At 44.0% G+C, this 72089-nt stretch overlaps 1 protein-coding gene across 2 annotated transcripts; it reads right to left on the bottom strand.

The window, feature by feature from the left end:
• Window positions 1–58037: 58037 nt before the first annotated feature.
• Window positions 58038–63801, bottom strand: LOC123407406 (uncharacterized protein At5g41620-like). Of its 2 annotated transcripts, XM_045100531.1 has the most exons (4): window positions 63542–63801; window positions 62816–63467; window positions 60371–60496; window positions 58038–59985 (listed from the first exon to the last, which is right to left on the bottom strand). In XM_045100531.1, exons 2-4 carry the CDS (start codon window positions 63212–63214, stop codon window positions 58294–58296), a joined length of 2217 nt encoding a protein of 738 aa, XP_044956466.1. In that variant the 5' UTR covers window positions 63215–63467; window positions 63542–63801; the 3' UTR covers window positions 58038–58293. The 2 variants fall into 2 exon arrangements, with proteins under 2 accessions (XP_044956466.1, XP_044956465.1); XM_045100530.1 differs by having other exon boundaries at window positions 62816–63801.
• Window positions 63802–72089: the final 8288 nt, after the last annotated feature.

Genomic DNA, 72089 nt, shown 5'->3' with positions numbered 1-72089 from the left:
TGCTACGCCATATTATTGCACATCCTGGTACACTGCCACAGGCATTCATACAGTCATATCTTCCTATCAGTTATTCCTATCGAGTTGTAAGTAAATAAAAGTGTGATGACCATCATTATTAAGAATTGTCCCAGTGAGGAAATAAAAATGGGGGAGGCCAAATGAGCCTGCCATAAAAATGGGGGGAGGCGAAAAAAAGGAAAAAAGAAAAAAACCACCATGATTTTTTATAAAAAATAAACAAATAAATGAGAGAAAAAGAGAGAAGGGACTTTGCTACTATCCTTTACCACAATTGTGCCTCAAAGTGGCACCATGTTATTCATATAGAGTGTCTCTTGTTTTGTCACTTCCTTATGCTAGTGGGAATTTTTAATTATAGAACTTGGCTTGTATATTCCAATGATGGGCGTCCTCAAATGACCGATGTCTTCATGAGCAAGCAAGTTGGATGCACAACCACTTAGCTTCAGCTGATCTTTCATACACTTATAGCTCTAGTGCATCCGTTGCATGGCAATCCTATTCCTCGCATCGATATCTATTGATGGGCATCTCCATAGCCCGTTGATACACCGAGTTGATGCAAGACTTTCTTCTCCTCTTTTACCCCTTTGAAACCTACCACCACATTCTATTCCACCTATATTCTATGTCCATGGTTCACTCTCATGTATTGCATGAAGAATAAAAAGTTGATGCATATTGAAAAAATACGATCCAATTGCCTGACTTTGGCACCAGGGTGCTTGACATTTGTATTAATGTGATGAAGATGGAGCCATGCCTTACTAATATAATAATATGAATGGGGGTAAACATTCTTTGAGGATCGTATACTTTGAGAGATTGATGATTTTGTTGCTTGTGCTTATAAGTATAACTATGTCAATGTTTGTTAATTCATCATTTTTCAGTGAGCATACATGCAAAAGATTACATATTGGGTAGCATGTCACATCAAAAATTCTGGTTTTATTATTTACCTACTCAAGGACGAGCAGGAATTAAGCTTGGGGACGCTTGATACGTCTCCAATGTCTCTATAATTTTTTATTGTTCCATGCTATTATATCATGAGGATACCTTTTGAGTAATTATTTACCAAATTATATTATTTTCGAGCACTAACCTGTTGGCCTAGTGCCAAGTGCCAGTTCATGTTTTTTGTTTTGCAGAAAAATCCATATCACACAGACTCCAAATGCGATAAAAATTTACGGAGATTTGTTTGGAGTATATGCGAATCTTGGGAGTTGAAATCAGCGCAAGACGGTGCCCGAGGGACCCACAAGCAGACATGGCGTGACCAGGGGGTGGGGTCGCGACCTAATAGCTTGTGGCCAGCCCTTAAGTCGGTTGGATCTCTCCTTTGGCCACAGGAAAGATAATTTTCCCATAAAAATGCCCTCAAAATTTCAGCCCGATCGGAGTTATGGATCTCCGGATATTTAAGAAATTGTGAAGGGCCAGAAAATAGGTTGCGAAAACACGAGAGAAAGAGAGAGAGAGAGAGATCCAATCTCGGAGGGGTTGCTGCCCTCCGGGACCCATGGTGGCAATGGACCAAAGGATAAACCCTCCTCCCACCTAGGGTGGAGGCCAAGGAAGAAGAATAAGGAGGGGGCTCTCTCCCGGTGGCGCTGGAGCGCCGCCGGGGCAACCATCGTGATGACAATCTACACCAACAACTTCACCCCCATCACCACCAACTCTCTACTCCTCTATGCAGCGGTGTAAAACCTATCTTCCCCGCTATAATCTCTACTTGAACATGGTGCTTAATGATATGTGTTATTATCCAATGATGTGTGGCTATCCTATGATGTTTGAGTAGATTTCTTTTGTCCTACGGGCTAATTGTGATATAATGTTATTGATATGAGTTGTGTGTTGATATGGTGCTATCCTAAGGTGACTTCCGTGAGACACACACGTGAAGGATACACGCTGGAGGGTTTGCAATATATTCATGATTCGCTTATAGGGGTGGCGAGAGTGACAAAAACTTACACCCAAGTAAGGGAGTTGTGCGCGTATGGTAGTAAAGAGGACTTGATGTTTAGTGCTATGGTTGGGTTTACCTTAATGATTTCTAGTAGTTGTAGTTCTTGCTAGAGGTCCAATCATAAGTGCATATGATCGAAGTACGGAAAGTGTGTTAGCGTATGCCTCTCCCTCATTGCATATGATAAGTATCTATCATGTTATATTCAATTGCCTATGGACAACCTTTCTCTTGCATTACACAAAAATCTTTCTAGTAAACAGCCCCTAACTTTTATTTCCATGTTCTTTATTTTCTTGCAAAACAACACCTAACTTTTATTTACTTTCTCTTTATTACCTTGCAAAACTATCTATTACACCTACTAAGTACTTCTAGTTTCTTTCCCGCAAAGTAGTTTCATACTTGTTCTAGGTAAAGTAAGTGTTAGCGTGTGTAGAGTTGTATCGGTGGTCGATATAACTTGAGAGAATATTAATTCAACCTTTAGCTCCTCATTGGGTTCGACACTCTTACTTATCGAAAAAGGCTAAAAACGATCCCCTACACTTCTGGGTTATCATCGCACAATGAAGGTCTTGGCAGTAGAATCCATCGGCCCCGATCTAGACCAAGTTGTGAGATTGCTGAGATTTTTTTCTATGCTACGAGAAGCTACATATCACCGTGATGCTCCTTTAATGTTAAATGCTAACCACAAGGAAGTTCAATATTTGAAACCATGCAAATCAAAAGAGGTCCCTTATGTGTCCAAGCACTAATACATTCTCTTGTTTTGCAGATACGATTAGGTCCAGTAGTGGGTAATGTGATACAATATAACAATCCCATCGGATGAATTGATCACCATCTCTCATAATTTACTTTGAACTCACACCGTGACCGTACCGGAGATTATATTCACCGGGTTCTTTGTTGTGAGAGCAAGTGTGCTAAAGATAATGAGATTTTCCTTACATTTATTACGCAAGAATAGAATGGTTTGCTGATTACCTTCGGTGACTAGGACAAAATGGAAAAGGCTCTACAGAAGCTAGGTTTCATTTTGTAACTTCAGTTGACAGACTATTCGGAAGTCGTTATGTCAAGCCCATACATGACATGTTAGTGGCGGATCACTTTGCAAAATTATTGAAGTTGTGAAAGTTGTAATATTATTATGAACCTCTCATATGTTCATGTTCAGCTGACCAACGCGGGCGGCTAGAACTACATGACAAGTTTCTGCATAAGCTCAATTATATTTCTAATATCGGTTCGAACCTTGTAAAATCCGAATTTGAGCCATGTAATGCTGGAATTTGAACCTTTGTAATAGCTCTACCATATGTGATACAATCATTCTAATGTCATCGTATGAGACTCATATTTTGGTAGTACTATTTTTTCCTCAATACGCAATGGAAGATTAATATGTGGACCTTAATATACAATTGATGATTAATATCTAGACCTTGAGAAGCACAACCATGACCGAGGGTATCCCGTGCGACTCCAATGCTGCTCCTAGCGGCTTCCGATGATGAGCGCCAGTTCACCATGCATGCCATAGTGGACACGCAAAGAAGGTTCAGGAGCTCTCGGTGGTGTACACCAACCATACGATCTGGGTGGAGAACTCCATCAACGTTATGGACATGTACCTTCACGCGGACAAATATAAAGGCGGCGATCGGACCTTTACAAACAAGGTTGGGGCTATCTCCACACAATGCTCGGAGGCTCCTAATATGTCTCCAAAGTTTCTATATTTTTTGTTGGTTCCATGCTATTATCTTGTCAAATTTGGATGTTTTGTATGCCTTTTATACCTTTTTTTGGGACTAACTTATTGACTCAGTGCCAAGTGCCAGTTCCTGTTTTTTCCGTGTTTTTGACCCTTTTCAGAGGAGGATTTTAAACGGTGTCCAAACGGAATAAAACTTCCGAAAAGATTTTTATTCGGAACAGAAGATACGCACGGATGTGAGAACCAAGGCAGAGGCCACCAGGGGAGGCCACAAGCCCCCTAGGCGCGGCCAGGGGGTCCGCGCCTAGCAGGCTTGTGGGCACCCTGTGGCTCATCTGCCCTACCTCTTCCGCCTATAAATTCCTGAAAAATCCAAAACTGCGCGAGAGATCCACGAAAATACTTTTCCGCCGCTGCAAGCTTCTTTCTCCGCAAGATCCCATCTGGGGCACGTTCTAGTGCCTTGTCGGTGGGGGGATTCGGATACGGCGGGCTTCTTCATCAACACCATGACCTCTCCGATGATGCATGATTAGTTCACCATAGACCTTCGGGTCCATAGCTAGTAGCTAGATGGCTTCTTCTCTCTCTTGGATCTTCAATACAAAGTTCTCCATGATCTTCATGGAGATCTATCCGATGTAATCTTATTTTGCGGTGTGTTTGTCGAGATCCGATTAATTGTGGATTTATGATCAGATTATCTATGAATCTTATTTGAGTTTCTTCCGATCTCTTATATGCATGATTTCATATCCTTGTAATTCTCTTCGAGTTGTGGGTTTTGTTTGGACAACTTGATCTATGATTCTTGTAATGGGAGAAGTGATTGGTTTTGGGTTCATACCGTGCGGTGACCTCACCAAGTGATAGAAGGGGTAGCAAGGCACGCATCGTGTTGTTGCCATCAAGGGTAAAAAGATGGGGTTTATATCATTGGTTTGAGTTTATCCCTCTACATCATATCATCTTGCTTAAGGCATTACTCTTTTCGTCATGAACTCAATACACTAGATGCATGCTGGATAGCGGTCAATGTGTGGAGTAATAGTAGTAGATGCAGAAAGTATCGGTCTACTTGTCTCGGACGTGATGCCTATATGTATGATCATTGCCTTAGATATCGTCATGACTTTGCGCGGTTCTATCAATTGCTCGACAGTAATTTGTTCACCCACCGTATTATTTGCTATTTTGAGAGAAGCCTCTAGTGAACACTATGCCACCCGGGTCTACTTCACATCATATTTTCAGCCTTACACTTTTACTTGGCTGCACTTTCCGCCTTCAGATCTCATTTTGCAATCAATCTTGAAGGGATTGACAACCCCTTTGTAGCGTTGGGTGCAAGCTCGTTTGTGTTTGCGCAGGTACTTTGGACACTTGGCTCGATTCTCCTACTGGATTGATACCTTGGTTCTCAAAATGAGGGAAATACTTACTGCTCCTGTGCTGCATCACCCTTTCCTCTTCAAGAGAAAAACCAACACAAGCTCAAGAGGCAGCGGAAGGATTTATGGCGCCGTTGCCGGGGAGGATTAAGTCAAGAATAGTCTCCCGTCAACGTTCCGATTTCTGGTGTCGTTGCCGGGGAGGATCAAGTCAAGAACTCATCCAAGTAAGTCGCAAACTCATATCTTGCATTTACTTTTTTGCCTCTCGTTTTCCTCTCCCCCACTTCTGAAAAACAAAAATTTACAAAAATATTTTCCTTTTTCGTTTGCCTTTTTCGTTCGCCCTTTTCTCTCGCTTGCTTTCTGTTTGCTTATGTGCTTGTTTGCTTGGTGAAGTCACCATGACTGAAAACACCAAACTTTGTGACTTCTCGAATACTAATAATAATGATTTTATTTGTACTCCGATTGCTCCCGCCACTAGTGCGGAATCATACGAAATCAATGCTGCTTTGCTGAGTCTTGTTATGAAAGAGCAATTCTCCGGCCTTCCTAGTGAAGATGACGCATCCCATCTTAATACATTCATTGAGTTGTGCGATATGCAAAAGAAGAAACATGTGGATAATGATGTGATTAAATTGAAGCTTTTTCCGTTCTCGTTGCGAGATCGAGCAAAAATTTGGTTTTCGTATTTGCCCAAAAATAGTATGGATTCTTGGAACAAGTGCAAAGATGCTTATATATCCAAGTATTTTCGGCCGGCTAAGATTATATCTCTCCGTAATGATATCATGAATTTTAAGCAACTTGATCATGAACATGTCGCACAATCTGGGGAGATAATGAAATTGATGATTACAAATTGTCCCGCTCATGGCTTGAGTCTTTGGATGATTATACAAATCTTCTACGCTGGTTTGAAATCACTTCTAGAAATATCTTGGACTCCGCCTCAGGTGGAACATTCATGGAAATCACATTAGGAGAAGCCACAAAACTCCTAGACAATATCATGAAAAACTACTCTAAATGGCACATTGAAAGGTCACCTACTAGTAAGAAGGTACACGCTATAGAAGAAATTAACTCATTGGGTGCTAAGATGGATGAGTTAATGAATTTGGTTGCTAGTAGAAGTGCTCCTTTAGATCCTAATGACATGCCATTGTCTTCCTTGATTGAGAGTAGTAATGCGAGCTTGGACATTAATTTTGTTGGTAGGAATAATTTTGGCAACAACAATGCTTTTAGAGGAAACTATGTTCCTAGGCCTTTTCCTAGTAACCCCTCTAATAACTTTGGCAACTCCTACAACAATACTCATGGAAATTACAATATATTACCCTCTGATCTAGAGAGTAATATCAAAGAGTTTATCAACTCGCAAAAGATTTTCAATGCGTCCATAGAGGAAAAACTACTCAAAATTGACGATTTGGCTAGGAGCGCTGATAGAATGTCTAGTGATATTGATGCTTTGAAATTTAGATGTGTTCCTCCCAAGATCAATATAGATGAAACTTTGAAAGCTATGCATGTTTCCATGAGTGAGAGCAAAGAAAGAACCGCACAAATTCATGCTAGACATGAATGGCTTAAAAAGGCGTATTCTCGTGATAAGAATCACGAAGATCTTAAAGTGCTTGGTGTGACTCCCATTGAATCTTTGTTTTATAGTGTCAAACCTAATTATTATGGGGCTGGATATGAATCCACTTTGGTTGAAAAACGCCCCAATGATTCGGAGTCTATCTATCTTGATGCTAAAAGCATTGAAAGTGGAGTAGAAGATATCAAAACTTTGAGTAGTAATGAAATTACTACTTTGGATTTCAAGGAATTCAATTATGATAGTTTCTCCTTGATTGAATGCATTTCCTTATTGCAATCCATGCTAAACTCTCCACGCGCTTATAGCCAAAACAAGGCCTTTACCAATCATATCGTCGATGCTATGATAAAATCTCTTGAAGAGAAAATTGAGTTGGAAGTTTCTATTCCTAGAAATCTTCATTATGAGTGGGAACCTACTATCAAAATCAAAATAAAAAACTATGCAATGCTTTGTGTGATTTGGGTGCTAGTGTTTCCGCGATTCCAAAGTCTTTATGTGATGTTCTAGGCTTTAATGAGATTGAGGAGTGTTCTCTTAATTTGCATCTTGCGGATTCTACTGTCAAGAAACCCATGGGAAAGATCAATGATGTTATTATTATTGAAAATAGGAACTATGTACCTATGGATTTCATTGTGCTTGATATTGATTGCAATCCTACATGCCCTATCATTCTTGGTAGACCTTTCCTAAGGACTATTGGTGCTATCATCGATATGAAGGAAGGGAATATTAGGTTTCAATGTCCTTTAAAGAAGGGCATGGAGCATTTTCCTAGAAAGAAAATAAGATTGCCTTATGAATCCATGATGAGGGCTACTTATGGTTTAAGCACCAAAGACGACGATACGTGATTCCATCACCTTATGCCTAGCTAAGGGCGTTAAACAATAGCGCTTGTTGGGAGGCAACCCAATGAATTTATCTTTTCCTTTCTATTTTTTTGCATCCACACCATCATAATTCTGTTATGGTTGTGTTTTTTGTGTTTCTTTTTGTGTTTGAGCCAAGCAAAACCTTTATGACTAGTTTTGGTGATGGTTGTTTGATCCTGCTGGAAAAGGACAGAAACTTCTCGCTCACGCAATTATTTTTCATTTTTATCCAGAAAGAGATTTTGAGTTGATTCTTTTGTCTGCTCGTTGGTATGCCTTTTACCAGGCTGTCGTAATTTTTCAGAATTTTTGAGGTACCAGAAGTATACGAAGTATACAGATTGCTACAGACTGGTCTGTTTTTGACCGATTCTGTTTTCGTTGAGTTGGTTGCTTGTTTTGATGAAACTATGGATAGTATCGTGGGGTACTAGCCATGGAAAAGTGAGAATACAGTAATATAACACCAATATAAATAGAAATCAGTATTGCTACAGTACCTCAAGAGGTGGTAGTTTGTTTTCTTGTGCTAATGATATCACGAGTGTTGGGGATATTATCTGCTGTGTGACCCGCCCTGGTTGGGCCGGGTCACCAAGCGGGTGACTCATCCTTTGGCGATTCAAGCTTTGGCCAACAAAGCCTAGGAGCTGGAAGGCAGTTCAAGGTCCTCGTGGAGAATCAACCATTGGGAAGATCTCCAAGTCTTGGAAAGCACGGCGACTTAGAGATAGAAAGAATCATGACTTGTGTAATGGCAAGGACTCTTGTAAACCCTAAGGGCTCGACCTGTATATAAAGGCGAGTCCCAGGGAAGGAGAGGGTAGGTTAGAAATCATCGAGAGCTAGGTCAGGAGAGTTACGCCCTCCTTGTAATTGAAACATCATCAATACAACACAAAGCAGGACGTAGGCTTTTACCTCCTCACAAGGGGCCGAACCTGGGTAAATCTCTGTCTCGCTCCCGTTCAACCCCTTTGAGTCGCCACCAAGGTGCGATGGCTCGAACACTAAGTCCTTCCACAAGGACATGTGCCGTGACAAAACCACGACAGTTGGTGCCCACCGTGGGGCCTACGCATGGTGGAGTTGAGTTCTCAAAGGAAGCCCTACCAGGGTCAGGGAGCTACACGGCTGGGCTCATGACCCGGAGCCGCCGCGGAAAGTACTACATCAACAACTCGCTGTGGGGGCCCGAGGCCGATTCAATCGAATCCGGCTACAGAGTCCCCTTCGGCAAGATCAACATCTTTGTCGGCATGGTTGGATCGCATGCACCTGAGCCGGACATCTTCACCAGGGTCAGGGAGCTACGCGGCTGGGCTCATGACCCGGAGCCGTCGCGGAAAGTACTACATCAACAACTCGCTATGGGGGCCCGAGGCCGATTCAATCGAATCCGGCTACAGAGTCCCCTTCGGCAAGATCAACATCTTTGTCGGCATGGTTGGATCGCCTGTGCCTGAGCCGGACATCTTCACCGACATCGTCGAGCCGGCCAGGTATGTTCGCGCTATTGCGATGCCAAACCTAACGCGTCCGGTCTTCGTTGGCTTCACACAGGGATCTGATGACCCAGAGCGGTCGGCGACTCACGAGACTACGTCGGTCAACACTGATGACGAATCATCCATGGGCGACACAGATTCAATTCAATCTCTACACGGGGGCTGCCTCGGAGACCTATCACTGGCAATGGATCCCGAGGTCCTCGACCGGACCCGCCATCAGATCGCCGTATACATGGCAGGGGCGACTCATCCCCAGCAAAACCCTGCATGCAACGACGGGGCTTGTGAAACATCCAAGAGCCCAGCTACGATCTTGGTGGACTTGACGGCGGAGATAACAAGGATCATGGCAACCCCTGTAATAGCAGAAAACCAGGGCACGATAAATGCCGAGTTGGCAAAGCTAAGAGATGAGATGACAAAGGCTCAGCGAGATGCTGAAACAGAAGCCGCCAGGATCGAGACCGGCAAGCTCAGATCACCGTTGAGACAGCCTGCTTGAACACCGAAAACTGGCGACTCGAGAGGCATGAGCGCGCAACCCACGCTGTTCATCAGAGGAGGCACCAGGGACGCTTACCCCCTGATCTCAACCCTACCCACCTTTTCAACACTCCACGCACCCCCGGGGCAGGAAACGCACCAGGGGGAGGGCCGGGTCAGCCGCCAAACCCGCCGCTTCAGCCAGCAGTTGATCGCGTTCCCCGTTTCCAGACGCCTCAGGGCCACTTTTCCAACCCCGTGGACAACGTGCTCGCCGCAACTCGCCATTTAGAATCCCTTCCGATTTATGGCAACACTTCGGCTGAAATAGAAGCAAGAAACGCCATTGAGATGTTGAAGACGGCGGTGGTTCAAAACGCACAATTCTCGCACAGCCTCGATCGACTACACTCCATCCCCCAAGCGAGCCGCACCACGAGCCGGCCAGAGGACCAACCCGCCATAACCAGCGGACCGCGACACCTGCCTCAGGTTAACCCGCCTGACCATCGGGACCCACCGGGCCGGGATCACTCGGGCATTCAAACCGGCCCAGCGCCGCTTATTGGAGGTGGCGGGAAAGTAGGGGTGCCATGCTTGGCCCCCGCCCTTCGCAATGAGCGGATGACGAAAGATTTTAAAGGTCCAAGGAAGGTGCCCAATTACACCCCGGACCTTGAGCCGGCGTCATGGTTGAGAGTTACGAAATCGCCATGGACATGCTCGATGTAAATGAAGCGGTCTGTGCCAGGTACTTCACAATGATGCTCGAAGGGACGGCGCGCACTTGGTTGAAAAACCTGCCACCCAACTCCATCCAGACTTGGGCTGAACTGAAAGAGCATTTCATCAAAAAAATCGGGGAACTTGCAAGCGCCCGATGACGATAGTCGATTTACAGCACTGCGTTCAGCACCCCGATGAATCGGCACACCACTGGACGCGGCGGGTCGCAGAAATCATCCACTCGTCGAACGGCATCACGGCGGCTCGGGCTGAGTTGATCTTGGAGCAAAACTGCCACTATGAGCCCTTGGTGCAGAAGCTGGGGCGACTCAAGCGAAAGGTCCAGGATATGGGAGAATTGATGGACACCCTCACTAGGTATGCCGAACTGGATGATACTAAAGATCCAGGAGAGGATGGCAGCAAAGCCAACTCGCCGAGGAAAGGCGAGTCATCCAAAAATCACACCCGGCTTCAGGGACGCGCCCACCATAATCATGGGGGGAACGGAAAGAGAAGGCAGCAGGAAGGGTCCACGGACTTCATCGCCTACACCAATGCTAATAACGGCAACCAGCGCCAGAAGAAGAGGGGTTACAGTGGCAAGAAGCCACGCAATTATAATGAGATACTTAAGGGCCCCTGCCCACACCATGCCATGGCGGACGGACCGGCGACTCACTCTTGGGAGGACTGTTACGTGATGCAGGAATTTCGGGCGGAGGCAATCAAAAAGGGCCAAAACGGTGACCAAGGCCAACGGCAGGAACAGTTTAGTGCACCTAATCTACATCAGAACCCGTTCGGTGGCTTCCCCGAACCAGGGGCTCAGGGCGGCTCGCAACCAAGCAGCGGCCAGTATCCGGTGCATAACCAACAGCGGTATAACCCGCCCGGAGTGTTTCAGCAGCCACCCCCGCAAGGGGCTTCGCAGGGGCAGGATGATCATGGCGGGTTCCGCAACAATCCCAAACAATTAAGCAGCGGGCAATACCATGTGTTCACCACCAATGCCTGCAAGCGAGATAAGAAGGTGAAGCACCGGACGTACAGTGTATCTGAACCGGCGCTCCCCAGGTACCTCCACTGGTCCGATCAGACTATCTCGTGGAGTAGGCAGGATCACCCGCCCAGAATTAACAACCCCGGCGACTTAGCATTGGTCATGGCCCCTCAAGTCGGAGGATATACCCTATCGAAGGTGCTTATGGATGGTGGCAGCAGCATCAACATATTATACTTTGACACCTTTCGAAGGATGAACCTGCTGGAGAAAGACCTAATGTCGTCAACCACGGTATTCCACGATATCGTCCCAGGTAAGTCGGCATACCCAACTGGCCGGGTCAAACTCACTATGGCTTTTGGAACAGCATCCAACTACAAGAGCGAGTCACTTATATTTGAGGTGGTCAAGTTGAAGAGCCCTTATCATGCATTGTTTGGGCGACCGGCTTACGCCCGTTTCATGGCTCACCCCTACTATGTTTACCTTAAACTCAAGATGCCTGGTCCTAAGGGACCCATCATGGTTGATGGTGATAGGAGGATAGCAAGAGAGTGTGAGGAAGGAGATGCGGCTTACGCAGAGGTCGCTTGTGTTGCAGAAGAGCTCAAGTATCACCAAGCCAATGTTGATCCGGCAGATATGTCACCCCTCAAGAAGCCAACAACAGATGATGAGCCACCCCTTGAGTTCGTACCAACGGGTGACACTAAGATGGTGGATTTCATTCCTGGCGACTCATCCAAGCAGTTTACTATCGGGGTGGGTCTGGATCCCAAATAGGAAAGCGCGCTCATCGAATTCATCCGTGAGAATCGGGACATCTTTGCATGGAAACCTTCTGACATGCCTGGTGTACCGAGAGAATTCACTGAGCACCATCTTAATGTTGACCCTAAAGCAAAGCCGATTCAACAATACCTTCGCAGGTTCAATGAGGAAAGACGCAAGGCAATCGGGGAAGAAGTCGCCCGTCTTTTGGCCGTCGGATTCATCGTAGAGGTCTTCCACCCCAAGTGGTTGGCCAACCCGGTCCTGGTGCTCAAGAAGAAAGGCACCTTCCGCATGTGCATTGACTACACCGACCTTAACAGAGCTTTTCCAAAGGACCCTTTCGCCCTTCCCCGCATTGATCAAATCATTGATTCAATGGCGGGCTACGAGCGTCTGTGTTTCCTGGACGCCTATTCCGGATATCACCAAATCAAGATGGTTGTGGAAGATCAGGAGAAGATAGCTTTCATAACCACATTTGGGGCCTTTTGTTATGTGTCCATGCCGTTCGGGCTCAAGAGCGCCGGGGCGACTTACCAGCGCTGCATCCAAAACTGTCTCCGCGGCCAAATCGGACGCAACGTCCACGCTTACGTTGATGACATTGTGGTTAAAACTCGTAGGAGGGAGACGCTCTTGGAGGATCTAAAGGGAACTTTTGACAACCTGTGGGTGTATCAGATGAAGCTTAATCCTACCAAATGTGTCTTTGTCATTCCCGCGGGAAAATTGTTGGGTTTCTTGGTGTCCGAACGCGGCATTGAGGACAACCCGGACAAAATTGAGGCAATTACTTCGCTTGGGAAACCAGCGAATATCAATCAAGTTCAACGCATGTCGGGTCGTGTCGCAGCTTTAAGTTGCTTTATAACCCGCCTGGGGGAGAAAGTTATTCCCCTCTATCAGTTGCTTAAGAAATCTGACCGTTTCGTTTGGAGAGACGAGGCCAACGAAGCTTTTGAAGCCCTGAAGCAGCAGCTGGTTAACCCGCCAATTTTGGCCGCCCCGACTAAAAAGGAACCTATGCTTCTGTGCATCGTGGCGAACTCCAAGGCGGTGAGCGTGGGAGTAGCTACCGAACAGAAGGAAGAAGGAAAGGAATATCTGGTACAATGCCCGGTGTACTTCATTAGCGAGGTGTTAACCCTCTCCAAACAACGTTACCCGCACTGGCAGAAGCTGGTCTATGGGGTCTTTATGGCGAGTCGGAAGCTCAAACACTATTTCCAAGAGCATCCCATCACGGTGTTTAGCTCTGCTCCTCTTGGGGACATCATCAGAACCGAGAAGCAACGGGGCGAATCACCAAATGGGCAATTGAACTTGGGCCGCACCACGTGCGGTACACGCCTCGTACGGCCATCAAATCCAAGGTATTGGTCGATTTCATCAATGATTGGACCGAATTGCAGATTCCGGAAGACAGGCCTGACCTCACGTACTGGACTATTTATTTTGATGGGTCTAGGCAATTGGAAGGCTCGGGAGCTGGCGTGGTGTTGATTTCACCGCATGGAGACAAGTTCTGTTATGTTCTCCGACTCATGTTCCCCTTCACCAACAACGCTGCAGAGTATGAAGCCTTGCTTCATGGTTTGCGACTCGCCAAGGAGATGAACCTCACGCGTGTCAGATGTCTTGGCGATTCTGATCTGGTGGCTCAACAAGTTTCAGGTACTTGGGACTCTCGGGACCCCCTGATGGCGGCTTACAGAAGGGATGTGTCTGATGTGGCGGGTCATTTCCACGGCTATCAAGTTGATCATATCGACCGGCGACTTAACGAAGCGGCTGACGCCCTTTCATGTCTCGGTTCGCAACGTAAGCCAGTTCCTCCCAATGTTTTTCTGGATATTTTGCATAATCCTTCCGTGAGGTTGCCTTCAGAAGAAGAGTTAGCGATACCAGACCCTGAGTCCCAGTTTGTGGCGGCTCTCCGTGTTACGCCGGATTGGGTTCTTCCTTATTTGGCATACCGTGCACGAGGCGAGTTACCTTCGGATGAGGTGTTGGCTCGCCAAATTGTTCGTCGGAGCAAGTCCATGGTCATCATCAATGGCGAACTATATAAGCGAATCACTTATGGGGTATTCCAATGATGCGTTTCTTCCGAAGAAGGGTGCGTAATTCTGAATGACATCCATGCCGGAGATTGTGGGCATCATGTCGGGTCACGTTCCCTGGTCTCAAAGGCTTTCCGTCACGGATTCTTTTGGTTGACGGCTCATGCGGACGCAAAAGAGATAGTTCATCAATGTGATGGCTGTCAGTGTTACGGACGATAGGCTCATGTGCCGGCTCAAGAACTAAGGATGATACCTATCACTTGGCCTTTTGCGGTCTGGGGGCTAGACATGGTTGGCCCCTTTAAGATGTCATCCAACAAAAAAACTCATCTACTGGTGGCGGTTGATAAATTCACCAAGTGGGTCGAAGCAGAACCTGTTGGCGCCTATGATGCTGAAACAGCAGTTAAATTCTTGAAAGAACTGATCTTCCGGTTTGGATATCCACACAGCATTATCACTGATAATGGTACCAATCTATCACAAGGAGCAATGCAGGAGTTTTTCCACCGTGAGCACATTCGGCTCGATGTATCTGCGGTCGCTCATCCACAATCTAATGGGCAAGCGGAACGGGTGAATCAGGAAGTATTGCGAGGAATCAAGCCCCGACTTATGGTTCCCCTGGAGCGCACCCCAGAGTGTTGGGTTGAGGAGTTGCCTTCAGTATTATGGAGCATCCGAACCACCCCAAACCGTTCTACGGGTTTTACTCCCTTTTTCCTGGTATACGGAGCAGAAGCCGTTCTTCCCAATGACATTAGGCATGACTCGCCCAGAGTTGCTGCTTATGTGGAACAGGACAACGAGTTAGCGCATGAGGATTCTTTGGACGCTTTGGAGGAAGCATGCGACTTGGCTGCTGCCCGATCGGCTATTTATCAACACGACTTGTGGCATTATCATAGCCGCCGGGTCAAGAGCCGAACTTTTCACGAGGGCGACTTAGTGCTCCAATTGATCCAACATCGCACTGGCATGCATAAGTTGTCACCACCATGGGAAGGACCTTCGTTGTCAGCAAAAGCCTTCGCAACGGGTCATACTATCTGGTGGATCTTCAGCCTGATCGGCCAACCACGGAGGCTGAGTCAACTCGCCCCTGGAACATAGCCCACTTGCAACCTTATTACACTTGAGCTATTGGCTCCGTTTTTTTCTTCTCTTAAAAATTGTAAGTCTTTCATTTATATAAAGCAATAAAGTTGATGCCCACGAATTCTGGGGCTTTCCTGCCACTTCATCTTATTGAAAGCATGGATCTTTATTTGCTCTTCGACAAGTCACCCAAGCATTGGCGCTATCCATACGAGAGAGCATAAGTCGCCATGTTGCGCTTATTACAACACTGGGTATCGATAAGCCAAAGAGGATCAAGTCGCTACAAGCGCGCGATTCAAACATGGGCGCCTTATATGATTCTGTGGATGAGGCCGGCTTACTTGGGGGATATTTGCTCCCAAGTCGTTTTGTGGTAAGAGCGTATACGCTTCTACAATCCTATGACCGGTCTTTCCCCTAATCATAGGTCACTTGGGGTCTTCCTCTCACTGAGATCAGCCTTACTATCCATTTGGCTAGCGAAAAATTACCACATTACAAATGGTTATACTGGACTGTGTGTTGTCCGAATCGCCATATGGACCCATGAACTCTTGGCGAGTTACTCCTCTATATGGACCCTGAACTCGCCTTGGTTAAAACATGCATGGTACCGGCTAGCACCCCACATGGAGAATAGAGAAACCATTGGTTCACTGAACCTGCTTCACTGAAGCTTGACTCGTGCCTGATCAGCCGGTCTAAATACTTGAGCTTTTTTACACAAAAAGTCTCCCTCGGGTAGCACTTGAGTTTGTCTAACTCATCCTATCCTATTGCGACTTGAACGAGCCGACGAAATTCTTACTTTCACATTCCTGGCACTGCCACAAGGTTTCGCAAATTTTTATGACTCACCGGATCTTTTTTGAACCAGGCTCTTCTGCACATAATTCGCCAGAAAATCTTGAGTCGGTTATCATTTATTATCATCCATTACTCACTGAGGTGGTTTGATGTATGTTTTTAGCCCAACAGGTTGATGATCAAAATCTCTACTAACATGGCAGGTCAAGCATCATAAGGCGCCCCAAGGACGACATAAGGTTTTTCAAAAAGATCGCAGAAAGGGATTGTTTTTAACCTATTACATGGCTCATATGGCCAATTCAGCAAAGATCTACTCTACTGGTGCATCTGGGTCTGCTTGCCTTGAGCTCTGGCCGACTTCAAGTTGTAAGTCGCCCAACACCCAATTGCACTTGGCTAGAGCGGCGAATTCATCTTCATCATTCAAGAACGTCGAGAGGTCCACCTCCAAATCAAAAGGGTTCTTGGGCCGACGAGGTGTCAAGCTGGTTGTCACAAAGGTTGGCGGGTTTACTTTCTTGTTCTTGTCATCATAAGCAGCTTGGTACTTTGACAAATCCAAGCTTGCTGCAAGTTGAGTCGCCGTCGAGCGTGATTCTTTGACAATACGCTGATAATCATCTTGAGTGAATTCTGACTCGTCGTCCTTGAGCTGTGGAAAGCCTGCTGCTACTTCTTCGGGTTTCAGTTCTGGAGCATATGCTAAACACCGACTCAACGTAGTCAGCACCCCTTTCTGGGCGGCTAATCGAGTTAGCTCACCTATCTGAGGCGGAAGGGTAGATAAGCAGCCAAGCATCTTTTTGATTGATGTTATGGGTTCCTTGGCGCCCATCACTGCCTTCACGGTCAGCATGCTTCCTGTATACAGCTGTTTCGTCAATGTGTAAATCGCCTTTAACCTCAAGATACAGTCGTCCTGAAGGTTGGTGGCTCTCGAACCTGTATAAGGGACAATAATGGTCAGTAATTTCTTCACAACTAAGTTTTTTCTTTTACAAAGTACAAAATCAGGGGTTGCTTCTTACCGAAGATAGCCTGTGCCATGTTGGAGATATGTTGCTTTAAACCGGCCAGCTCTTGTTGCGTGGTTTCTAGTCTTGTTTCAGCCTTTTCCGCTTGCTTTAGCGTGGCGGCTTGATCAGCTTGAGTTTTCTTGTGGGCGGCTTTCATCTTCTCCATCTCAGATAAGACCACATGATATTTTTCTTCCGCCTTAGCCCGCGTGTCTTGCTGGTCGGCTAAACTTTTCTTTAAATCGCCCAACGTCGATTTAGCTTGGGCAAGAGATTCCTGTCAAACATATTATCAAGGGACAAGTCTCGGAATTATTGCAAGCAACATCCCTGACACTTGGGGGCTAATGTATAATTTTTTAGACAAAATTATACAACATCAAGACCCGGCTCATCTTTCAACACATGACCCGGCCCTTGGGGGTTACAGGTCGAAAGTTTTTTCTAACATCAAGACCCGGCTCATCCTTCAACAGATGACCCGGCCCTTGGGGGTTACAGGTCAAAAGTTTTTTCTAACATCAAGACCCGGCTCATCTTTCAACAGATGACCCGGCCCTTGGGGGTTACAGGTCGAAAGTTTTTTCTAACATCAAGACCCAGCTCATCCTTCAACAGATGACCCGGCCCTTAGGGGTTACAGGCCAAAGTTTTTTCTAACATCAAGACCCGGCTCATCTTTCAAAACGATGACCTGGCCCTTGGGGGCTAATGAGGAGGGTATGCATTAAGGCGTACCTCATGTTTATTCTTCATCATAAGGAGCAGATTCTTCTCCATTTCATAACTTGTCTCCAGGCGACTTGCGAAGCCGGAGCAGAGCTCTTTAAATTCAAGATTCTCATACTGGGAAAGTTTGGCCTTGGATATTTCATGTCCAGTAGAAGGCTGGGATGATGTTGATACATGCTTCGACAAGACTGCTGAAGCCGCCTTAGAGAAGCCATTACTAGTGATGATTACAGCATCCGGATCTTCTGCCGTTTTCAACAGACTTGGCGGGTTAGGCGTTTCCGTGCCTTCCTTGGGAGAACTTGGAAGGCCCGACTGGTCATCAGGTTTATCCTTTGCCTGGTTAGCATGAGCCGATGCCGGGTTCTCTTTAGGCTCTGGAGCTGAAGTGGAAGTTGGTCCGCCAGTTTTCCTCTTCTTCGCGTGCGCTCTAAAATGATAAAGGGCTATGCTTAAAAGGCATACATCATCATCATCAGGACAAATGTGAGTATTATAAGGACTTACCCTTGAACGCGAATCATTGGCGGAAGGGCTGACATCACCGAGTCGCCCGACGAAGGGGGAGAATTCAGCAAAATTAATATCTCAAAATATGAGCGAATTACAAGTATGATCCAAAAGAAAACAAAGGGGGACGTTGCTAAAGGATACCTCATTCTGCCATTTCTTGGTGGGAGTTTTCGTCGGTAACCCGGACACCAAATCTCCAGAGTGGCTCCGAGTCTTCCGATAGGAAGCATGTTGCGCCTTCTTCAAAAGGAAATTAGGATCCAGACAAGCATTTGGGTGAGACATGGGGACTTTCCCACAAACCCGCTTGGCCGGCTTAGGTGGAGGAGAAGATGAGTCGGAAGAAATAGAAATTACCTCTACGGTGTCATCTTGGCTTTCGTTACCATCATTCTATACATAAGAGATGCAGAGATGTAAGCACAAATTATAGAAACGGATGTCAAGACAAAGAAGATAGAATTTTACCTCTGAAGATACGTCGCCAATTTGGGATTCCTCCACATCGGACGATTCAGTGATGGCGGCATTGCTTTTACTCTTGGTTTCCTTTTTTGGAGGCAGCCTGGCTTGTTTCAGGGCCATCTTTTTCGGCCTCTTTGACCAGAATTGGTCACCTTTCTGAAATGGAATTTTCAGTATGCAAGTCAAAATATGGATAAGTCGGAGAGAATGAACCAAGGGCGGGTTAAATCATTTACCTTGGGCGCCGAGTTAATTTTGCAGAACGGTTTAAGCCCTATCTGGCTGCACTTGGCCAAAGGCTCGCCAGTTAACTTCTTGATGATGGATACGATGTCTTCTTCTGTAAGTGTCTTGCGGAAGTAACATTGGGGGTGGTCCAAAGTCCCGTCAAACTCGCACATTAAGTCATCCCGGCGACTCAAGGGAAGGATGCGCCACTCCACCCAGTTTGTCAAGGATCGTAACTCGGATAGCACAGGGATAAAATCTGCCTCGTCTTCTTCACTGATCTTGTGTGTAAGCTTGAAGTTTACGGGTAAACGTTCTTTCCTATAGCCAAGGAGTTTGTTCTCACCCAGAGGGGAAGTTCCTGGCAATAAAACCAAGACTCGCCCCAGCCTTTGGGATGGCTTGGCATGGTGAGTGATGGGAATGAGCTGTCCTTGCGACATTGGATGTTGACACCTCCAAGTTCTAAGCTAGGACCATTGGCAAACTCGGTCTGGCGATTCAAATGAAAGAAGTACCAGAACAAAGGGACTAACGGTTCCATCCGCAAGTAGGCTTCACAAAATACTTGAAACTGACATAAGTTACTAATTGAGTTGGGGCCCAAGTCTTGGAGGCGGACTTTCATGAAGGTCATAGCATCTCTGAGGAATTTTGACCCTGGCGGCTTAAACCCCTGTTCGAGGTGCTCAGCAAAAACAATTATTTCCCCTTCCTTCGGGTTGGGGATTTCTTCGCCTAACCCGGATCTCCATTCTATAACTTCTTTCGGGTCAAGATTCCCCGTCTTCACGCAGTCGTTGAGAAAAGTGTCGTCAACCTTGGTCGGGAGCCAATCGGCGTTGAAAACGGTACCCATGGCTATAGAGGAAAAGGTCACGAATAAATTAACTCGCTGAACGCTTGCTGAGTGGTTAAAAGGATCTAGTTAACACGCCGAACATCTGTCAAGTGACTATGGGAATCTGTTGACTCGCTAATAAGGGACCAGGTCTGGACACAAGGGCGACTTAGGAATTTCTTACTGTTTAAGGGAGACAACTCAGATCAAGCATCAGAGATGTTCGCTAAAATGGTAAAGTGCGGATCTACAAAACGGTTTTTACATAACAGGCAGTAAAACATAGATCTACGAGCAGGTAAAAATGAATAGAAAGGAGCCTGGATAAGGTGAAACAGCCTATGGCTAGGGTAAAAACAGTGAGGTTGACTTGACAGAAGCCTTTCTTAGTTCCTTGAAAGGAGCTAGTTGACTGAGAACATGGTTGATATTACCGCGTCTAGCACTACTGCAAATCAATCAACATATATGGAAGGATTCGAGGTTCGCTAAGGAACCAACGGACGATGAACACCGAAGAGCTTAGATCTATTTCTAATGGCGAAGGGCTGACCTGATGATGATATCCGGAGGCGACCGAGAGAGATCAGCGGCGGGTGCAGCGTCCTTGGTCGGCCTGAAGACGCGTCGAATGCGGTGGCCGGAGATGGAGTTTTCCTTGGGCGGCGATGGAGCTCTCGATGCGGATGCGAGAAAGAAGAAGGCCAGCGAAATGGGTAGGTGGGGTGTGCACTGCCTCCTTCACCGAGCAGCGAAATGGGTAGGTGGGGTGTGCACTGCCTCCTTCACCGAGCCTATTTATTGGGTCGAGCGCTGGAATCAAGGCGCCTCGCGCGAGAACTAAAAACAGGATAAAGATTCGCTTTAATAGCACCAAGATTTTTGGGATATCTATGCCAAAAGAACCGTTGGAGATTGCGTCGTCATTTCTTCCGAGATTAAAGGGATAAGATGGTGTCAACAAGAAATGGTTCGGCGACTTGGATATTTCCACGAAAAATGGCGGATTAAGCGTATGATGCGTAAAAAGAGTAGAGTGAGTCGCCCCTAACTAGGTAAGAGTTGGCGTGAACAGGTTCAAGTCAACCTGGGGCCTAATGTTGGGGATATTATCTGCTGTGTGACCCGCCCTGGTTGGGCCGGGTCACCAAGCGGGCGACTCATCCTTTGGCGATTCAAGCTTTGGCCCAACAAAGCCCAGGAGATGGAAGGCGGTTCAAGGTCCTCGTGGAGAATGAACCATTGGGAAGATCTCCAAGTCTTGGAAAGCACGGCGACTTAGAGATAGAAAGAATCATGACTTGTGTAATGGCAAAGACTCTTGTAAACCCTAAGGGCTCGACCTGTATATAAAGGCGAGTCCCAAGGAAGGAGAGGGCAGGTTAGAAATCATCGAGAGCTAGGTCAGGCGAGTTACGCCCTCCTTGTAATCGAAACATCATCAATACAACACAAAGCAGGACGTAGGCGTTTACCTCCTCACGAGGGGCTGAACCTGGGTAAATCTCTGTCTCGCTCCCGTTCAACCCCTTTGAGTCGCCACCAAGGTGCGATGGCTCCAACACTAAGTCTTTTCACGAGGACATCTGCTGTGACAAAACCACGACAACGAGTTTCTGTTTAAGTTTTGTGTTGTGAAGTTTTCAAGTTTTGGGTGATGTTCTCATGGACAAAGGGATAAAGAGTGGAAATAGCTCAAGCTTGGGGATGCCCAAGGCACCCCAAGCCAAATTCAAGGACACCAAAAAGACTAAGCTTGGGGATGCCCCGGGAAGGCATCCCCTCTTTCGTCTTCAATCCATCGGTAACATTACTTGGAGCTATATTTTTATTCACCACATGATATGTGTCTTGCTTGGAGCGTCTTGTATCGTAGGAGTCTTTTCTTTTTTTTGTGCCACAATCATCCTTGCTGGACACCTTTTGAGATAGACATGCACTCATCGTGAATTTGCTAGAATGCTCATTGTGCTTCACTTATATCTTTTGAGCTAGAACATTTTGCTTTGTGCTTCACTTAGATCTTTTAGAGCACGGCGGCGCGTGACTTGGTAGTTGGCTTGTGCTATGAAAGTAGTCCCAAAGGTGATAGGTACCCAAAGAGGATACAATAAAACCTCCATCTTCATGTGCATTGAGTAGAAAGAGAAGTTTGATTCCTCTCAATTAGTTTTGAGACGTGGATTTGGTAATATTAAGAGTTATGTTAGTAGGGTGTTGTGAATCTAGAAATACTTGTGTTGAAGTTAGTGATTCCCATAACATGCACGTATGGTGAACCGCTATGTTAGGAAGTCGGAGCATAATTGATCTATTGATTGTCATCCTTTGTGTTGCAGTCGGGATCGCGCGATGGTTAACACCTACCAACCCTTCCCCTAGGAGGATGCGTTTAGCACTTTGTTTCGATTCCTAATAAAAACTTTCACAATAAGTATGTGAGTTCTTCATGACTAATGTGAGTCCATGGTATAGATGCACTTTCACCTTCCACCATTGCTAGCTTCTCTAGTACCGCGCAATTTTCGTCGGTGCACAAACCCACCATATGCCTTCCTCAAAATAGCCACCATACCTACCTACTATGGCATTTTCATAGCCATTCTGAGATATATTGCCATGCAACTCCCACCATTCTGTCTCATGACTTGTGCCGTCACTCTCATATTGACATTGCATGATCATAAGATAGCTAGCGAGATGTTTCAACGTCATACGCCAAGCTAGATCGTTGCACATCCCGGTACACTATCGGAGGCATTTCCTATAGAGTCATCATCGTTCTAAGCTTTGAGTTGTGAGTAAATAAAAGTGTGATGATCATCATTATTAGAGCATTGTTCCATGTGAGGAAAAAAAAAGAGGCCAAAGTTGCCCACACACAAAAAAAGATATGGAAATAGGCCAAAGAGCCCAAAAAAAAAGAGAAGGGACAATGCTACTATCTTTTCCACACTTGTGCTTCATAATAGCACCACGTTCTTCATGATTGAGAGCCTCTCGTTTTTTCACCACCATATACTAGTGGGAATCTTTATTATATAACTTGTCTTGTATAGCTCAAAATTGTCCTAGGTCTTCGTGAGCAAGCAAGTTGGATGCACACCCACTAGTTCTCTTTTTGAGCTTTCACATACTTATAGCTCTAGTGCATCCTTTGTATGGCAATCCCTACTCATTCACATTGATATCTATTAATGGGCATCTCCATAACCTTTTAATACGCCGAGTCGATGTGACCATCTCCTCCTTTTTGTCTCACAACCACCACCACACTCTATTCCACCATAGTGTTATATCCATGGCTCACGCTCATGTATTGCATGAGAGTTGAAAAAGGTTTGATAAAGTAAGAGTGCGAAAACAATTACTTGGCCAATACCAAGGTTGTGCATGATTTAAATTAGTTGTGTGGGGATGATGGAGCATAGCCAGACTATATGATTTTGTAGGGATAACTTTCTTTGGCCTTGTTATTTCGAAAGTTCATGATTACCTTACTAGTTTGCTTGAAGTATTATTGTTTTCATGTCAATAGCAAACTATTGTTTTGAATCTTACGGATCTGAACATTCATGTCACATGAAAGAAGTTACAAAGGACAACTATGCTAGGTAGCATTCCACATCAAAAATCCAGTCTTTATCACTTCCCTACTCGAGGTCGAGCAGGAGTTAAGCTTAGGGATGCTTGATACGTCCCCAACGTATCTATAATTTTTGTTGGTTCCATGTTATTATCTTGTCAAACTTTGGATGTTTTGTATGCCTTTTATATCTTTTTTGGGACTAACTTATTAACTCATTGCCAAGTGCGAGTTCTTGTTTTTTCCGCGTTTTTGACCCTTTTCAGAGGAGGATTTTAAACGGTGTCCAAACGGAATAAAACTTCTGAAAAGTTTTTTTCCAGAACAGAAGATACGCACGGGACGTGAGAACCAAGGCAGAGGCCACCAGGGGAGGCCACAAGCCCCCTAGGCGCGGCCAGGGGGCCCGCGCCTAGCAGGCTTGTGGGCCCCTTGTGGCTCGTCTGCCCTACCTCTTCCGCCTATAAATTCCTTACAAATCCAAAACTGCACCAGAGATCCACGAAAATACTTCTCCGCCGCCGCAAGCTTCTTTCTCCGCAAGATCCCATCTGGGGCACGTTCTGGTGCCCTGTCGGAGGGGGGATTCGGATGTGGAGGGCTTCTTCATCAACACCATGACCTCTCCGATGATGCGTGAGTAGTTCACCATAGACCTTCGGGTCCATAGCTAGTAGCTAGATGGCTTCTTCTCTCTCTTGGATCTTCAATACAAAGTTCTCCGTTATCTTCATGGAGATCTATTCGATGTAATCTTCTTTTGCGGTGTGTTTGTCGAGATCCGATGAATTGTGGATTTATGATCAGATTATCTATGAATCTTATTTGAGTTTGTTCTGATCTCTTATATGCATGATTTCATATCCTTGTAATTCTCTTTGAGTTGTGGGTTTTGTTTGGCCAACTTGATCTATGATTCTTGCAATGGGAGAAGTGCTTGGTTTTGGGTTCATACCGAGTGGTGACCTCACCGAGTGACAGAAGGGGTAGCGAGGCACGCATCGTGTTGTTGCCATCAAGGGTAAAAAGATGGGGTTTACATCATTGGTTTGAGTTTATCCATCTACATCATATCATCTTGGTTAAGGCATTACTCTGTTCGTCATGAACTCAATACACTAGATGCATGCTGGATAGCGGTCGATGTGTGGAGTAATAGTAGTAGATGCAGAAACTATCGGTCTACTTGTCTCGGACGTGATGACTATATGTATGGTCATTGCCTTAGATATCGTCATGACTTTGCGCGGTTCTATCAATTGCTCGACAGTAATTTGTTCACCAACTGTATTATTTGCTATTTTGAGAGAAGCCTCTAGTGAACACTATGGCCCCCGGGTCTACTTCACATCATATTTTTAGCCTTACAATTTTACTTCGCTGCACTTTCCGCCTTCAGATCTCACTTTGCAATCAATCTTGAAGGGATTGACAACCCCTTTATAGCGTTGGGTGCAAGCTCGTTTGTGTTTGCGCAGGTACTCTAGACACTTGGCACGATTCTCTTACTGGATTGATACCTTGGTTCTCAAACTGAGGGAAATACTTACTCCTCCTATGTTGCATCACCCTTTCCTCTTCAAGGGAAAAAACCAACGCAAGCTCAACAGGCAGCAGCTCCAAACAAGACCACGGAGCTTCACCACAATGGATATGGCTCTGAGGTGACCTCAACCGTCTAGGGTGCTCAAACACCCAAGAGTAACAAGATCCGCAAGGGATTAGTGGGGGAATCAAATATCTCTTGGTGGAAGTGTAGATCTTGGCATTCTCAACCAATCCCTAGGAAATAAACAAGTTTGATTGGCTAGGGAGAGAGATCGAGCACAAATGAGCTTTAGGAGCAACAATGGAGTCTTGGAAGGTCAAAGGTAGAGTTCTTTGAGTGGAAGAACCCTTTATATACTGAGGGAACAGATCCAACCATTACCACCACTTACAGCACCCGCAACACGGTACTACCGCTGCCCCTAGCGGTACTACCGCCAGCCCCATCGGTACTACCGCTAGGCCTGGAGCGGTATTACCTCTTAGTAGGCATATAGCCACGGTAGTAAAAAATACTACTACCGGGCCTACCACCGCTGGAAAAGTACTCGCAAAAATTCCGATGAAGTACAACCGCTCAGAGAGAGAGGTACTACCGTTCCGAAGAGGTACTACCGCTCATCCGGAGCGATACTACCGCTCAGCGAGCGGTACTACAGCTTGACCTTTTTGCAGAGATAGGGAGAGTACATGAGGGAGCTCCATTGCTGCAAAGAAAAGGTGGTGGAAAGAAAAAGTGTGCGTGTGTGTGTGTTGATTCCACCCAAACCTTTCCGACGCAGACCCCCTCTTAATAGTACAGCTTTCCTACGACTCAAAACCAGCAAAGGGAACCGTAGAATCCACCGTGCTTCAAAACCATCGAGGGGCGACGAATCGTCTTGTGCCTTGCCATGTATTATCTGAAATGCTCAATCCACACGATTAGTCCACATAGGTACTGTCATCAATCACCAAAATCACTTAGGATAAAATATGCCCTAACAATCTCCCCCTTTTTGGTGAATTGATGACAACACCGGATTTGCACAAAGAGAATATGATGAAGACATATGCAAACCCAAAGTCTATGAACTAGAGACTGGCTCCCCCTAGATGTGTGCATGTTTAAAGTAGTGCTATGAACAGCAAGGCACACAATCCAAGGAAAAGCATGCTACCTCTTGAGCTTGCGTTGGTTTTTCCGTAGAAGACGAAAGGGTGATGCAGCAAAGTAGCTATAAGTATTTTCCTCAGTTTGAGAACCAAGGTATCAATCCAGTAGGAGTATCAAGATGAGGCACCAATGTACCTGCGCAAAAACAAACAAACTTGCACCCAACACAAAAAAGGGGTTGTCAATCCCTTCACGATTATTTGCAAGGTGAGATCTGAAGGTGACAAGTGCAACGAAGTATTTTTTTTTTGTATTTTTGTAGATCTGAATATATGATATGAAGTAGACCCGCGGGCCATAGTGTTCACTAGAGGCTTCTCTCACATATAGGCATCACGCCCGAGACAAGTAGACCGATACTGTCTATATCTACTACTATTACTCCACACATCGACCGATATCCAGCATGCATCTAGTGTATTGAGTTCATAACAAACGGAGTAATGCCTTAAGCAAGATGACATGATGTAGAGGGATAAATTCTTGCAATATGATATAAACCCCATCTTTTAACCCTTGATGGCAACAACACGATGCATGCCTCACTACCCTTTCTCTCACTGGGTGAGGACACCGCACGGTATGAACCCAAAACCAAGCACTTCTCCCATTGCAAGAATTATAGATCAAGTTGGCCAAACGAAACCCATAACTCGAAGAGAATTACAAGGATACGAAATCACGCATAAAAGAGATCAGAAGAGACTCAAATAATATTCATAGATAATCTGATCATAAATCCACAATTCATCGGATCTCGTCAAACACACCGCAAAAGAAAGTTACATCGGATAGATCTCCATGAAGATCATGGAGAACTTTGTATTGAAAATCCAAGAGAGAGAAGAAGCCATCTAGCTACTAGCTATGGACGCAAAGGTCTGTGGTGAACTACTCACGCATCATCAGAGAGGCAATGGTGTTGATGAAGAAGCCCTCCGTGTCCGAATCCCCCTTCGGCAGGGCACCAGAACAGTCCCCAGATGGGATCTTGCGGAGACAGAAGCTTGCGGCGGCGGAAAAGTATTTTTGTGGCTCTCTTCTTTGGTTTCGGGATTTTAGAGAATTTATAGGAGAAAGAGGTAGGGCAAAGGACGCACGTGGGGCCCACAAGCCTGCCAGGCGCCCCCCCTAGGGCGCGCCTAGGGGGCTTGTGACCTCCCACGAGGTCTCCTGCCTTGGTTCTCAAGTCCCCTGCGTATCTTCTGTTATGGAAAATAATCATCCCGCAGGTTTTATTCCGTTTGGACTCCGTTTAATATTCTTTTCTGAAAAAAGGTAAAAAACACGGAAAAACAGAAACTGGCACGAGGCACTAAGTTAATAGGCTAGTCCCAAAATATATGTAAAATAGCATATTCATGCATATAAAACATCCAAAGTTGACAAGATAATAGCATGGAACCATCAAAAATTATAGATACATTGGAGACGTATCAAGCATCCCCAAGCTTAAATCCTGCTCGTCCTCGAGTAGGGAAGTGATAAAGACCGAATTTTTGATGTGGAATGCTACATAACATATTTATTCTTTGTAACTTCTTTCTTGTGGTATGAATGTTCAGATCCATTTGATTCAAAACAATAGTTTACAATTGACATGAAAAGAATAATACTTCAAGCACACTAGCAAAGTAATCATGAACTTTTGAAATAACAAGGCCAAAGAAAGTTATCCCTACAAAATCATATAGCCTGGCTATGCTCCATCATCCCCACACAACGAATTTAAATCATGCACAACCCCGATATTGGCCAAGTAATTGTTTTCGCACTCTTACTTTCTCAAACTTTTTCAATTCTCACGTAATACATGAGCGTGAGCCATGGATATAGCACTATAGGTGGAATAGTGTGTGGTGGAGGTTGTGAGGCAAAAAGGAGGAGATGGTCACATCGACTCAGCGTATCAATGGGCTATGGAGATGCCCATCAATAGATATCAATGTGAATGAGTAGGGATTGCCATGCAACGGATGCACTAGAGCTATAAGTGTATGAAAGCTCAAAAAGAAAACTAGTGGGTGTGCACCCAACTTGCTTGCTCACGAACACCTAGGGCTATTTTGAGGAAGCCCATCATTGGAATATACAAGCCAAGTTATATAATGAAAATTCCCACTAGTATATGGAAGTGACAAAACAAGAGACTCTCTATCATGAAGAACATGGTGCTATTTTGAAGCACAAGTGTGAAAAAAGATAGTAGCATTGTCCCTTCTCTCTTTTTCTCTCATTTTTTGTTTGGGCTCTTTGGCCTCTTTTTTTCATTTTTTTGGTGGGCATCTTTGGCCTCCCTTTTTTCACATGGGACAATGCTTTAATAATGATGATCATCACACTTTTATTTACTTACAACTCAATACTTAGAACAATGATGACTCTATATGAAATGCCTTCGGCAGTGTACCGGGATGTGCAACGATCTAGCTTAGCGTATGACGTTGAAACATCTCGCTAACTATCTTACGATCATGCAATGGCAAAATGAAAGTGATGGCACATGTCATGAGACGGAACGGTGGGAGTTTCATGGCAATATATCTCGGAATGGCTATGAAAATGCCATAATAGGTAGGTATGGTGGCTGTTTTGAGGAAGGTATATGGTGGGTTTGTGCACCGGCGAAAGTTGCATGACACTAGAGAGGCTAGCAATGGTGGAAGGTCAGAGTGCATCTATACCATGGACTCACATTGGTCATGAAGAACTCATATACTTATTGCGAAAGTTTTAATAGTAATCGAAACAAAGTGCTAAACGCATACTCCTAGGGGAAGGGTTGGTAGGTGTTAACCATCACGCGATCCCGACCGCCACACAAAGGATGGCAATCAGTAAATCAATTATGCTCCGACTTCCTAGCATAGCGGTTCACCATACGTGCATGCCACGGGAATCACTAACCTCAACACAAGTATTTCTAGATTCACAACACCCTACTAACATAACTCTAATATTACCATATCCATATCTCAAAACTAATTGTGAGGAATCAAACTTCTCTTACTAATCAATGCACTTGAATATGAAAGTTTTTATTATATCCTCTTTGGATGCCTATCATATTTAGGACTAATTTCATAGCACACGCCAATTACCAAGTTACTTAGAGAGAGCGCTCTCAAAAAGATATAAGTGAAGATCGAGAGTTTTTATTTCTTCAAAATATGACACCGCCATGCCAACAAAGATTTAAGTGAAGCACTAGAGCAAAATTATCTAACTCAAAAGATATAAGTGAAGCACATTGAGCATTCTAACAAATTCACGATGAGTGCATGTCCTTCTCAAAAAGGTGTGCAGCAAGGATGATTGTGACAAAACAAAAAGCAAATACTCCTATAATACACGACGCTCCAAGCAAAACACATATCACGTGGTGAATAAAAATATAGCTCCAAGTAACGTTACCAATGGATTGAAGACGAAAGAGCGGATGCCTTCCCGGGGCATCCCCAAGCTTAGGCTTTTTGGTGTCCTTGAATTTGGCTTGGGATGACATGGGAATCCCCAACCTTAAGCTCTTTCCACTCTTTATTCCATTGTCCATGAGAACATCACCCAAAACATGAAAACTTCACAACACAAAACTTAAACAGAAACTCGTGATGTCATTAGCATAAGAAAACAAACCACCAATTCTTTAGGTACTGTAGTAAACTTGATTTCCATTTAGATTGATTTTATATTACTGTATTCTCACTTCTCCATGGCTATTACCCCCCGATACTAACCATAGTTTCATCAAAATAAGCAATCAACACAACAAAAACAGAATCTGTCAAAAACAGACCAGTTTGTAGCAATCTGTATACTTCGTATACCTCTCATATCCCAACAATTCTGAATTGTTTTGACAATTAGGGCAATTCTCATATCAATCAGCAGCAATAAGAATAAACTCAAAAGCTCTTTCTGGATAGGAATTAAAAATAATTTCGTGAGCACAAAGTTTCTGTATTTTTCAGCATGATTAAACAACTATCACTAAAACTAATCATAAAGGTTCTACTTGGCACAAACTCTAATTAAAACATAAAAAACAAAATCATAACCGAATCATGATGGTGTGGACACAACAAAACAGAAAGTGAAAAGCAAAAATAAATTTATTCATTGGGTTGCCTCCCAACAAGCGCTATCGTTTAACGCCCTTAGCTAGGCTTAACGATTTCAATGATGCTCACATAAAAAATAGTAGTTGAGATATGCAAAAGAGCATCATGAATGGCAAAAACACGTTTAAGTCTAACCCACTTCCTATGCATAGGGATTTTGTGAGCAAACAATTTATGGGAACAAGAATTAACTAGCATAGGAAGGCAAAACAAGCATAACTTCAAAACGTTGAACACATAGAGAGGAAGCTTGATATTATTGCAATATGTAAAAGCATATGTTCCTCTCTCATAGTAATTTTCAGTAACATCATGAAGGAATCTTACAATATAACTATCACACAAAGCATTCTTTTCGTGATCAATTATAACATAAGGGTCATCACCAAAACTTGGGAAACAAAAAATATCATCTTCATCAAGCATAGCATCCCCAAGCTTGTGGTTTTGCATATTTTTAGCATGATTGTCATTAATAGAATTTATAGTGAAACCATTGCAATCATGCTTTTCATTGTGAATCACTTCATAAATTTCTTCATCACAATTTTCAGATTCACGCATCTCAAGCAAAACTTCATAAAGATAATCTAGTGCACAAAACTCACTAGCAATTGGTTCAACATAATTGGATCTCTTAAATAGATTAGTAAGTGGGTGAGGATCCATATCAATAGATTTTTAGCAAGCGAAGATGCAAGCAAATAGAAGGCACATGGCAACACAAGCAAACATGGCAACAAAAAGGCGAACGGAAGAAGAGCGAATAAAAAGGAAAATCTTTTTGCTATTTTCAGAAAATCGTTTTAGAAGTGGGGGAGAGGAAAATGAGAGGCAAAAGGCAAATAATGTAAATGCGAGAGATGAGTTTGCGATAGTTACTTGGTATGCTTCACTTGAATACTCCCCGGCAACGGCGCCAGAAATCCTTCTTGCTACCTCTTGAGCTTGCGTTGGTTTTACCCTTGAAGAGGAAAGGGTGATGCAGCAAAGTAGCGATAAGTATTTCCCTCAGTTTGAGAACCAAGGTATCAATCCAGTAGGAGTATCAAGATGAGGCACCAATGTACCTGCGCAAAAACAAACAAACTTGCACCCAACGCGAAAAAGGGGTTGTCAATCCCTTCACGATTATTTGCAAGGTGAGATCTGAAGGTGAAAAGTGCAACGAAGTATTTTTGGTATTTTTGTAGATCTGAATATATGATGTGAAGTAGACCCGAGGGCCATAGTGTTCACTAGAGGCTTCTCTCAAGATAGCAAGTATTACGGTGGGTGAACGAATTACTGTCGAGCAATTGATAGAATCGCACAAAGTTATGACGATATCTAAGGCAATGATCATACATATAGGCATCACGTCCGAGACAAGTAGACCGATACTGTCTGCATCTACTACTATTACTCCACACATCGACCGCTATCCAGCATGCATCTAGTGTATTAAGTTCATAACAAACGGAGTAATGCCTTAAGCAAGATGACATGATGTAGAGGGATAAATTCATGCAATATGACATAAACCCCATCTTTTTACCCTTGATGGCAACAACACGATGCGTGCCTCGCTACCCTTTCTTTCACGTGTGAGGACACCGCACGGTATGAACCCAAAACCAAGCACTTCTCCCATTGCAAGAATTATAGATCAAGTTGGCCAAACGAAACCCATAACTCGAAGAGAATTACAAGGATACGAAATCATGCATAAAAGAGATCAGAAGAGACTCAAATAATATTCATTGATAATCTGATCATAAATCCACAATTCATCGGATCTCAACAAACACACCGCAAAAGAAAGTTACATCGGATAGATCTCCATGAAGATCATGGAGAACTTTGTATTGAAGATCCAAGAGAGAGAAGAAGCCATCTAGCTACTAGCTATGGACCCGAAGGTCTGTGGTGAACGCATCATCGGAGAGGTAATGGTGTTGATGAAGAAGCCCTCCGTGTCCGAATCCCCCTCCAGCAGGGCACCAGAACGGTCCCCACATGGGATCTTGCGGAGTCAGAAGCTTGCAGCGGCGGAAAAGTATTTTCGTGGCTCTCTTCTTTGGTTTTGGGATTTTAGAGAATTTATAGGCAAAAGCGGTAGGGCAAAGGAGGCACGTGGGGCCCACAAGCCTCCCAGGCGCCCCCCCCCTAGGGCGTGCCTAGGGGGCTGGTGACCTCCCACGAGGTCTCGTGCCTTGGTTCTCAAGTCCCCTGTGTATCTTCTATTATGGAAACAATCACCCCGCAGGTTTTATTCCGTTTGGACTCCGTTTAATATTCATTTCTGAAAAAGGTCAAAAACACGGAAAAAAATAGAAACTGGCACGAGGCACTGAGTTAATAGGTTAGTCCCATAAAAAGATATAAAATAGCATATTCATGCATATAAAACATCCAAAGTTGACAAGATAATAGCATGGAACCATCAAAAATTATAGATACGTTGGAGACGTATCAAAGCACTCCCCTAGAAATCATAGACGGATACTCCTTGCAATGACCTAATACAACACTGAGTAAGGAAGCAAGGTATAACAAGTGAGAATAAAGATAAGGGAATAAGATAAATGAACTCACATGCTAAGCATATAGAGAGATAATAAAGATGGTATAGGGATAGCATATGTATCACACCATATGACTAGGAGTCTTCACACACATGATAAATTATCCAACACGATAAAACCAGCCAAGTTCAGCGAAGAAAGAGTCAGAAAATATGAAAAACCAAAGCAAATACATACTCTCTCTCCCCCTTTGGCATCAGGACACCAAAAAGGCAGAGAGGACGCGAACGACACATGTGGTAGCTCATCCATCGGACTCGTCATCAGATTCCTCCGTAGCCTCTGGATCAGTCTCCTCATCTGCTTCCTCATCAGGCTCCTCCTGATTAGACTCAGCCCACTGGAAGTCTCTCGCCCGCATCCAATCAGCCTCTGGCGTGATGACCTCCTCAGATCCGCTCGAGAAGTGCACGTCAAGCTTCCTCATGATAGGCTTATCCCTCTGACGGCTCTCCTTTTGGGCCACATGAGTCAGATACTGCCCCTTCGCCTGCATGCAAAATAAGGTCCTCATCTGGTCCTTCAGCTTCTTGGCCCAACATGGCTCACCAGAAGAACGGCTATGTGAGGCAGGGCCGCCCTCATCCTCAGCAGCAGCAGCCTCCTCCTCAGTCTCCATGCATTCAGCAGTACGGGAAGTGGAGGTGTTGGCCCACTTGTCTTTCTAGCGCAGCTTGATGGGCTCATGGCTGATACACCCAATGGCAGCAGGGAAGGGCATGCGAGGAAAAGACTCAGACCACTTTGTCTTGATGAAGTAATACAAGTAAGGCCCGTAGATGGGAACCTTACGGTTGTATATTTCCATCTGAAGCTCGCAAAACATCACATTAGACACATCGAGTGGACCGGAGTTCTTCGTCTATCCCTCCTCGCACATAAGAAGCATGTCCACCAAATAAGAATGTACTTGGTATTTGTTGCCAACCTGGGAGAACAGAGTGTTGCGGAAGATCCTATGCATGACATACAAGAAGAAGGGGAGCACATTCTTCCTGAGATAGTACGGCATCAGCTTCTCCTTGGGGGTAGCACCAGAGCTGGCATGAGGGCGCAAGCCAACAGGTTTATGCAGCCCCTCATCAAGGACATTCAGAAGCTTCATGAACTCAACCCAAGAGCCAGACATCTTCTCGTCATTAGTCATCCAGGTCATAGTACGATCGACATCAGAATGGAAGTGGATAGTGACATAGAATTGTGCCACTATCTCTGGATCGAAGTCATAGCAAAAGGTGATGAGGTCCTCAATACCCAGCTGTTGTATCATATTCAGGGCCTCTCCAAAATATTCAGGATTGTTGTGGAGATGGTTAAGATCAATCCACTGCACCGGGACATAGATTTTCTTCCGAGTCAGGACGACATCTTGATAGATCAGGGCTTGCTGCTTGGACCAGAACAGCTCACAGCCCCTCATCTGAACCCTCTCAGTGACATGCGGATTGACCTTTCGGCGCTGCACATACTCTTTAAGAAGCATAGTGTCATAGTCAATGTTGGCCTCCTTGTCCTTCGATGCAGTCCGCTTTATATTGCGTTTTGGGGGATTGGAACCTTCCGGGTCATCAGAGTTGCATAACCTCTTGGACTGGCTGTCACGAACCGGGTTTGAGCGACGGGAGCCACCACCTGTGACACACAACACAAACACGCGAAAACGACAAAAAGAAGTCATGGCAAAGTACAGAGCACATGAGAAAGATCAAATGGAACCAACTAAAATCATGCATACAAGGCACAACGATAGTACCGCTCGTTGACGAGCGGTAGTACCGCTCCACGAGCGGTAGTACCGCGTGATTTCAGATCTCAGAGAGTAAAAAATAGATCTAACAATGGTTCATGACCAACGCTCATCTTTGAAGCACAAGTGTCGTCAATAATGGCTAATGTGAAAGACTTGATCGATTTATGCATAATGGGGGGAGGGAAAGTTCATTGGTTGAACAACACCCCCCTATGTCCATGCCTACACCTAGAGCAAGATATAATGCAGAGTGAGGTGCAGAGTGCCTAGTTTCAATCCACATTACTTGAATCAATGATATTTAACTCATGCCTTAACTCCCGGAACCTTGCTTCATCTAGGGGCTTAGTGAAAATATCTGCAAGTTGCTCTTGAGTGTTGATGAATTTGACCTCAATATCTCACCGCTTGATATGCTCACGGATGAAGTGATGACGAATATCAATATGCTTGGTTTTGCTATGTTGCACCGGATTGAGGAAAATCTTGATAGCACTTTGATTGTCACATAGAAGAGGCACTTTGTCACAAGTGACACCGTAATCCTTTAAAGTTTGCCTCATCCATAGCAACTGTGCACAACAACTTGCAGCTGCAACATACTCAGCCTCGGTAGAAGATAGTGAGATACAGTTTTGCTTCTTTGAAGACCAACTTACTAGCGAACGACCAAGAAATTGACATCCTCCAGACGTTGACTTCCTATCCACACAGTCTCCTACCCAATATGAGTTAGAATAGCCCACTAGATTGAAGCTTGCTCCTTTGGGATACCATAGGCCAAAGTTTGGGGTATGACCCAAATATCGAAAGATTCGCTTAACAGCCGCAAAGTGGCTTCCTTTTGGTGTAGATTGAAACCGTGCACAAATCCCTACACTCAACATGATATCCGATCTAGATGCACAAAGGTAAAGAAGGGATCCAATCATGGAGCGATATACCTTTTGATCCACCGCTTTACCATCGGGATCACTGTCAAGCTTGCATCTGGTTGGCATGGGAAATTTGACCGGCTTGACATCCTCTAGCTCGAAACTCTTGAGCATGTCTTGGGTGTACTTGGCTTGTTTGATGAAGGTTCCTTCTAAGCCTTGTTTAATCTCGAATCCGAGGAAGAACTTCAACTCACCCATCATTGACATCTCAAATTTCTTGGTCATTAGTGCTGCAAATTCTTCACTGAAAGATTCGTTAGGAGAACCAAAAATGATATCATCAACATATATTTGGCATATGAACAAATCCCCTTTGACCTTTTTGGTAAAAAGGTGGGATCGATATTCCCAATTTCAAACCCACGATCTTGCAACAACTCGGTAAGGTACTCATACCATGCACGTGGGGCTTGTTTAAGGCCATAGAGCGCCTTGTTGAGTTTGTATACATGATTGGGGGCGTGGGATGTTCGAACCCCGGGGGTTGTTTGACATATACCAACTCATTTAAAGGACCATTGGGAAAGCTCTCTTCACATCCATTTGTTGTAATTTGAAATCATGATGAGAGGCAAATGCAAGCAGCATGTGAATAGATTCAAGACGAGCAACAGGGGCAAAGGTTTCACCGTAGTCGATACCCTCGACTTGGGAGTAGCCTTGAGCCACCAATCTTGCCTTGTTTCGAACCACAATCCCATTGGCGTCTTGCTTGTTTTTGAAGATCCATTTGGTCCCAATGACATTATGTTCCACCTTTGGTCTTGGCACTAATTCCCAAACTTGAGTGCGCTAGAAGTTGTTCAGTTCTTCATGCATGGTCATAAGCCAATCCTCGTCATCGAGCGCTTCCTGTACCTGCTGAGGTTCACAATACGAAACAAACGCGTGATGCTCACAATAATTTGAAATTTATTGATGAGTGGATACTCCCCTTTTTAAGCTTCCAAGCACATTCTTCATAAGATGTGATTTGAACCTTAACTTGGATGCTATCTTGGCTGCGCGATGCTCCAGGAGTTCCGCGCTAGTTAATTGAGAAGCATCAACTTGATCACGTTGTATGGCCTTGTCATTGGGTTTTGATCCTGCCTTGGCATCGCGACCCCTTTTAGGTGCCGCAGTAGGAAATTGAGGAGCAACCACCTGATCAACTTGATCTTCGTCTTGAGCAAGCTCACTGGTTTGTTCTTTATCTTGTGGTTGCTCTTGATCTTGATCTTGTGGTTGCACTTGATCTTGATCTTGAGTAGATTCAGAACCTTGTGTTTGAACTTGGACATCATTTGGTGCATCACCATCTTCGTGTGGTTGATCTCGTCCTTGGTCCTGTTAAGCTGGTTGAGGGTCTTCACTTTGTTCATCGGAAGCATGTGGGGCTAGAGAGGGTGATGGCTCCACTTGAGTAGAGCATTGTCCTTCTCCTTTAGCCACAAGGGGTTCCTCAATGGGGAGTATTTGACCAATCCCCATTCTTCTTATGTCTTGGGGAGGAATTTCATCACCTACATCACAAAGACCACTTTGCTCCACCTGGGAGCCATTATTTTCATCAAACTCCATGTTACACGTCTTCTCAATGAGTCCGCTGGACTTGTTGAGGACACGGTAAGAATGAGAGTTTGTAGCATAACCAACAAATATGCCCTCTTGAGCTCTAGAATCAAATTTAGCTAGACGAGCACCTTTCTTGAGAATGAAACACTTACACCTGAAAACCCTGAAGTACTTGAGGTTGGGCTTGTTTCCGGTGAGGATCTCATATGGAGTCTTGTTCAAGCCTTTGCGAATATAGAGCCGATTGGATGCATGACATGTTGTGTTGATGGCTTTGGCCCAAAAGTTGTACGGAGATTTGAATTCCGCCATCATTGTTCTTGTCGCGTCCATCAACGTTCGGTTCTTCCTCTCCGCCACACCATTTTGTTGAGGGGTGTATGGTGCTGAATATTGATGCTTGATCCCCTCATCACTGAGAAACTCATCCAGGGTGTAGTTGTTGAACTCGGTGATGTTGTCACTTCTAATCATCAAAATCCTTGCTTCATGTTGACGTTGAGCTTCATTAGCAAAGTTGATGACGGTCTGTTGAGTCTCACTCTTCCTCTTGAAGAAATATACCCAAGTGTATCTTGAGTAATCATCAACAATCACCAAGCAGTACTTTTTGTCCCCAAGACTATCAAAAGATGGAGGACCAAAGAGATCCATGTGAAGGAGCTCCAAGGGCCTCTTAGTGTAAATGAGAGTCGTGGGACGATGATCACTTTCATGAATCTTCCCTTCAATACAAGCACTGCAAGCACGATCTCTGGCAAAACTCACATTTGTTAGTCCACGAACATGGTCCCCTTTGAGAAGACTTTGCAAAGATCTCATATTGACATGGGCTAGTCGGCGATGCCAAAGCGAGCCCACATCAACTTTAGCCATTAGACAAGTTGAAGTCTTAGTGGGTCGTTGTGAATAGTTCACCACATAGAGACCATTTTTGACATATCCAACATAGGCTACTTTAGAGTCTTGCTCTACAAAAGGGCCACGATATCAAGATTAAAGAATGTGGCAAAGCCCATAACTGCAAGTTGACGAACAGAAAGTAAATTGTAAGCAAGGGACTCAACAAGCATGACCTTCTAAATAGATAAATCTTGAGAGATGACCACCTTACAAATCCCAGTACCTTAGACGTTGAAGCATCAGCAAATTGGACATGGGTGGGCATAGATGGGGTAGGATGCACGTCCACCACCAAGTCCTTGCTTCCGGTCATATGATTTGTTGCTCCACTGTCGAGCAACCATGACACCCCACCGGAAGCAAACTCCTGCAATAGATCAGGGCTTGGTTTATGTACCCAATCTTGAATGGGTCCTTTCATGTTAGAAACAAGGGTCTTAGGAACCCAAATAGCCCATTCAATGGACTCATAATAAGAACCAACAAATCTTGCATTGACAAGCCCATCACCAGCACGGCATAAAACATAAGAAGGATTAAATTTGTCAGCTGTGTTGGTAGGGATGGTTTTGCCCTTCTTGGCATTACCATCCCCTACCTTGTTCTTGTTCTCCATCTGAGTCGCCTCGCCCTCTTTGACAAAGATGTCCTTGAGAGTAAGCGATCGCTTGTTCCTGTTCTTCCTTTTTCTTTTCGACTTGGATGTAAGTCCAAGTCCCTCCTTTCCTACAACTTCCTTTTGATTACTCAAAAGTTCGTTAAGGTTCTTCTCTCCTTGGATGCATGACACAAGGCCCTTCTCAAGTTGATCCTTCAACTTAGCATTTTCCTCCACAAGATGCACATGCTCACAGCAAGAGTTAGTTGCACAAGCATTATCAATTTAAACAAAAGGAGGACAGGTAGAGATCTCCTTGGTAAGCTTTGCTTGGAGTTGATCATGAGACTCCTTCAGGGAGAAATGTGCACCTTTGAAGACCTTGTGGGCCTTGTAAAGTGTATCAAAATCTCCCTTGAGTCTTTCATGGCCAACCCCAAGTGCAGCCTTTTCAGACTTAAGCACACGGGTAAGGACAATTGCATGATCTAGCTCTTTTTGTAATTTAGCACAATCATCGTTGTGTGACTCCTCAAGAGCCCAAAGAAGATTGCGCTCTTCTTCTAGAGCAATAGATAATTCAGCAATCTCATCGGCATAGTCACGACTATGTCCTTGCAACTCGGAAATAGTCTCCTCATGAGACTCAGTGAGGTCATTAGCCTCATCCAGTTGTTCCAAAAGAGCAACAAAATGCTTCTTGGATTCTCCTTTGACTTTACACAGAAATTTGTCAAAATCATGCTCATTAAGTTCCACAGCATCACTATCATCAACATAGTTTAACAATGAGGGAGCAGTAATGATGGTGGTCTTAATGATGGGTGTTACCTGATCGATACCTTTGGCCATAAGGCACTTGGCAATGCGGTTGTCGTAGGGGGCGCCGAAGAGAGACACCTTGGGAGAGGAGGTGGCAATGGCTACAGTAGCCATTGCCACCGTATCATCATCATCAGAGTTGTACTCTGCAAGAGCCACCTGCTACTTCTCAAACAACAGCGCTACAAATTGGCACGTTGACGGAGACTTGGCTTGCGTTGGTTTTTCCCTTGAAGAGGAAAGGGTGATTCAGCAGAGGAGCAATAAGTATTTCCCTCAGTTTGAGAACCAAGGTATCAATCCAGTAGGAGAATCGCATCAACTCCAGAGTGCCTGCGCAAACATAAAAGAGCTTGCACCCAACGCTATAAAGGGGTTGTCAATCCCTTCAAGATTGATTAGAAAGTGCGATCTGAAGGCGGAAAGTGCAACAAAGTAAAAGTGTAAGGCTGAAAATATGGTGTGAAGTAGACCCGGGGGCCATAGTGTTCACTAGAGGCTTCTCTCAAAATAACAAATATTACGGTGGGTGAACAAATTACTGTCGAGCAATTGATAGAACCGCGCAAAGGAATGACGATATCTAAGGCAATGATCATACATATATGCATCACGTCCGAGACAAGTAGAGCGATACTTTCTGCATCTACTACTATTACTCCACACATCGACCGCTATCCAGCATGCATCTAGTGTATTGAGTTCATGACGAACAGAGTAACGCTTTAAGCATGATGACATGATGTAGAGGGATAAACTCAAATCAATGATGAAAACCACATCTTTTTACCCTTGATGGCAACAACAGGATGTGTGCCTCGCTACCCCTTCTGTCACTGGGTGAGGTCATCGCACGGTATGAACCCAAAACCAAGCACTTATCCCATTGCAAGAATCATAGATCAAGTTGGCCAAACAAAACCCACAACTCGAAGAGAATTACAAGGATATGAAATCATGCATAAGAGAGATCAGAAGAAACTCAAATAAGATTCATAGATAATCTGATCATAAATCCACAATTCATCGGATCTCGACAAACACACCGCAAGGAAGATTACATCGGATAGAACTCATGAAGATCATGGAGAACTTTGTATTGAAGATCCAAGAGAGAGAAGAAGCCATCTAGCTACTAGCTATGGACCCGAAGGTCTATGGTGAACTACTCATGCATCACCGGAGAGGTCATGGTGTTGATGAAGAAGCCCTCCGTATCCGAATCTTCCCTCCGACAGGGCACCAGAACGTGCCCCAGATGGGATCTTGCGGAGACGGAAGCTTGCGGCAGCAGAAAAGTATTTTCGTGGATCTCTTGATTTTTTTAGGGATTTTAGGGAATTTATAGGCGAAGGAGCTAGGGCAGGGGAGGCCCAGGAAGCCCACAAGCCTTGGAGGTGCGGGGCCCCCTGGCCACGACATGGGGGCTTGTGGTCTCCCCCGGGACTCCCTGCCTTGGTTCCCAAGCTTACTGCGTATCTTTTGTTCCGGAAAAAAATCTTTTTGGAAGTTTTATTCCGTTTGGACACCGTTTAAAATTCTCCACTGAAAAGGGTCAAAAACACGGAAAAAACAGGAACTGGCACTTGGCACTGAGTTAATAAGTTAGTCCCAAAAAAGATATAAAAGGCATACAAAACATCCAAAGTTTGACAAGATAATAGCATGAAACCATCAAAAATTATAGATACGTTGGAGACGTATCAAGCATCCCCAAGCTTAACTCCTACTCGTCCTCGAGTAGGGAAGTGATAAAGACTGAATTTTTTATGTGGAATGCTACCTAGCATAGTTGTACTTTGTAACTTCTTTCTTGTGACATGAATGTTCAGATCCGTAAGATTCAAAACAATAGTTTTCTATTGACATGAAAACAATAATACTTCAAGCAAACTAGCAAGGTAATCATGAACTTTCGAAATAACAACGCCAAAGAAAGTTTATCCCTACAAAATCATATAGTGTAGCTATGCTCCATCATCCTCACACAACTAATTTAAATCATGCACAACCCTGGTATTGGCCAAGTAATTGTTTTCTCACTCTTACTTTCTCAAACCTTTTTCAACTATCACGCAGTACATGAGCGTGAGCCATGGATATAGCACTATAGGTGGAATAGAGTGTGGTGGTCATTGTGAGACAAAAAAGGAGGAGATGGTCACATTGACTCAGTGTATCAAAGGGCTATGGAGATGCCCATTAATAGATATCAATGTGAATGAGTAGGGATTTCCATACAAAGGATGCACGAGAGCTATAAGTATGTGAAAGCTCAAAAGGAGGACTAGTGGGTGTGCATCCAACTTGCTTGCTCACTAAGACCTAGGGAAACTTGACAAAGCCCATCCTTGGAATATACAAGCCAAGTTATATAATAAAGATTCCCACTAGTATATAGTGGTGACAAAGCAACAAGCTCTCAATCATGAAGAACATGGTGCTATTATGAAGCACAAGTGTGGAAAAGGATAGTAGCATTGTCCCTTCTCTCTTTTTCTCTTTTTTTTATTTCGGCTCTTTGGCCTCTCTTTTTTTATGTGGGCAACTTTGGCCTCCTTTTTTTATTTCCTCACATGGGAGAATGCTCTAATAATGATGATCATCACACTTTTATTTACTCAGAGCTCAAAGCTTAGAACGATGATGACTCTATAGGAAATGCCTCCGGCGGTGTACCGGGATGTGCAATGATCTAGCTTGGCGTATGACATTAAAACATCTCGCTAGCTATCTTACGATCATGCAATGGCAATATGAGAGTGACGACACATGTCATGAGAGGGAACGGTGGGAGTTGCATGGCAATATATCTCGGAATGGCTATGAAAATGCCATAGTAGGTAGGTATGGTGGCTGTTTTGAGGAAGGCATATGGTGGGTTTGTGCACCGGCGAAAATTGCGCGGCACTAGGGAGGCTAGCAATGGTGGGAGGTGAAAGTGCATCTACACCATGGACGCACATTAGTCATGAAGAACTCACATACTTGTTGCGAAAGTTTTTATTAGTAATCGAAATAAAGTGCTAAACGCATACTCCTAGGGGAATGGTTGGTAGGTGTAAACGCGCGATCCCGATCGCAACACAAAGGATGACAATCAATAGATCAATTATGCTCCGACTTCCTAACATAGCGGTTCACCATATGTGCATGTTACGGGAATCACTAACTTCAACACAAGTATTTCTAGATTCACAACACCCTACTAACATAACTCTTAATATTACCAAATCCACGTCTCAAAACTAATTGAGAGGAATGAAACATCTCTTTCTACTCAACGCACATGAAGATGGAAGTTTTTGTATCCTATTTGGGTACCTATCACCTTTGTGACTACTTTCATAGCACAAACCAACTACCAAGTCACGCACCTCCGTGCTCTAAAAGATCTAAGTTAAGCACATTGAGCAAAATTATCTAGCTCAAAAGATATAACTGAAGCACGATGAGCATTCTAGCAAATTCACGATGAGTGCATGTCTCTCTCAAAAGGTGTGCAGCAAGGATGATTGTGACACAACAAAAATAAAACACTCCTACGATACAAGACGCTCCAAGCAAAACACATATCATGTGGTGAATAAAAATATAGCTCCAAGTAATGTTACCGATGGATTGAAGACGAAAGAGGGGATGCCTTCCCGGGGCATCCCCAAGCTTAGGCTTTTTGGTGTCCTTGAATTTGGCTTGGGATGCCTTGGGAATCCCCAAGCTTGAGCTCTTTCCACTCTTTATCCCTTTCTCCATGAGAACATCACCCAAAACTTGAAAACTTCACAACACAAAACTTAAACAGAAACTCGTGATATCATTAGCACAAGAAAACAAACTAGCACCTCTTGAGGTACTGTAGCAATGTTGATTTCTATATATATTGGTGTTAGATTACTGTATTCTCACTTTTACATGACTAGTACCCCCCGATACTATCCATAGTTTCATCAAAACAAGCAACCAACTCAACAAAAACAGAATCTGTCAAAAACAGACGAGTCTGTAGCAATCTGTATACTTCGTATACTTATGGTACCTCACAAATTCTGAAAATGTACTACTCTCTGGGAAAAATTCATATCAACCAGAAGCAAAACGAATCAACTCAAAATCTCTTTCTGAATAAAAATGAAAAATAATCTCGTGAGCGAAAAGTTTCTGTCTGTTTCCAGCAGGATCAAACAACCATCACCAAGACTAGTCATAAAGGTTTTGCTTGGCTCAAACACAAAAAGAAACACAAAAGACACAATAATAACAGAATTATGATGGTGTGGACGCAACAAAACAGAAAGAAAAAGATAAATTCATTGGGTTGCCTCCCAACATGCGCTATTGTTTAACGCACTTAGCTAGGCATAAAGCGATAGAATCACGTATCGTCGTATTTGGTGCTCAAACCATAAGTAGCCCTCATCATGGATTCATAAGGCAATCTTATTTTATTTCTAGGAAAATGTTCCATGCCCTTCTTTAAAGGAAATTGAAATCTAATATTCCCTTCCTTCATATCGATGATAGCACCGATAGTCCTTAGGAAAGGTCTACCAAGAATGATAGGGCATGTAGGATTGCAATCAATGTCAAGCACAATGAAATCCACGGGTACATAGTTCCTATTTGCAATAATAAGAACATCATTGATCCTTCCCATGGGTTTCTTGACAGTAGAATCCGCAAGATGCAAATTAAGAGAACACTCCTCAATCTCATTAAAACCCAGAACATCACATAAAGACTTTGGAATCGCGGAAACACTAGCACCCAAATCACACAAAGCATTGCATTCACAATTTTTGATTTTGATTTTGATAGTAGGTTCCCACTCATCATGAAGCTTTCTAGAGATAGAAACTTCCAATTCAAGTTTCTCTTCAAGAGATTTTATCATAGCTTCGACGATATGATCGGTAAAGGCCTTGTTTTGGCTAGAGAGTTTAGCATGGATTGCATCAAGGAATTGCGTTCAATCAAGGAGCAACTATCATAATTGAATTCCTTGAAATCCAAAGTAGTAGTTTCATTACTACTCAAGGTTTTAATATCTTCTACTCCACTTTCAATGCTTTTAGCATCAAGATAGATGGACTCCGAATCATTGGGGCGTTTTTCAACCAGAGTGGATTCATATCCAGCCCCATCATCATTAGGTTTGACACAAGAAAACAAAGATTCAATGGGAGTCACACCAAGCACTTTAAGATCTTCGTGATTCTTATCAGGAGAACACGCCCTTTTAAGCCATTCATGTCTAGCACGAATTTGGGCGGTTCTTTCTTTGCTCTCACTCATGGAAACACGCATAGCTTTCAAAGTTTCATCCATATTGATCTTGGGAGGAGCACATCTAACTTTCAAAGCATCAATATCATTAGACATTCTATCAACGCTCCTAGCCAAATCGTCAAATTTGAGTAGTTTTTCCTCTATGGACTCATTGAAAATCTTTTGTGAGTTGATAAACTCTTTGATATTACTCTCTAGATCAGAGGGTAATCTATTGTAATTTCCATGAGTATTGTTGTAGGAGTTGCCTAAGTTATTAGAGGAGTTACTAGGAAAAGGCCTAGGAACATAGTTTCCTCTAAAAGCATTGTTGTTGCCAAAATTATTCCTACCAACAAAATTAACGTCCAAGCTAGCATTGCTACTCTCAATCAAGGAAGACAAGGGCATATCATTAGGATCTAAAGGAGCACTTCTACTAGCAACCAAATTCATTAACTCATCCATCTTAGCACTCAACGAGTTAATTTCTTCTATAGCGTGTACCTTTTTACTAGTAGGTGACCTTTCAGTGTGCCACTTAGAGTAGTTCGTCATGATATTGTCTAGGAGTTTTGTGGCTTCTCCTAACGTGATTTCCATGAATGTTCCACCTGCGGCAGAGTCCAAGATATTTCTAGAAGCAAAATTCAAGCCAGCGTAAAAGATTTGTATAATCATCCAAAGACTCAAGCCATGAGCGGGACAATTTCTAATCATCAATTTCATTCTCTCCCAAGATTGTGCAACATGTTCATGATCAAGTTGCTTAAAATTCATGATATCATTACGGAGAGAGATAATCTTAGTCGGTGGAAAATACTTGGCTATGTAAGCATCTTTGCACTTATTCCAAGAAATAATACTATTTTTGGGCAAAGACGAAAACCAAGTTTTTGCTCGATCTCGCAACGAGAACGGAAAAAGCTTCAATTTAATCACATCATTATCCATATCTTTCTTCTTTTGCATATCGCAAAGCTCAATGAAGGTATTAAGATGGGATGCGTCATCTTCACTAGGAAGGCCGGAGAATTGCTCTTTCATAACAAGATTCAGCAAAGCAGCATTGATTTCGTATGACTCCGCACTAGTGGCGGGAGCAATCGAAGTACTAATAAAATCATTATTATTAGTATTCGAGAAGTCACAAAGTTTTGTGTTTTCAGTCATGGTGGCTTCAGCAAGCAAGCAAGCACACAAGCTAACAGAAAGCAAGCGAGAGAAAAGGAAGAACGAAAAAGGCAAAAAAAATTGTAAATTTTTGTTTTTCAAAAGTGGGGGAGTGGAAAACGGGACGCAAAAAAGTAAATGCAAGAGATGAGTTTGCGACACTTACTTGGATGAGTTCTTGACTTGATCCTCCCCGGCTACGGCGCCAGAAATCCTTCTGCTACTTCTCAAACAACAGCGCTAGAAATTGGCACGTTGACGGAGACTTGGCTTGCGTTGGTTTTTCCCTTGAAGAGGAAAGGGTGATGCGGCACAGGAGCAGTAAGTATTTCCCTCAGTTTGAGAACCAAGCTATCAATCCAGTAGGAGAATCACGTCAAGTCCAGAGTACCTGCGCAAACACAAAAGAGCTTGCACCCAACGCTATAAAGGGGTTGTCAATCCCTTCAAGATTGATTGCAAAGTGAGATCTAAAGGTGGAAAGTGCAACGAAGTAAAAGTGTAAGGCTGAAAATATGGTGTGAAGTAGACCCGGGGGCCATAGTGTTCACTAGAGGCTTCTCTCAAAATAGCAAATATTACGGTGGGTGAACAAATTACTATCGAGCAATTAATAGAACCGCGCAAAGTCATGACGATATCTAAGGCAATGATCATACATATAGGCATCACGTCCGAGACAAGTAGACCGATACTTTCTGCATCTACTACTATTAATCCACACATCGACCGCTATCCAGCATGCATCTAGTGTATTGAGTTCATGACGAACAGAGTAACGCTTTAAGCATGATGACATGATGTAGAGGCATAAACTCAAACCAATGATGAAAACCCCATCTTTTTACCCTTGATGGCAACAACACGATGCGTGCCTCGCTACCCCTTCTGTCACTGGGTGAGGTCACCGCACGGTATGAACCCAAAACCAAGCACTTCTCCCATTGCAAGAATCATAGATCAAGTTGGCCAAACAAAACCCACAACTTGAAGAGAATTACAAGGATATGAAATCATGCATAAGAGAGATGAGAAGAAACTCAAATAAGATTCATAGATAATTTGATCATAAATCCACAATTCATCGGATCTCGACAAACACACCGCAAAGAAGATTACATCAGATAGATCTCCATGAAGATCATGGAGAACTTTGTATTGAAGATCCAAGAGAGAGAAGAAGCCATCTAGCTACTAGCTATGGACCCGAAGGTCTATGGTGAACTACTCACGCATCATCGGAGAGGTCATGGTGTTGATGAAGAAGCCCTCCATATCCGAATCTCCCCTCCAGCAGGGCACGAGAACGTGCCCCAGATGGGATCTTGCGGAGACAGAAGCTTGCGGCGGCGGAAAAGTATTTTCGTGGATCTCTTGATTTTTTTAGGGAATTTAGGGAATTTATAGGCGAAGGAGCTAGGGCAGGGGAGGCCCAGGGAGCCCACATGCCTGGGAGGCGCGGGCCCCCCTGGCAGCGCCATGGGGGCTTGTGGCCTCCCCCGGGACTGCCTGCCTTGGTTCCCAAGCTTTCTGCGTATCTTCTGTTTCGGAAAAAAATCTTTTCGGAAGTTTTATTCCGTTTGGACACCGTTTAAAATTCTCCTTTGAAAAGGGTCAAAAACACGGAAAAAACAGGAACTGGCACTTGGCACTGAGTTAATAAGTTAGTCCCAAAAAAGATATAAAAGGCATACAAAACATCCAAAGTTTGACAAGATAATAGCATGAAACCATCAAAAATTATAGATACGTTGGAGACATATCACCACCATACCCTTTGGATGGGGTTTCTTGACAAAGTTGTTCATGTTTGGAAAAGACTTGGCTTTGTCTTTGCGAATGAGCTTGCCACCGTTGTATTCCCTCTTCTCATAAGGACAATCTGCCACGAAGTGACTCAAATTGCCGCAATTATAGCATATCCTCACACGATGTTTGGTCTTGGATCCACTCCAGTTATTCTTGTAGAAGTTGGACCTTGAGTTTCTCTTGTTGCCCCAGAATTGCCTTGACGCAAGAGCCATGTGTTGGTGATAAGAATACTTAGTGTCTTCAGGGCAGCCATCCTCTTCCTCTTCCTCTTCTTCATCAGAAACAACCTTGGCTTTTAAGGCAAGGTTGGGTGAAGCTGTCTTTGACCGAACACGGACAAGAGCATTATAAGCAGTCTTGTTCATGATATTCATTGCAATGAATTCATCCAACACTTCACCGGATGACAAGGAGTGAAAATCTGGCCGTTGACGAATGACACATGACATGGCTTTGTTGAATGGCATGATGGCCTTGAGAAACTTGCGCTTGATCCATGTGTCATCCACATCCTTGCTCCCGTGATCCTGGAGAGCAACAACAAGAGCAGTCACCCTTCGATAGAGATCTCGAGGGTCCTCATCTTCCTTCATCACAAACTCATCGACCTCAACCAAAATCACTTCATAGTTGGACCGTTGAATGCTTGAGCTTCCCTTGTACAGCACCATGATGTGCTCCCAACAGTCCTTGGCACGAGTGAAAGGACAGAGTGAGGAAGATCTTCACGAGGCACCACAGACTGAAGAATGAACAATGCAGAATGATTATATTGATTGTCCACTTCTTCTCTTGGCGTGAGGTTGCTTGGGGCATGCGGGTAGAAGCCTTGGACAATGATTCTCCATAAATTTGTTGAGATGTGATTAAAATGAGACTTAATGCAAAACACCCAGTTAGCAAACTCCCCCTTAACAAGCTTAGGAGGAGGACCAAGATTATTAATATGCGGTGTAGGAACCGGTCCTACATAGACCGGGGGAGGTGGAACCGAGGCAAAGGTTCCTGTCCCATTCTTGTTGAGAAGGGAAGAAGGTTGCATACCTTTAGCCGCTTCCTTGGTGGAATTGGCCTCCGATTCCGTGTTGGTAGGTTTAACCACCAATGTCGGTTCGGATGAATTTTTTAACCCCTCAAGCAACTCTTTAAACATGGACTTGACTTCGTTCGTCAACGATGACCTGAGGGAGGCCATAGCCTCATTCAAGTTGTCCCTTGTGATCAAATTCAAGGCCACGGCCTCGAGTGGTCCACTGACTCCCTCTCCATCGTCAACCATACTCTTTGGGTGGTGAAACCCTTAATAAAGAGACGTGGCTCTGATACCAATTGAAAGGATCGATATGGTTGACTAGAGGGGGTGAATAGGCAACTACCAAATTTAGCTCTTCTTAACAAGTTAGAGAAAGCAACACAAAGGTTCTCTAAATTAACTACTAGGTGAACAACCTATATGATGCTAAATACCATGATAACTAGTGCAAGCAAGAAATACATAACAACAACAATATACACAAAGTAAAGGTAAGAGATAACCGCAAGTGGAACCGATGAAGACGAGGATGTGTTACCGAAGTTCCTTCCCTTTGACAGGAAGTACGTCTCCGTTGGAGCGGTGTGGAGGCACAATGCTCCCCAATAAGCCACTAGGGCCACCGTATTCTCCTCACGCCCTCACACAATGCGAGGTGCCGTGATTCCACTATTGGTGCCCTTGAAGGCGGCGACCGGACCTTTACAAACAAGCTTGGGGCTATCTCCACACAATGCTCGGAGGCTTCCAACAAGACCACAGAGCTTCACCACAATGGATATGGCTCCGAGGTGACCTCAACCGTCTAGGATGCCCAAACACCCAAGAGTAACAAGATCCGCAAGGGATTAGTGGGGGGAATCAAATATCTCTTGGTGTAAGTGTAGATCTTGGCCTTCTCAACCAATCCCTAGGAAATCAACAAGTTTAATTGGCTAGGGAGAGAGATCGGGCACAAATGAGCTTTAGGAGCAATAATGGAGTCTTCGAAGGTCAAAGGTAGGGTTCTTGGAGTGGAAGAACCCTTTATATAGTGAGGGAACTGATCCAACCGTTACCCCCACCTACAACACCCGCAACACGGTACTACCGCTTAGAGGAAGCGGTACTACCGCTGCCCCTAGCAGTACTACCGCTTGGGGGAAGCGGTACTACCGCTGCCCCTAGCGGTACTACCGTTTGGTGGGGAGCGGTACTAACACCAGCCCAAGCGGTACTATCGCTAGGCCTGGAGTGGTACTACCGCTTAGTAGGCATATAGCCACGGTAGTAAAAATACTACTACCGGGCCTACCACCGCTGGAAAATTACTCGCAAAAAGTCCGATGAAGTACAACCGCTCAGAGAGAGAGGTACTACCGTCCCGAAGCGGTACTACCGCTCATCCGGAGCGGTACTACCGTTGGACCTTTTTGCAGAGATGGGGAGAGTACATGCGGGAGCTCCATTGCTACAAAGAAAAGGTGGTGGAAAGAAAAAGTGTGCGTGTGTGTGTTGATTCGACCCAGACCTTTCCGACGCGGACCCCCTCTTAATAGTATGGCTTTCCTACGACTCAAAACCACCAAAGAGAAACGTAGAATCCACCGTGCTTCAAAACCACCGAGGGGCGACGAATCGTCTTGTGCCTTGCCATGTATTATCTGAAATGCTCAATGCACACGATTAGTCCGCAGAGGTACTGTCATCAATCACCAAAATCACTTAGGACGAAATATGCCCTAACACTACCAAATCCGTCGGTGCTGATTTCATCAATCGTTGATGGTTCTTTACCAGCAACCATTTGCCCACAACACATCTGAGAGTGACATGTACGTTGTACATCAAACAAATCTTGATTTGAGCAACCGTTTGTGTTCTTTTGTCTCATTTCAAAGAGTTCATACGGGCAACTGTTTGCCGTCTATCTCACACATCTTGATCTGGGTAATCATTTGTGTTATTTTATGTCATCGCAAACAGTTTATCCGACTGACTTGTATGCTGTCTATCGCACACATAATCATGTCGCCAATCGTTTGTGTTTTGCTGAATCAACGCAAATAGTTTATCAGGGTTAACTGTATGTCGTACATCACACACATTTTTATTCATTAACCATTTGCGTTATTTTGTCCCATCGCAAACAATTTATCTTGGTGAACTGTTTGCCACAAATCGCATACGCAACTTTTTTCTCAAGCGTATTTGATGGATCCAACATCGCACACAATTTTTGTTATTGGCGATTGAGCTATAACGATAATCCTTGTGATTCATGCATCGCACACAATTTTGTCGAAGGGTCTATGATTGATGTGTCGTCTTTGGATCATCCTACACTAGTGAGGCTCGAAGAGCTAAGAAGGACCACTAGAAGAAAGAGCACTTCTTGAGGAACAACATTCTGAACTTGTCTCCTGAGCAACTTGTCACTGTTCAAGCTAAAATCAAAAGCTTCAGTGATGTGTATGACCGCTATTATACTGATTGGTAAGGATCCAAAGTCAGATTCGTCAAAGTGGTGAAGACGATCATTAAGGACCATAACACAAGGGTTGCAGCTCAATCGCAACCACAAATTCCTTGGGCTGAAACATCTGCACAGCCTGCTGAAGAAACCGCCAGGACTGATGAAGAAATTTTAGCTCGTGAAGAATGTTGTGCCTAAAGAACAATCCAGTCCCGCTGAAGAACTATATGTGCCTAAAGAATCTGAAATCATTAGGGCGACTACATCAGTTGTGCCTGAAGAAAATGCACCACCTTCATCCTTTGTCAGTCCTATAAAATCTTCAAAGGTGAAGAAAGTCACACTTCCTTCTGTATCAGAAGTGAAGAAAATGGAAGCTGCAGAAAAAAGAGGCAGCCAAGAAGAGAAAGACATCAGCAACTACAAAAACCTCAGCTGCAAAGAAACTCGTGACTTTGCCAAATTCCTCCGATGGGCCCATAGATGCAACTCCTATCTCCTCAGTGCCATCTTATGACATTGTTCCATTTGGTGAAGACTATGTCTTGTTAGATGATGAAGATGAAAAAACCCACTCTGTTGCTTCCTCGGAGCACATAGATGAAGAAATTGAGGTGGAAGCAAATGCTTCACCTCCACAAGTATCATCGCCCCAACCTCAATTCACTACTGAAGAGGCTGACATTGAAGAAATTGAAGAGGGTGTGGATATTGGCTCAACAAGTCCATTGATCAGTGATGAATATTGGGAAGTAGGACACCCAAATTCACCAATCACCACACCTCTCACTCAAATTCCTTGTCTCCAACTCAGACTGAAAAATATTGATTGTATCTAAAGGACGTCCCACTTCTCTCAATTCCATACGTGAAGAAATTCCAGCTGCATCAACTAAATAAATTGCAACCCAAACAACTGTTGAGGAACCTGCTGCACAAATTCCTCAGTCTGGAGTCACTGAAGCTATGCCTAGGGCAACAATGATGTCATTTAAGCCAAATTTGCAGCCAAAGCCCTCACTGTCATTCAAGGGCGCGAAGAGGCCCACTTTCAACAAGGCCAAATTCTTTGTTGAGCGTCATTTCTTCACAGGTGAAAATCCTTATTACTCAACCAGAATTAGGTGCAAGAAGTTTTGTACTTCAAACTAGATCAATTTCTATGCCTCAGTGTTGTTTGACAAGAACAAAGTCTTCCAACACCGTCAAATTACTCATGTGGATATGGAGCCCATCCCATGCTTCTCACATGTACTGAATGTTCTTCGTGAAGATGCGCCCTCCACTTTTTCTCTGACATTTGTGACTAGAATGAAGAGCTAATTCTTTAATTTTATGCAACATTGCACATTTCTGGCGAGGCATCAGACATCAACACATGGATTCTCGACTAGATGACCGAAGACACTCACTACAAAGCACCAATCACATAATTCCTTCACACCTTACGAGTTAGTCCACCTCCAGAAAGTGCAAGAGTTGTATATGATGGACATGAACTCCCTCATCACATGATGCAAGTGTTGATGAAGCTTCTGTCCCTCGAGTGATGAATGATCGCGAACTTCTAATAAGTCTTCATCAGAAAGTCGATCGCAATCACAAGTGGGTAAAGCATCAGTTTGGTTCAATTCTTCAAAATATGACCGTGACGCAAAACTCCGTGTGGAAGAACCACTACTACGTACATGAAATCTTCGACCACACCTGGGCCATTCTATCTCATCTCAAGACTCCTCGAGAACTTGGTGAGATAGAATTTCAGTAGAACTTTGACTAGTCATGGCCACCTTTGAAGAAATTCAAGAAGGTTAAAGTTCCTCAGCTTGATACAAGTTCATATTCTTCATCGGGCAAGAGGGTGAAGCTGAGGACCTTGACGACACTACTATGGGCCCTACATCAACAAACGATCCCGACAACATTGGCGCTCCTCCACCACCTTCAAGATGAAATTATGACGGGCGTTAGTACTCATTTTTCGTCCCTTTTGGTCACTTGATGACAAAGGGGGAGAAATTTGAGTTAGTCTTCAAGTGGGTCTTTATATATGGCGTGCTTTTGTTTAAGTTACAACTCTTGATCTTCTAAGGTGTTTGTTTGTTGACTTGTAAACTTAAGTCCGATGGTGGTCTAACTCTTTTGAACTACTTTTCGTATGCTTATTCCTCAAGTTCGTTAATGCACGCATGATGAATTTTGTCAGACACCATTTCCATCATGCATTTCAATTTCCTCATGTTATATATTAAATGCGTGTATGGATTACAAGATATAGGGGGAGATCTCCAAGATTATATCCTACCATGTGCATTTGCAGGCCAAAGCGAATTCCTCAAATATGCACATCTTGAGGAGGAGTTTCTCTATATCTTGCAATCAAATTCCTCAAACTCTGTGCTTACACTTCATATGTTTATCCCCGTTGAAAACATAACATATTTTTCATCAATCACCAAAAAGGGGGAGATTGTAAGTGCATCTAGTGCCCCTTAGTGATTTTGGTGTATTGAAGACTTATAGGTTAAGGGACTAATGTGTTTGTAAGTATACACATGTTTTATAAGTCGCTGAGGAGTTTGATATATCCGACGAATACCGATCCCTAAAAATGAATCTCTTCAACTGAAGACTTTGGTGCTTTTCTTGAAGACTTTGAAAATGAGGAAATTGGTTTGTCCTTAAAGATATTGATGCGAGATTATGAAGTGTGAGGACTTTAGTTTTCTTGTTTCATTTCCTTTCTTTTGAGTCATAGGAACATCGTACTGTTAAAGGGGGTCAAGGTAATACTAAGGAAAAATGTCCAAGTGATGCTCATCTCAAAGCCTACACATACCCAATCCTTCAAGTGAAGCCTTTGGAAATCTCTTGCAGTTCAGTCAAGTTCTTTAGTGACAGAGACGAAGTTCTTCTAGTCTCTCAGGAAATTGGTGTGACTGAGTTAGGATTTTGCCAGTACGAAACTATGAATTGCGTATCGCGAGGAACATGATAGCCCTGAGTACTTTCGTATTTCGAAATTCCGATCGTTGTTGTGCTTAGCGCCAACTGTCCCGAAATATCTTATCCACATAACGGTCATATCATTGGAGGCATTTATGTCTTATCATGTGAGGTTTCACCCTGGCTATAGATAGCCGCCCCCTCAACCACTAGCTGGTTGGCTGCTCTGAGAGAGAAATTGAGAAGTGTCATTTGAGAGCAACCCATCCTCTGAGGGCTTTGAGTGAAAATCATGAGTGAGGAAAACCCCCAAACCCAACACCTAAAACCCAAAGTGATTGAGCATCACTGAAGAGATTGTTCCTGTGTGAAACCAACGCTTGTTACCTTTGAAGACCATGCGTCTTCCAGACGGTTAGGCGTCGGGGTCTAGAGCATCCAAGAGGAAATTGTGGATTGTCGAGTGACCGAGTTTGTGAAGGTTTGGAAGTATACCTTGAAGACTTACCACGAGTGTTTGGCGAGGTTTGTGTGACCTTAGCTCAATGAGAATACGGTAAGGATTGTGGGTCCTTTGGTTTAAATACTAAGCCACCCCAAATCAGACGTACAACTTTCACAGCAGTTGGAACTGGTAGACCAAATCATTGTCTTCATCGAACAACTGGGTCTATTTCCTCAACCCTTTCATTTCCTCGTTAATTTATTCATGAAATTGATCGTTATTGTTTGAAGACTTTGACTGAAGGCTTTCTCAATTTCCTAAATCCAAATTCTTCAGTCACCTTGTTCTTCACCTGTTTATCTTGTTTACACGCTACTTGTGCTCTGTGTATGTTTCATTTCATCATGATCACTATGCTACTGGTCCATCATGGATGCACTTGAGAGTACTTATTCCATTGCTAGTATTTCGTCACTTAGCAAATTCCTCAACTACTTCTAAAAAGGACTGATTCTAGTCCTTTATCAAGCATTTTTTTTAATCAACTTATTCTATCAAAACACCAATTATACAATCTAGGAAAGTTATCCTTAAGGCGTTCATTTCGAATCCACCAATCTTCCCAAGACCTTACATTCTCCACATTCCCAATCTCAAATTTACAAAGTGAGAGGAAGTGGTCTCTATGTTTCATTAATTCAGACCAAAACTGAGAATCCCCGTGTTTAAGTTTAATTTCAGTTAGACTTTTGTTTTTACCGTACTTGCTCATCGGTACTTCCTGCCACAGCCCCCCAATACTAAAGACCTTCCACCAACACTTACATAAAGGAGCTTTATTCATCAACTTCAAATTTTGAAGTCCCAATCCACCCATATCTTTTGGTCTACATACCTCAAACCACTTAACCAGATGATATACTCTTTTATCTTCTTGTTGCCACAAAAGCCTAGCTCTAACGTAATCCATCCTCTTACTAACCCCCACAGGCAATCCTTACAAACACATCATGAAGTATGGTATGCCAGTGAGCGAGGATTGTATTAAAGTCACTTTGCCCGCACTGGCAAGAAATCTCTCCTACCAGTTGCTGCATTTCTTCTCCATTCTATCTTCAAGGGGTTTCAGTTTTTATTAATAATTCTTTTCTTATCAGAAGGTAGACCAAGATGTTTCATACGCAGAGAGCCGACAGTGCAGGTAAAGATCTGAGCCAAGTTCTCAGCTTTCTTTACTGCATCTCCAAACAAGAATAGCTCACCCTTATGAAAAATTATTTTTAAACCTGACATCTATTCAAAATAAACAGAGTATAATTTCAGATTATGTGTGTTGTTATAATCGTCTTGCAGCAAGAAAATTGAGTCATCTGCATACTGTAACATATTGATACCATTTTTAATATTTTCCTGTAGCGCCCCTTAATAAGACCATTTATTTTGGCTTTATCTAACAACATGGCCAGAGCATCGGCAGTCAGATCAAAGCTCATGGGTGACAGAGAATCCCCTGTCTCAACCCTTCATGAGTGGGGAAATATGTCCCTAAATTGTCATTTACTTTGATACACACGTTACCCCCTCCCCCCTAATGGTATGCATAATCCAGTCTATCCGTTTATCTGGGAATCCTTTTATTGTTAGCACCTGCAGAACAAAGTGCCATTTTACTTTATCATACGCTATTTCAAAATCAATCTTAAACAACATTCCACTTTGTTTTTTTGCGGTGAATACTATTCAATGCTTCATGTAAGATAAGCACCCCTTACCACTTCCCCTGCCACACCATTTAATCTATTCATAAGAGCTTTGGTAAAAAAAAGATCGCATTCAGCAGACCTATATGCCTAAACTTCTGTATCTGATTAGCATCTATATTTTTTGGAACTAAAGTAATCATCTCATAGTTCAGTCTGGGTATATCTAGTTCACCTTTGTGAAAGTCATCAAATAAGGCTTTGATGTCATGTTTAACCAAAGCCCAAAAATGTTGGTAAGTAGTAAAACCATCAGGGTCAGGGGATTTGTTAAGTGCCATACCAAACATAGCAACTTTGATTTCTTCTGAAGAGAATTCATTTATCAGTTTGTCAATAGAATCCCTAGGAATAATCCTGGGATTATCTATATTTAGAGTAATCGTGGACCTATCAGGGTGTCCAGATAAAATCTAGTGATATCCAGTAATAATATACTCCCTCCGTCCTAAAATAAGTGTCTTACGCTTAGGATAATTTTGTACCAGAACTAGCATAAAGTTAAGACAGTTATTTTGGGACGGAGGGAGTAGTCAATAATGTTTCTATCGCCCTCTATCCTCCCTTCTTCTTGCTCTAGACAAGTGGTTTTACTTTTCCTTCTCGTGCCATTAGCTTTGGCATGGAAATATTTTGTGTTGCCATCTCCTTCCAAGAGTTCATCTATTTTTGCCATATGTTTCCATTTCGCTTCTTCATGTTTCGATAACCTATCCAGCTGGGCTCTAAGTTCTATTTGTTCTTGTCTGTCTTTAGCCCTCAAGCCATAAATCTCACAATGTGTACAACTTCATCCAACTTACATAAGATATATTTTTAAGTTCTCTGTACCAAGCGTTCATATTCCTATTCCACCCTTTCAATTGGGATCTTAGAAGCCTGAGACTTTTTTTGCCATTTTTCTTAATTCCAACAATTTTATCATCATTCCAAATATCAGTCATAATGTTATCAAGCCCCTCTCTAACAAAGGAGCATGATCAGATTTTTCCGTCACTAAAGCACTTACTTCATCCAGGGGATAATTTTCCTCCCATTCAACGCATCATAGAATTCTACTCCCTCTGTATCATAATATTTGTTGTTGGGAAAAACTAATTTAGTTCTTCCGAACAACAAGTATTTAGGAACAGAGGGAATATCCATTTTCCAAAAGTTGGATTGGGAAGATTATTACCCGGAGTAAATTGTCTCCCATGCAATTCCAGTTCTCTCAATCCAGCTTGTCCTATTATTGCATTAAAGACAAAACTCCAGTGACATGCAGTACCAGGTTTATTTTTCTCCTAAGCTTTTCTAATAATATTGAAGTCACCCCCAACTAAAATTGGGTTAACACTATCCTGTAAAACTCTGGAGAGTTTTGGCTACCACCCAAAAAAAACACAATTTTGGCTGCTGTACCCAGCCAACCACGCGGCTCTTTTATTTATTTTTTGAACCTCAACCACGCGGCTCTTTGGCAGCACGTTGCCGCGCGATTAATAGAGAGCAGTGGAATCAAGTGCGTACTACCACTGGTGCACGTTCATCAACATAATCATACCATCATTGCAAATATTGCGCTGAAAATTCAAGCAGACGGGAACAATAGTACAGCTCTCAAGCTTTCTTCGAGCCATCAGCTTAGCCACAGGGGTTTCGGGTTCCTACTTCTACATCCGACGCATATACTATAACTATACAAACATTACAACAACAGGCGATTACCGAAAGTCCATCTCTACTACATACATTCAATCATTCAATTATAGCCGGATGAGACTGAAGGATGCAAATCTACTCAATGGGTCTCACTTCCCCAATGCAGCTACAAATTCCACACATCCCACGACCCGAGACGACGCGCATGAAATTCTAAGCACATTAAGTCAGATGTCTTATCTTACAATGCCAACTCCATGCTGTAGGAAACTACATCATGGAAGCTTAGCCCAAGGGAAGCTCAGCCAGTCAGTGTTCTCATTTCCTTCTTGTGCTGATCAAGGGGTAGCCCGACGCCCTAATCCGGGCATGCTGCCCCTCTAGCCTCGCTTGCAGTAACTTCGCCTTAAGTGTATTGTCTTTTGAGCCGAGAGACCGCGCCGGCGAGGACTCAGATATTTCATGATCCAACGTCGACCGATGATGATTCTTCTGCTGCCGTGATGGACTGCGCAGGTTGTGCATGTCACCTGTGGTGGCACATTCAGACATCTGATAGTCTAAGGACGCGCGCTGATTCTTCAGCTGCCAGGATGGACTGCGCAGCCCGAGTAGGTCACCTGTGGTGGCACATTCAGATCTTTGGTAGTCTAACGACGCGCGTTGATGATTCTTCAGCTGCCGGGCTGGACTGTGCAGATTGTGTAGTAGATCACTTGAAGTAGCACATTCACGAAACTGATACGTCCGGGGATGATGGTCGTGGGGCTTTCGCTCTAGAAATGCATGTTGAGGAGCCTCTGATTTGATCTTCAGCAGGTCATCGTGCAACCGCCGAGAAACTTGGGTCATGACCGTTTCATTCTGCTCATCTATGGGATCGATCTTGTCGCAGTTGCGAGAGCTGATTTCTGGTGTCGAAGTATTCAGCTGTGCTTTGCTGCTGCTTGGCTTCACCTTGCCTTTTTCTGAACGAGGCCTTGCGGTTGAGATCCTTGAGCCCTCAACCGACACACCATCGGAGAACTCCAGTCTTCTCATTGGTGAATACATGCAGTCGGCGACTGTTCGTCGAGTTCCTGCGAGCTCATGAGTCTGCACAGCGTCTCCATGCATGTCCAACTCAAAGCAGTGCAAGTCGCTAGCAACGGAATTTTCATCATCTTCAGCTAACTGAGGGGCACTGGTGGCTCCATTTAGGTGCAGAGATTCAAGGGACTGTCGACACAAGCTTGCATCCCCCTTCTCATTACCAGTATGTTTGTTAACGCCGTATAAGTTGCTTGATCTTCTACCATGAAGGAAACTCTGTATTTCACCGCTCAACCTCTCCGTGATTGAGGTTTTCCCTTCTGAATCTCCCCTGGCATCGGCATTTTGCATCTGTATTCGCTCGTCGAGCCATGCTTCTGAAATATGAACCACCAGCTTATCAGTCTTGTGTTCATACTCCTTTACATGCCTTTGCTTCAACACCCTCACTTCCTCTTCGTAGTTTCTGATTCCTAACGCAAACTCATCGCAAAGATCTTCCAACAGGCGGGTTGCTTTCTGCTCTTTCTCCAGGTCCTTTACAGCCTTGAGAAATGCTGGTTTCATCGCAGACAATTCTTTTCCTAGCTTCCTGTGGAGATTCTCAGAATGTTTCCTCAGATGTCTCTCAGCTTCAAGTTCGTCTTGCAGTGAACGAAGGGTTGCTCTAAGCTTCTCTTGTTCCTTATTTTTCCGAGCCATTTTATCTTCAGTGACTTGCCTGGCCAGAGACTCAATTTCATAGTGATATCGCTGCCTTTCTTGTGTAAGCTCTTGAACACGTGCCTGTGTATTCTGCAACTCCAATTTCAGTCCCTTAACGGTTGACACATCAACAGCATGCTGTTCTTCCAAGCTCCAAATACGATTCAGAACTTTCAATAGCTCTGTTGATGTTTTAAGATTGCAACCTGCATCCCTGTATCTATCCCGGAAATTCAATGACCGAGTAGGACTGACGAGGTTTATGGTAGCAGCCTGTTTAATGAACGGACAGACAAATACAATTGTGAAAAACATGTTTCTTCCGATGTTTATAGCTGCAAAATACTAAACCAATTACACAACATGGCCTCATTGGCGACAGAGAAAAACAGGCATATGATTATGAATTGGTTCCTGAAAAATGGCACTACCAGTACCATGCATGATCACACAGAAAAGGCTGATGCAAACTACAGAAATAATATTGGCGTTCCAGTCTAGAGATAATAATGCATAATAAGCAACAAACATAGTAGCATGCAAGTCACTCTTGTACAGATTCAAATGCTAAATTGACTCCATAATGATACGACAACTAAAACACCAAAATTACCAAGAGATGAGTAAGAGGAAAGGGATTTGTCATGTGTGTGCATACCCCAATTGAGCTAGTGTAACTTGCAGGAGAAAGAGACTGCCTTGAATGGCATCGATCTTCATGTAACTTTTCATGTTCCATCAATGGTGCTGAAAGATCCCTACCACAGCCACCTGAAATATGTGGCTGAGATGCAACAGAGGAAGTAAGTTATGGAATTCAGAACTCATGGCTTTGTAAATAACAAAACACTAAGATGTGAAGCTTCCAACAGAAAACATGACTCTCCATTAAAATTACTTAAGAAATTTCAAAATGCATAGCTTTTGAAACAAAAGAAGAACTTAAAAGCTTTGGCACCTACAAGAGAAAGCATTGTTCCCTTTAACCAAAACAAGTTCAGGAGGCATCATTCAATTCATGATATCCTAGTTGGCGCCATATCAAAGAGAATCATGCATGAGTTTGGTACATCTGAAACCATTGAATTATGGGACTGCTAGCTAAAATTTCCCTTTGGAAACTTATGTACTTAAAATCGTAAGATCCTATTGATTGAGCATGTGCATCACTATAAGAAAAACAGAACATGATCCCATAATAAATCCTAAACAGGTTGCATTATGGAGGGCAGAAGCCTTTTGGTGTGCTTCGTAGGGAAATGTGCCTTTATGGCGCTTGGACTTCAAGAGAAAGATAGCGCGGAACATAAAGTTTTGAGGCTGTACCAGTCTTGGGACTGCAAGCTCGTATATTCTCTATGCCTCTACCCTTTCATTCGGTATATTCTTGTTACCGCTACATGGTTATGCTACCCATTTATTACTGTGACACTTCTCTCCATACATACCTTGCTATACTTTGGTTTATCTAATAGAAGCTGGGTGTTTTCCCTTTTGTCAGGGGAAGAAAATTTAGAAGAACATGAAGTGCAGATGCGTTTTCGTATATATATTCTGTGATCATTACATGGTGGGGACACAATAAGCCCTCCGTTCCTTTATGTAAGGTGTATTATTTTTGACACGGTGACCACGGCACATAATTATAGACATGTTAAGACTAAATTACCCTTGGCAAATTTGTTGGTTATTGGAAAGTTAATCAATCAGTACAGAAAAGTATGAGATACATGCACTCGACAAAGAGATTTTTTCCCTCTTTTGCTATAAGGAGAGATACAAACAATCAGAAAAGAGATAATTTCCTTTTTTTAGGAGGGCTAACAAGGGAATTATGGGGAATTGGAAGAAATGCACCTTATATTCTGGAATTTCTTCAAAAAACAAATACACCTTATATAGAGGAACAGACGGAGTAATTACAAGGAGAAAGCATATTTTTTAGCTCAGAAGTAAACTAAAATTGCAAAATTTTATGGCAAAGATCCCAAACGGTACAATATATTTTTACACCTTCACAATTGGAGTTTTCTTGGGAGAATGTCGAGAAAAAGTATCACAGTCATCACAGTTATCAATCATGCAAGTCAAATGCCAGGTAGAAATTCACATCAAGTCCATCTCAAAGAACTTAGAATGCATAGGACTGCTAGAAATTTTTGCCTGTCCGTGATTTGTGAATGATCGCCTGGATGTTTTTCCTTTTAGTATTCTACGTCTTTTCCTTAGCTTTTGCATGATCTTATAATAAGCAACCGATCATATTCTCAAAACGAAACAAAGAACTTGGGGATCCTAAAGAATATTTCCTAATCAGAAAACCTCTGCCATATAAGATTTGTCTTCAGTCAAACTTCACCAGTACTCCCTCCGTTTCTTTTTTACTTCGCATATAAGATTTGTCTTCAGTCAAACTTTACATGCGGAGAAAAAGAAATGGATGGAGTATTTAGTTGCAGGTTCTATGTGCAAAGCGTACTCCAAATTCCCCTAGAAGAAGGGTAGTCCCAATTCCATTCTGTTGCAGCAACTGCTGAGTGATAAATTTCACAGCCAATGGCAAATGGCCAGGGGACCACATTAACACTAAACATGCCCGATTCATGCGGCAAAAATATGTACGAGCTCGCCCTCAATTGAAATGAGGGTACAAGTATATACTGTGACAGCAGTGGATTTCGGCTTTATTGCACATTACTTCTTGTCTTCCTGACTTTTGACAGTTCAATAGCACAAAAGTGGAGAACAAAATAGTGGAAATCTCGGAGTGAGGCTAATCGAACAACGACGGTGTGTTTGGTGCTAGTAGATTTTAGGACCTGAACTCTGGCTCGAAAATAATAACCGAGGAAGGGGCACGCTGCGGTCCGAAATAGCCAAATCTCAAGAAGCAGCGGCATATGATATGTCGATGGGGCAGAAAAGCCGAAGGAACAAATTCTAACATATTGATCCACTGAAAATTCAGCGACAATGACATGATGCCAATGTATATGTATGGAGTTGTTAGCAGAAAAATGATAACAAGAGACCGCAAGTGACCAGCGACGTCACCGACGTTGACCAGGAGAAGCATAGAGAGGGCGGGTAGCAGAGCTCTCACCCGATCCACGTCGTCGTCGCCGCCGTGGAGGGGGGACGCGGCGGGCCCCCTCCGCGCGCGCCTGCGGATCCGGCGGCCGGCGCCCGCGGCCCTGATGACGTCCTGGATCTCCCACAGGGTGGCGCCCAGCTGCCGCGCGGACGCCCCCGACGAGCTCCTCCTCCCCGCCGCCGCCGCGTCCGCCGCAGGCTCCTCCGGCCGCGGCGGCGACGCCTCGAGCTTCCAGGACGGCGAGGGCGTGGCGCGGTCCGCTCTCCGCCTCGCCCGCGCGGCCGCCAGCTCCCGCCGCAGCGGCGCCCCCTCCTCCGGCTCCCGCTGCCGATTCGGGGTCCCGTGGGCCGGCTGCTCCCCGCCGACGCCGCATTTCTGCAGCGGCGCTGCCGGTGGCTCTACCTCCATGGCTGCCGCCTCGCTGTCTTGGCGAGCGGTGCGCCCCCGTTCCGCTTCCGCTTCCGCTTCCCCTGCTTGTTTTTCCTTGGACTCTCTGACTAAGGAGCCGTCATGCCCTGCGTCCTCACCTTCGCTTCCTTGTGCTGTCTCCCTGTGCACAGTGCTTGCAGGAGTAGGATCCCAGGCAGTAGAGCTAGAGCTAGAGAGAGAGCACGTATCTTTCTTTTTTTTACCGCCGCGGTGTGAAGGGAAAAGCGGTGGCCTGCTCCGTAGAACGGCGGTTGTCAGAGGGGAGGAAATGTTTACTTGCGGGCGCATTGATGATTGACCACTCACTCGCTACACCGCGTGCGGCGCTACTGCCGGGGCTCCGACGCCTCTCTCGACAGTCGACACCCAACTCGCCGGCCCGACGGGATTGCTCGCCGACCTCGTCCTCCCCCACCCGCCGCCGCCGCTACCACCACCACCACCACCACCGAGGAAGCCTAGCTAGGTAGCCTTGTTTTCCTCGGGTTACGTTGTAGTAGTACTGCTCGGCGTGCACGTACGAAACGTCTGATCGATGGGTCTATTCGACCGACGGCACGGGCGTGGGGTGAAGGACTAGAGAGAGCAGGCGGGCATGCTGGTGCTGCTGCGCCGGTCGACGCGACCCGTCACTTCCTCCTCCCCTCTCTCTCTTTCTGAGACGTGACGAAATCTGCCCGTTCCAGCTATCATGGCCCTACCAATGGGTAGATATATAGAGTATCCAAAGAAATTACCTATTCGTTTCCACTTACTTTCTCACGAGGGGAATAGAATAAGATTCTTGCGTGGAAACCTTTAGTGCATGGATTCCCAGACCGTCCTAGGGAACTAGGATACGAGGGTGTTTGTTTTCATGAATTTATTGATTTAGGGACTTAAAAAAGTCTATATGAGTCTCACCTAAACCAAACACAAGGGATTTATTGTGACTTATTGTGATGATTTGGGACTTATCAAATAAGACTTTCAGGGAGGAGCTTATTGGGACTTATTCCGGGCCGGACCTACCCCGCGTTGCTCCAGGCTCGGTCCAAGCACGCCGCCCCGCCTCTCGGTCCAATCGCCGCCGCCGCCCCGCCTCTCGCCCCGTTGCCGCCCCGTCGCCCGCTTCGTCGGTTCGGTTCGCCGCCCCGTCTCGTTTCGTCGCCCCATTTCTGCCTCGGTTCGTCGCCCCGTCCCGTTCGTTCGCCGTCCCGTTTTTGCCTCGTTGCAGCGGTGCTTATCATGTGTGCCGTACGTTTTGGCTGATGACGATCCATGTTGACTGCAGGTTACCCGCGTCCCTGTGCAAGTGTATTATTAGGTGCAACATGGACTTATAAGTCCCTGTAAACAAACAGGTAGGGACTCGGGACTTATAAGTCCATGTAAACAAACAGGTAGGGACTTATGACTTATAAGTTGGGACTTAAAAAAGTCCTAGGACTTATGAAACAAACAGGGCCTACTTCTCTTCTCTACCTCCAACTGCACAACTACAAACTTCCTATGTCTTGGACTCTTGGTGATTTGTTCGAGCGACGTTGTTGTCCACATTTGTCTTACCAAATGTCCCCTATCACGGCATTTGTCTTACCAAACTAAATTATATGCGTTCAGCGCTTACCGTGGAATTTGAAGCTTTAGGCCTCGTTCGGTACCCAGGTATCTGGACCTTATCTAGAGTATTTTACAGGCCCGGTAAAAAAATCCCTAAGATTCCTGACAACCCATTCGTTACTCCGGTATTGGACCAGCCCATCCCCAAATTTACACGCTGAAACCCTCAATACCCGTGTATGAGCAGACGCGAGCTGCCCCTCGCGAATTTCCTCCCTCCGCCGTCGCCCCTTCGCACCTCTCCACCGTCGCCCCGTCGCCTGCCCCCGCCGCCGTCGCCCCTTCGCCCCTCTCCACCATCCGCCCTCCGCTCTCCGTCGTCCTCCGCTCTTCATCGTCGGCCCTCTGCTCTCCATCGTCGGCCCTCCACCCTCCGTCCGCCGTTTGCCGGCTCCGTCCAGGCCTCCTCAACCCCTGTCCGTCGGTCCTGCCTCATCAGCCCCTGCCGCCTCCGACGCCAGAACTCATTGCTTCGGTAACCTGGTGTCTTCGCCGGTAAGGGCTGGTTCCATCTCATCCCTCCCCTCTCCTCCCCTTTTCTAGGGTTCGCCGGTTCCATCTCATCTGATTCTTGCTATGATAGTGTTGCTTGATTTTGGCATTGACTGATTGGATATGATAGTGTTTGGATCAAAGCCCAGGTTCCAATTCCTAGTTATTTCAACCATTATAGCGTCCCAAGTTATTTTCAATCTTCTAGCTGATGAGACTAAATCAAGTTTCAGTAACTCACAGTTTGTACATAACCAAAACAAAGGAGACGGACAATGCGATAACATTATGGCAAATAATTTAAGTAATTATATTTGCTGATGTTCTTGTTTATCCCGAAACTAAATGGTTTTACACTAGTTACAAGCAAGGCAGAGGTACAGTTTTGCGTACATTCTTTGTTGTAATATGAACTAGTTAAAAGCAAGGCAAAGGTACGTGTGAGTTTATGGATATACTGAGATCAATCAACGGTAGGAGGATACTGTGAATGTAATATGAGCTTACTTGTGTTGGTTCTGTGAGCTCCTATGCCTTTTGTGTTTGGCAGTGGCTTGTGATCAGGATGAACACCTGTAAGTTGGTTCTGTAGTGAGGAAACTGATGTTAGGTACGTATGAGGCACGCATCCCACAATTGGGTTGTTGTTATATCACAACTAGAAGTATTAATTTCTCCATCGTGATGGTTATCCTCTGTGACAGTTGACTCATCCAGGAAAATGTTCAATACTAATACTAGTAGTACATTTCTTTCTCTCTGAATGTTTGGTTTTCCAGGGATCACACCTCCTGCGTGGAGCTTAAGCGTGTGCCCCCTCGCTTTCACTATTGCTGCAACTATAAGTTACAGTATGTAAAAATTTGTACTTGACTGTAGATTATGTTGAAACGATGATGCTTTATTGTTGCAACTATAAGTTAAATGCTATTAGACATGTTTGACTGTAGATGCCTGATACAGATTTTGCAGACGTAATCTACAGTCTAGTACAGATTTTTGCAGACGTAACTAGTTCATAGCTGCCATCACTACCACGTCCTCTTGCTAAATCACCAAAAGTAAATCATCCAATACTTACTATTACCAGCTTGTGCATGCGTGCCAGTTCTAATCTACGATCTGTTCGAGTAGTAGTACATACACTAATTAACCAAGGGACTAGTAGAAAAGCTGCTGCCTGAGCTTGAGGTGGGCTTGGAGCTGCTCGTTCTCCTGGGCCAGCAGCTTTGCTGTCCTCCGGAACACAGTTATTTCGACTTACACTCTGTATCTGGAGTATCTGTTGTGTTGATAGTCATACTACTGTACGGTATCTCTTAATAATTATAATTGCTGCGAAACGTGCCAAATAAAGTGTCTTTTCTTGTCTCCAAGGAATGCTGGAAACAATTGAGTTTAAATTTTAAATTGAATCTGCTATATGAACTGAAGTTCCTGGAGATTGTCAAAGGATTGGTTGATCATAGGGATCATTATTGTTGTGCCTTTGTTTTGATTTCTTCTGGTCGTTTTTTTTCTCCCGGGGGTCTCTATGTGCTGCGACGTCCGGCTTTTTGCTTGTTGTTTCCCAGGTCTGCCGTTGTGTGCACAGTAATTTGTTCAGCTTCAGCATACTTACAATTAGTGTTGAGACCGTAACAATCTGACTTTAGTTTATCTTTTACTTAAGTTATCAGACATCTTTTGGATAAGGGCAAGTTTCAACATCTATGTCTCGGTCCGCTGCATTTACTCTTGACATCTCTGCCTTGCAGGAGGATGCCAAGGATTGGGCCGTTGATGTGCTCACTGATGCATTTACTACAGCGGAAGAGAGTGCTAAGCGGAAATGATTCAGAAGAAAGGCACTTTGAAATTTTGTTTAGAGGAAACACTGTGGGGTTCTTTCATAATGATTGTATTATCACTTTTGCAAAATTATGTCATGACTGTGAGACTATTGTTGCTATGATGAGATAGTGATTCTAAGTCATGCAAAATTAAGTTGTTGATGTGATGATCCGCAAAGATCATATTTTTATTTTGATTATCCAATTATCTTTGTGGCTGTTGTGTCGTTTTGATTTGTGCTTTGTTGTTGCCGTTGGCACAGCTGATCGGATTGCTAAATGATTTGATTTTTATTTTTCATCTTAGCTATTGCAACTTGTGCCATGTTGTTGTATCAACACAGGAAACTACTCTCTTCGTTCCTAAATATTTGTCTTTGTAAAGATTTAAATATAGACTACATACAAAGCAAAATAAAAGAATCTATAATCTAAATTATGTCTATATACATCCGTATGTTGTTCATAGTGAAATCTCTAGGAAGACAAATATTTAGGAACGAAGGGAGTAGAAAACTCTAGTACCAAACAAGGTGTGGGATGGGGGATTATTGGGGAATTGAAGGGATTTGGTGGAGGGGAGGGGATCACCAAATCCCCTCCAATCCCCAATCCTATTGGGTGTGAAAAAACACCAGTATCGAACAGAGCCTACCTGTGATGAAATTCCATTCCGCTGACCGTTCGGAGTCGGAGTTCCTTTATGCCTGCGCATGGAATTTATACCGGGTGGTATACTAATATAGTAAGCGTGTGTGCTCTATTTATTGCTATCCCTGCGTGCTGTAGCGTAGCTACTACTGTAGCGCCACCATGCATTCAATATTGTTTGCGTGTCATCCGCGGCAGTGCTCTTTCAGTTTCAGGCCACCACTGTCCTACGCTAGCCGCTTGCTGCAACGAAAATTGGTAGATGTGCACGGGCAGCTGCCCATGGTGCCCGTTACGAAAACACCATTTTGTTACTGTGCAAAAAATAAACAAAAATATGAAAACACACACATATGTATACTATATATGTGTAAAATCACAACATTTCACTTTCACATGTGGCGTACAATAAAAAGACAAATATGTACTTTCAAATGGCTGCTTTTTCTGATTTTGTGCCGGAATTTTGTTTTTTTACAGCTTACAAGTTACATTTTAAAAACAAAAATTCATAGATCAGTAGGGAACACATACAAGTATCCAAAGAATATTGTTTAGACAACCGTAGTTATAAATTCGGTCAGTTGATCTAGCGGACAAAGAGAGAAAAATGACGAGTGAGACACATATAATGTGGGGAGAAAGATGTGGTCCAACTAACCATGGGCCACGGAACGCCTAGACCGTCTAATCCACTGTCCTTCGGTCCGGACATTTGAGACGGATTTGGTGACCCACGTTAGAGTTGCTATAACCCTAAGGACATCTTCAAAATTGTTTATCAAACACACTATCTTCAAATATTTTTGGTCACTAGGATAATTCCTTGCAACGAAACATAAATATGAGTAATTGGTTTATGATCTATCTATCCATAGTAATGTGGTTTTGTAAAGTAAATATTTATCAAATCCTACGTGCGATTTACTCAATATTCTAATGAGAAGTTTGATAAGTAAAATGAAATAGAATTGATTTATAATTTAAATAAAGTATAGATTGATTATCATACGGGAAAGGATGGACTAAGGGATGATGGCAAAAAAATGAAACATGAAACCTTACATTCTTTTCAATAGTGGAGATAGAGATGTTCAAACCTGTGTGTTAACAACGATCATTCAAGGATATTCCTTTTTTAGTATTTCTTCAGTGCTATTCAAAATACGAAATCAAAACAAAATTTTGAATACGAGATCAAAACAAAATTTAACAAGTTTCGTATATATTACATACAAACTCATCCAAAATTAACCTAAACTAGAGTAAAAAGTGGACGAGGACTTCATATGCACGGCCTTTGAGGCCATCGGGACCATCATTGTTGTTGTCGTCATGATTGTTTTCATCGTCCAACCACCACGCCTCCTCCTCCACTTTACGCTCTCATCGATCTTGAGGACGAGCTCGCGCTTCGACCGAGTCACCCTAATCTGGAGGAGGTCTTGACTGATACGACGTTGATGATGGACATTTGACTCCTTGGTGGCCTTGGACTAGTCCAAGGCCCAAGCCTCCGCGAGCTTCACGTCGGCAAGGACCCAGACAGACGACACCGACATCTTCACGAATGATGCCGAGCTCCGCACCTGAAATCGCCCTCCATGGTGAGTGGTACTCGTGATTTGCGTTGGGTTTTTCATGAAGAGGAACGGGTAATCGCAGCATAATGCGTGTAAGTATTTTCCTCAATTAAGAAACTAAGGTTTATCGAACCAATAGGAATATCAATCATCATCCATCTTCAGCGGCTGCACACAAAAGAGCAAACAACTTGCACCCAACGCGGGCAAGAGGAATGTCAATCCCCTTGATCTCGTTATTTGCAAGCAAATGAGGTGTGTAGAAAATTATAGATAGTTGTAACTTGCAAAATAAAATAAAAGACAAATAATAAAAGTGAGGAAAATATAAAAGTGAAAAGACCGGGGGCCATAGTGTTCTCTAGTGGCATCTCTCATGAAATCAACATATGATGGGTACACAAATTATTGTTGGGCAATTGAGAGAACAACAGATAGTTATGTGATTTTTAGGGCAATAATCATGTGTATATAGGCATCACGTCCATAAGCAAATATGCTGACTCCTGCCTCCACCTACTACTATTACTCCATTTATTCACCACTACCCAGCATGCATCTAGAGTATTAAGTAAAACAGAGTAATGCTTGGAGAACGATGATATGATGTAGACAAAATAAACTAAACTAATATGAATAAACCCCATCGTTTTATCCTTAGTGGTAGCAACACAAAGACACAACTTGTACCCTTCTGTCACTGGGATATAGAAACTCGTCAAGTTGAACCCACTACAACACACCCCTCTCATCGAAGAAATACCAAACTACTTGGCCAAAGCAATTCAATAGATAGGAGAGAATTACGAAGCTATGATGATCATGAAAATAAATCATAATAATTCCAGAAAAGACTCAAATACTTTTCATGAATAATCTGAACATAAAACCACAATTCATCGAATCCCAACAAACACACCATACAATAGAATTACATCGGATAGATCAAAGAGAAGATGTGAAGATCATTGCATTGAAGAGAGAGAGAGAGAGAGAGAGAGAGAGATGGCCATCTAGATACTAACTGCGGATCTGTAGGTCTATGGTGAACTACTCACACATCATCACGAGGGCAACAAGGTTGATGAAGAGGCCCTCCGTGGTTGATCCCCCCTCCGACCGGGTGCCGAAATGGAGTTCTAGATGTGATCGCCATGGAACACACACTTGCACCGACGGAAAAGGTGTTTCTCTCTTATTTTTAGGGTTTCTGGATTATACGTGAATTTATAGGCCAGAAACGGAGCAAGAAGGGACACGAGGGAGGGACAACCATCAGGGCGCGACCACCCCCCTGCCCGCGCCTTGTTGGCTTGTTCCTCCCTCGTGTGGCTTCAGGTCTCCTCCCGAAGCATCCAGGTCTTTCTTTTGGTCTAGAAAAAACTCTAGATGCATGCTGGATAGCGGTAGATGAGTGCAATAATAGTAATAGGTGTAGGCAGGAGTCTGCCTATTTGTTTATGTACGTGATGCCTATAGACACATGATCATTGTCGTGAATATCGGATAACTATCCGCTTTTCTGTCAGTTGCCCAACAGTAATTTCTTTACCCACCGTATGCTATTATTCATGAGAGATGCCATTAGGGAAAGCTATGGCCCTTGGGTCTATTCAAAACATATTGATAAAACCCTCATTACCTTGCTGTTATTTACCTGTTTTTATTTATCTTGCTTCTACAATTATCTACACACCTCACTTGCTTGCAAATAACAAGACAAGAGGATTGAAAACTCTCTTGCAGCGTTGGGTGCAAGTTGTTTGTTCTTTTGTGTGCACCCGCTGAAGACGGTTGTGGTTGATATTCCTATTGGTTCGATAAACCTTGGTTTCATAACTGAGGGGAATACGTACCCACATTGTGCTACGATAACTCGTTCCTCTTCACGAAAAACCCAACGCATATCACAAGTATCAGGGGCCCACGTGGCTCCTCCGACCCTAGTTCTAGTCCTATAAAGTCACATCTTCGGAGAAAAAAGTCAGAGAGAAGTTTTTCATCGCGTTTCATGAGATGGAGCCGCTGCCACCTCTTGTTCTTCCTCCGAAGGGCTGATCTGGAGTCCGTTTGGGGCTCCGGAGAGGGGGATTCGTCGCCGTCGTTGAAAGGATCGATATGGTTGACTAGAGGGGGGGGGGTGAATAGACAACGACCACTTTTTAAATAAACTTAACAAGTTAAGGTAAACAACATATGGGTTCACAAATATTACGACAATGAGGTGAACCCTAATGAAGCTAACAACGAGAGCTATTAAGAAAAGTAAGATATAGACAACAACATAAGCATACACAAAGTAAAGGTTAGAGATAACCACAAGTGGAACCGATGGAGACGAGGATGTGTTACCGAAGTTCCTTCCCTTTGACAGGAAGTACGTCTCCGTTGGAGCGGTGTGGAGGCACAATGCTCCCCAATAAGCCACTAAGGCCACCGTATTCTCCTCACGCCCTCGCACGATGCAAGGTACCGTGATTCCACTATAGGTGCCCTTGAAGGCGGCGACCGAACCTTTACAAACAAGGTTGGGGCAAGCTCCACACAAAGCTTGGAGGCTCCCAACAAGACCACGAAGCTTCACCACAATGGAATATGGCTTCAAGGTGACATCAACCGTCTAGGATGCTCAAACACCCAAGAGTAACAAGATCCGCAAGGGATTGGTGGGGGAATCAACTTTTCTCTTGGTGG

This window comes from Hordeum vulgare, chromosome 7H (assembly GCF_904849725.1).
Source record: "Hordeum vulgare subsp. vulgare chromosome 7H, MorexV3_pseudomolecules_assembly, whole genome shotgun sequence".
NCBI classification, from domain to species: domain Eukaryota; kingdom Viridiplantae; phylum Streptophyta; class Magnoliopsida; order Poales; family Poaceae; genus Hordeum; species Hordeum vulgare.
Note: the sequence above shows the minus strand (reverse complement) of the source record. Positions and strands in the feature narration are given on the sequence as shown.

Coding starts and splice junctions, on each gene's coding strand:
- LOC123407406 (XM_045100530.1), bottom strand. CDS start 63,523: ATGCGCCCGCAAGTAAACATTTCCTCCCCTCTGACAACCGCCGTTCTA. Junction 60,497..62,815: donor GCGACGACGACGTGGATCGG/GTGAGAGCTCTG, acceptor GTTGCATCTCAG/CCACATATTTCAGGTGGCTG. Junction 59,986..60,370: donor GTTACACTAGCTCAATTGGG/GTATGCACACAC, acceptor TTCATTAAACAG/GCTGCTACCATAAACCTCGT.